At 44.8% G+C, this 72,089-nt stretch overlaps 1 protein-coding gene and 1 long non-coding RNA gene across 2 annotated transcripts in view; both read left to right on the forward strand.

The window, feature by feature from the left end:
• LOC146176673 (uncharacterized) overlaps positions 1 to 1,541 on the forward strand; it is a 7,156-nt gene extending 5,615 nt beyond the window's left edge. Inside the window, exon 3 of the long non-coding RNA XR_014701553.1 lies at positions 1,243 to 1,541. This is a non-coding gene — a long non-coding RNA (uncharacterized LOC146176673). The remainder of the gene's footprint in view (positions 1 to 1,242) is intronic.
• Positions 1,542 to 13,647: 12,106 nt separating this feature from the next.
• LOC146176674 (uncharacterized) lies at positions 13,648 to 51,312 on the forward strand. Its single transcript, XM_084581356.1, has 4 exons — positions 13,648 to 14,145; positions 32,168 to 32,650; positions 37,327 to 37,542; positions 48,816 to 51,312. Exons 1-4 carry the CDS (start codon positions 13,992 to 13,994, stop codon positions 49,208 to 49,210), a joined length of 1,248 nt encoding a protein of 415 aa, XP_084437482.1. The 5' UTR covers positions 13,648 to 13,991; the 3' UTR covers positions 49,211 to 51,312.
• The last annotated feature ends 20,777 nt before the right edge of the window (positions 51,313 to 72,089 follow it).

Genomic DNA, 72,089 nt, shown 5'->3' on the forward strand with positions numbered 1-72,089 from the left:
ATATATATATATCTATATATGCATGCTTCTATGTAACTTTTCCAGCAGTAAGTTCTCTGCTGTTTTGTTCTTTCATTTTTCGGACATTCTGCCTGTTTTTGTGGCTGGTAATACATTGGCACTACTGTAATTGGATGTGCTATAAGGGGAAATGCAGGATGCTTGAGATGCATTGATGGTCTGTCTTGCCTGTACCCACAACAAATGTAACTGGTCACTGCTCATGCAATTATGACTAATATATGTTAGTATTTCTTTTCTTAACAACTCCTATATTGCATTATAAGATTTAGAGATCAGCTGGCAGCGTTGATAGCTCTACTGACTAAATCAAGTTGATTGCAACAAATCTCTCTCTCTCTTTCTTTCTCTCTCTCTCTCTCTCTCTCTCTCTCTATATATATATATATATATATATATATATATATATATATAGTGGATATACCAAGTGCTTTTGTATTTAAAGGTGCTAACACAATTCTCACAGACTACTTTTCTGGGCAGTTCTCAGTTCGTTATATGTCTGCTCATGCTTGGTGTATTTTATGATACACACATGCAAAAATTAAGGAATTAGAAGCAAAGTATATATAACATTAGATCAGCATGCACTCTTAATGGCATCTGTAGCTCAATAGAGTTTTCTTTTTCATTGTTTTCACACCCTTCCTTCTTGGTGTACATGTGCACATTATTTGTTGCTTTGTTCTTTAGGTATGCTTACATTGATTGAAGAGTTAAAGCAAAAGTGAACTTAGTAATTTTGTTGTGAGCTATGTTGCTCTGCCTTTTTTAATATTGCTGCTGGTGTTGAGTGAAACTGCATTTACATATCCCGTCTTGCTTGCTGGGAATGTCATTCAGCTATCTTTGTCGAATCTAGATTGGTTCCTGGACTGCCATAGGGCCCTTTCACCTCTATATGTAATGTTCACTGATATCCATCATGGGTATTATACTTCTATGAGCTGAAGGTGCTAAAGACAGTGTGTAATTCACTGTTAGTGCTATTTTTTTTAAACTGCATTGGGGGTTAGTAGCATTTCTTAATACCTAGTCTTTTGTATCCATCGTGCATTTGAGATATGTTAGCAATAGGTCGGATCATCTTTTATCTCAAGGTACGTGCCAATAACATAAGGAACTGCCCTTGGAAAATTCTTATCATTCATTAGCCCTTCCTGCAAGGTGGACCCAGTGTAAATTATGTGATAGTCATCATTTTATGCTCTTATCATGCAGGCGCAGTGACAAATGACAGCCGGAGCAGCTCATTTCAAGAGAAACCACCTGGAGGAAAAAAGCGGTTCTTGTGCCCTGAGTGTGGGTACACCGCAGACGTCTACTCGAACTTCAAGCGCCACCAGGCGACACACTCTGGAGAGCGCCCATTTCAATGTAGCCAGTGCGCCAAGGCATTCATAACGAAAGCTCAGCTAGAACGTCACCTTCGCGTTCACACAGGCGAGAAGCCATACCAGTGCCCCCATTGCAGCAAGAGGTTTAACACAGGGGATTACTTGGCTGTGCACATTCGCTTCCACACTGGCGAGAAACCCCACAAATGCAACCTTTGTCCAATGACCTTTGTGACCAGTTCACACTTGAATAATCATGTACGAGGACACAAGGGAGAGAAACCATTTGCATGTCATTTTTGCTCTGCGACATTTGCACACAGGAAAAGTCTGAATTTTCATGAAAAAAAAAATCACCTGAACTAACCAACCGTCCTATGAAGTCGATGTAGGTTTGGTAGCATTTTTGGAAGTGAGTGGGTTGCCGGACAATTTTGGAGCAATATGGGACGTATCTTACCTGCCAAAGAAACTTCTTTAAACCTCTGTTCATATTTTGTGTATTTTAACTAATATTTTATTATCGCTAACTTGCTCCTAACAGCTTTCCTCCTGTCTACCGATGTGAAAATCAATATAATATTCAAAACTTATGGAGGTGACACGTCATAGCATACATAAATTTTGTGAGCTGTACAATAGCTTTTGTAAATCATAGTGCACAACCTTGACAAGTCCTTAACTTTACGGACATGAAAGGTTGCCCGAGTCGGTATTCATTATTAAAGAAAGGTATTTGTCATGCTGATGACAATAAAGGAAGAAGACTATAACACAGTGAATCATGATTGGTAGTTATGCTTGTTATCTTGTTTGGGATTTTTAAGGATGTGAACAAATGTCTTTTTGGACATGCTGGTTTCAATTCAACTGATTTCTCAATAAGAATCTCTTCCCATATATTTCTGCCATGCATCACTCCAGCAGCAAGTGTAGACTTTCCAAGTGACTGTCACAAAGCTTATATTGAATCTTGTCTTTGGTTTGCAGTTTCCAGGCACCTAATCTAGTTTTATGCCCCTTTAGACCTGTCCACTTAATTTGCAACAACTAGGGACACACTAAATGGAGAGCTGCCCTCCTTGGGCAGGGCAGCTTGTCAGGTGTATCAGAATCGGGCAGCCATTTTACATCCTATATTACCTCGTTTAGCTGCAGTTTTTTGCTCACTTTTGTTTCTTTCCATAGTTCCTGAAAGTTATTTTAAAAAGGACCATGTTTTTGTACCTTATGCTCGTGTCTCATTTGTAAAAAATATGTGCGATGTCTTTCTATGTTGTTTTTAAGAGCATTAGTTCTCTGCTCAAGAACAGTGGTGTAGATGAAGTGAATTGGCCACAGATGTGTATGCTTTTTCATGTCATGTTTTTTATTTTATTAACAAATTGCTTTTGTTCTACTGTTTTAGTCATTTTTTTTCTGATGTTCAAGAAGTGGTTATGACATCTAAGTTTTACATCTCGGGAGTTAATCCTTACAAAAAAAGTTTACTTTTCCTCAACTGAACTGCCATCAGTAGGTTATTTTTTCTATGACTATTGTGATGTGAATTTACAATTTTCTTTTTATGTTTGTGTTGGTAATCTCCAAATGGAAGTTGCTTATTTCCATCTAGTCGATATGATGCAGTAATTTAATTTTAAGAATTGTGATGCATATCTTTCGTTGTCCGGCTCACCTTCTAGCCGTGTTTCTGTATTCCCCTGTGTTCAGTTTCATTCGTTTTCTAAATGGAGCTATGTAAAACTCTTTAAATGCCTCTAATTGTGTCTGGCATATTTTTTCTCATCATTGTCCTGTAGGGTCCATTATCTGCCATTTCAACTGACGCGAGATGCTGAGTGGCATTGAATTTGTATATTTGTCTCCAAAATTATTGTGAGTGAGATATTTATGTGAAAATTTATGTTCTCTGTTTGTAATCATGGCTGTTTCTTTTGGTTCGTGGTTGGATTACTGAGCACATGGTTATTGAATTTTGAATTTTTTTGCAGATAGAGATGGTTGAGGTATTAGAGGTGTGCTGTGAGAATATTTTGGGTGTATTAGAGGATTGTCATGTGTACCTCCTTGTTGTGGAATTCACATCCTTGTGTACATCACGAGGTTAACAAGCTTCCATCTAGTATTTGTGCTGTCAACGCATATGCTCCTGGTTGATCTTGTTTTTGGCTTTATTCTCTTTATGGAAAATGTCATGTAGTGGAGGCGTGATTTCTCTAGAAGTTGGTCAATGTCAGATACTGCAGGGTAAAAAGCAACGTTTTTGTTTAATGGAGTGCTTACAAAGGTATGCTGTGCTATTTTATTTCGGTAACAAGGGACACATTTAGAATGTACACATTCATCTGAACGAATAGTCTAAAATTGATAAGCACAGCCCTTAGACACCTGTTTCAGGTATCATCACCATTTTTGTAGCTCACCAGCTTCCAACAGTGGTGGGTGTTAGCAAAGCACAATGTCACCTGCCTTGGCTAGCAGGTGGTTGAAGGAAGAAATGGAAATCTCTTCCCACATTTAGGGAGATTAGGGAGACTTTGCCTAATGCATTGGGCATTGTGAGGAGAGTGAAGTAATGTGCATTTGGTTCTGGGCTTCCATGGAAAGTACTCGCAGGGTGGCCATCATAAAGGAAGGGTAAGGTTACTGGGCATTTTGTGTTTGTGTTGCTTTTATTTATTTTTAGTACAGGGTGCTTGCATCTCTGTCTCGAGGGGTGACCACCTAGCGGTGCCGGAGCTTTTTGTTTGATGTCGTAGGTGTGCTGACAGGTTTATGGATTCGATCAGAATCGTTTACAGGGTGAATGGAAATGGAGGACTAATAGCATGTTCACTTCCAAACTCTGTCGTTCTGCATATCTAAGTTTAGCTAACCCCATGCAGGAGTCCAGTAATGCCATTTCACACATGGCATTGGCAGCAGCCCGTGAACGCAATCTCAGTAATTATTTTTTGAGTGACTCCTGAAATTTCTAAATCTGCATCCTATAATGTGATCGTCAAGACGCATTTGTTTATGTTAATGCTCAGACATCTGCATCCATAAAGGCATTAAAGGTATATTGAACAAATATCCAAGAATATTGAGAAAGTACCACAGTTGCATTCTTAAGACACGATTGCACTAGTACAGGCACATAATTCGGGTTAGTTTTGAGCGGATGGCTTGATGTTTGGCGTTTTCTGAACGGCCGCCGGGTCAGAGGGAGTGCGCTCCCAACTGTTAGCTGGCGGATATGATGTCACATTTACCCTCGGCAGCGTCATGGCACCACGGCCCCGCCAGCACCCTCGCACCTGAAGTTGGTTGAGAGGCTACGCACAGTGTCGGTTCCTCTGCATCGCTCCGTGCACAATGCTGCGGAGGGTGGAATACTGCAAGCGAGGGAGGTCGAAGGAGACGCTTACGGGGGAGGGGGCAGGGCTATTGTGGGCAATTGTTTGTCTGCTGGGAGGGAAGGATGAGTTGTGTGCAGCGTGGTTTAGAGCTATCCACTGAGTCCACTGTCCTGTAGGAATTACACGAGCAGCAGGTTTAGGGCGCATTGCATTTTACATAAAAAAAAGGGCGCTTCTAGATTTGTATGTTTCAGAGTGCCACGAAGAAAGGGAAAATTGAGCGGTTGCGACCGCTCGCGATGGGGGTGGCTAAGAGGCAGGTAAAAGTGACGTAATATCAAATTTTGTCGGAGCTTTCATAGGTGCGCCGATTTGAGAAATATTAATTAAAATAATTGCCGCTCATTTCTGTTGATAAAGTGTGCTGTTTTTGTCACAGTGCAGTAGCTGCCATCTGCACGAGAAATCTCAGCGGAATTTTATTTTTGTCAGTATCCTTTAAACTGTGACTTGGTGGCTCTACCAGCTGAGTATACCTTTGCCCTTTCGATGAGTTCCCCTGCTGTGCATGTATATTAAATCACTATGTACGTTCGACACGATCACGGTGTATGGCCGATGGTTCTTAAATTCTCTCTGCCTATATAGAACAGTGTGAGCACTACATGTATATATACTTACATACATAGTATATATTTATATGTGCATGCGTGCTACTGTTCAATTCATTTTCTTCCTCTCTGCCGTTGCCATTCCTCGTGGAGGGGATGGAGGTGGCAGTGGATTCAAGAGAGGATGTCCCGTTGGCAGAGGACTTCGATGCTCCCCAGGAAATAGAATTCTGGTATTTGTTTTAGAGCACGCATTGCTGGCTTGAGCAATGTTGCCGTCTGTGTAACTGCTGGGCAGCTATAAGCCCATGGTGCTTCGTCTAGGGGTGGCATTCAAAGCACACTAGCAGTTGTTCTTTAAGGTCCTTCTGGGATATGAGTTGCCATTGCAATAATTATGAACGCTGCAATTAACCATGTGACGCTTCCAGTCGATCACATGTTGATCATGTGACGCATGCGCATGTAAATGAAGAGAAGGTATAGACTGCGTTTAGGTTGTCTTTTTGTTCTTTGGCAGGAAATGTGTGCTAGAAGTTTTTTTCTACTGCACTTTGAGCCTCTGTAAAATTTCATTCTGGCTTATGAATGTATACATTTTATAACCAGAAATTGGCCGCGGTAAGCACAACTGCAATAGACGAGGAAGAAGCGGGCATCGGGAGCGCTCACGCTAGGCCAGCAATTCTTAAACATTATCTCACGGTCATCAGTCATCTTCTTTCTGTTCTCTGTCTTCATTGGTTTACTGTCCCATAACAGTATAAATAGCCTCCCCAGGCAGCTAAAGGGTTTTTGTCTTCATGTTCTCCATGTGTGTGTTGACAAGTCGTTGGCATTAAACCTGTTCCAACCTCTCTTCCCTTGTATCTAACGGAAGCCTATGCAGGAGATAACAGGAAAGAAGGGTCTTTGTTTTAATGTTTCTGGAATTAAATGTCATGTTTTAGTTTACTTACATACAGAATCATGTGCAAACAATTATTGCTGCTGCATTGTTAGATATACTATCATTGCTTATTATTGATCATTCCATTGTTACATGATCTACAGTCTGTGACCATATGGCCATGCTGGCCGCTAAGGGCGCACAGTTAACAATATTTCAATCCTTGAAATATAAGGAAAAACACCCTCGGTTGCCAGTAAGGCAGTCAATTATTTGGGTAGGATTTAAATATGGAATACACTTGTTGATTTGGAACTTGGTGCATTAATTATGTTTGAGTAGCTATTGGCGCTTTTCTAATTGGAACAAGGTTCTGCCTATCTTTATAGCTTTAGCCCTTCGGGTGCCTGAGTATAAATGCCTGGGAATAAATAGGTAGAATAGGAAAATAATGGACGATGGTCAGCTATTGGTCGTTCATTGATCATTTGAAAATGTCGAGTCGGCAAGGAAAGGCCGGAAGTGCTTGAGTCAATCTGCCTAAATGTGGCCGAAAAGTAGACAAGTAGCCTATTTCAAATTTATGTAGCCAGTATGATCTAGACGTAGTTAATTTAGTGCAAAGTAGCAAAACTTTGGCAACCCCAGCTATAGTTAAAGTCAGCTTTACTAATTAAGCAGTACATTTTTCATTAGATAATCTGACAGCATTCGTTTTGAAGGTTCGCTCTTTTCTGCTTGGAATTTTGGAGACAAATTAGGAACGCTTGCATCACCTGCAGCAGAGGGCGACATGCATACGTTTGATTATACGTTTGATTATGCTTCAGTTTGGCCGTGACAAATGCCGAAGTCAGTCACCAATGCGGCAGCCATTCGCTTGCATCGGCTCTCGGCTTCTCCCAGCTGTTTATCAGTGAGGCCTCTTGCAAATAGCTGCTCTGGTCTGATGGTTCTAAGAAAATCATTGCCATTGTTTTCCTTCTCCAGTATCTTTGGTATTTATTTTAGTCAACCCATAAGACGTATAAATAATATACGAGTATACTCCGAACACTGTGGCAGTATGGGGCAAAAGAACATCAAAATAAAAAAAAAAGAGAGCGTAAAGCATGGCCACATATGACAGTGCAGAATTATGCTCTCATTTGTGCAATAGACAAGCATAAGTCTCATAAATGCTTTCCGATGGCCGATCGAAGGTTCGAAGAGGTAAGTGCATAATTTAACTATAATTTTATTTGCAACTATTTGCAACAGGCAATGCCCGAACATGTTTCCTATTGCAACTGCAAAATGAAACATGTTCGGGCATTGCCGATTGCTACTCACCATTCTTAGGAAAAGTTACAGCTTCTCCGCGGAGCTTCCACGCACCATTAACAGCTCCTCCACCTTGTATTCATAAAGTACTAAGCATGTAGGACGTAGGTTTATTTTGTGCAGTTTGCTGACCCTGTAATAACAAATGCATTTCTGCTGATGAGCCTGATTAGGTCAAGCAAACCAGTTCGCCAGCTGAGTAAAACCCAGAGAACAGTCATGGAAAATATTGTGCTGTTCAGTGACGGGGGGCTCAATTCAGTATATGCTGGATAGGAGAGCAGCAATTTGACAGATGCTTATCCACTTTCTCAGCTAATAAAATTGTATTACAGGAACTATTAAAATTACTGCTTTTATTTTCGGGCGGATACATGGCAAAATCTAAGCTACCGTTTTTTTACAAATTCTTAAACTGCTCATTTGCAAATAATTTAATACCGAAAGTTGCTGCCTCATGAATTTTGTCACAGAAACAGCACAAATAAGCCGACAAAGTTTACCCAGTTTACCCTGAATAATATAGTTTCTGCTCTATTGGAATGCTCCACTTGCTGACCGATTATATTGGAGGGTAGCTGTAATAAATGACAAGTGGTCTGGCATTTGATTGTAGGGGTGGCCCCAGGCAGGATGCTTTGAGCGCAGACCCAGTAATATTGCACCGAAGCTGCTTTGTGTCATTAAATCGGACATCATCCCTCTATGAGGGCGCGGCTATGTTGAGCAAACGACGCGGCACAATCGCGCTAGCAGACGATTTCGCATGCCACGCCCTTTACGCTTACACATTCGCGTGCAACACTGCGTCATCTTAAAGCAGCGCGAAAACACAGGACTCCTGTTCCTTTTAGTCCTGTGTTTTCGCGCTGCTTTAAGATGAATCAAATCCAACTCGCCCAGTTTTCTATACTTGTGAACACTGCGACTCGGGAAACAAGACCGAGGATTTATGCCATTCCGACCTGTAGTCTGCCACCAGACGCGGGCTCCTTCGTCGAACAAGCCGATCAATTAAGCTAGCTAGCAGAGCTCAACAAGGCACGGACTCGAGACGTTACAACTTGCACCACAGGGAACCATCCATGGATGGTCACCTGCAGGTGACCGCGTATGTGATCTTTCGCTGCGTTGCACTTGATGTATGAAACGGAGTAGAGTTGCTGTTTGCTTGGTGAAGCCTCCCCACATGCAGCATTGCTGTTTGTGATAAGTGTGAGAAAAAGCTGTGGAGCTATTCTCACATTCATCAACAGTTTTTAAGGTAGATAAAATTTATCATATTAAATTGATCTTTTTTAATGTTTTTTTTTGACCGTTCAATTATTTGGCTATTTTCCCAGTGCCGCCGAATCCAAAATACCAGTCAGCAAAAAGTTTTCGTCAACATCACTTTCATACACACACAGTGATGGGTGCTTTTGGAGGAGCCTTATCAGAGTGAAAAGCAGCCCCACAACTACCGCACACTCTACGACTGTCCATGCAGTTGAATGCATTGGAGGCCGCTTAAATACTGTTGGAAACAAGCATGGTGATGCAATAAGTAGGTAGCTGTGCAGCTGAAGCAAACAATATGCCACTCCAGGCCTATGTCGTCAGATTACGTATTTCTGGTACGATGGGGAAAACATGCGGCATGCCGCAGCACTTCTCGCAAGCAAAAGTGGAACACCCCTCTGGTGTCGCCATGTTTAAACCAGGGAGGGGCCTATCACAACTTTTCCTCCCTTGAACGCATGAAAGGAAACGGAGCAATAGCTTCGAATTTCACACGATTTGCAAGCACAGAAAAGCATTTGTTCACACCACAGCTAGCATTCAATCTCAACTGTCGATTGAGAGAAAGTGACAGAACGACTTTTAACTCTCCGTGGAATGGCACTGATACCAATCATTCAACATGTTTCTACATCTGACCGAACAGACTTGGAACATAGTGCCAATGGCCTTGATCAAAGCAGGAATAAGAAATTGTGATGCAAGGCATCTGGCCAATGCTTTCATCTCTGCTATCCAGCGCATTCTTCAACTCCACCTCTCAAAAATGCAGTACGAAAAAGTCTATGAATGTTAGCTAACACGACTAAGGTCTTGATCATCTACAGGATGAAAGGCAGGGCTGTGGTGTGGCCATCTTAGACTGTCCTGCATTTGGAATCACCTTGGCGCACAAATCAAGCATGCTGCTGGTGGTATCCTTCCCAGAACCAATACAAGCCTGAAAAGAACAAGTGGCCTAAATGAGAGAACTTTTTCAATATGATACTGGCAAAACACCAACACATAATATACACCTGTGATCAGGATAATAGCAAAGCATGTTATGGCTCCTCTTCCCTCACGCGGCGCTCAAGGAAATGTCGCTTACTTGCAAAAAAGTTCAAACACCAGCAAATGTTTTCTAGCTACCACATGACAAGAGCTTTATCTTCATTGCAGAAGCATGCTCCATATAATTTGGATCACAACGTTTTTAATGCCTCATTTGCCTGCACTGGCACCAAAGGAAGCACGCCATTTTTCATCTGCTTCTCTCAATAAGTAGCAAGTAGGCTGCACTCACTGAGATTTTAGTCTTACCCTGCAAATAAAAGTTTCATAGTCATATTATTTTATGTGGTAAATTATCACTCATGGATACATCAGTCATGCCAAAAAAGGGCATGCTACACATGTAAGCCAAACAAACTGTCCTTCATTCTCCATAGCCTGTAAATTTTCCCATCTGGTCACTTAAACAGAGTCTAAAACCTAAACGTGCCATTACCATGCATTCACTCTACAAAGCTAATGAATGCCTGTCAATACCCTTCCAGCACCCAAAGTAATTTTTAAATATCGCTCCAAACTGCTCCCCTTCCATTTGATTGATCGCTATACTGCGTGCAACCTCATTTTAGGGCATTTCAAAAGCCTAGAAATAACCACAGGTACTGGTACGGTGCATTCGTTACAAAATTTCTACCCTAACAAGTGGGCTGGCTGCCAAATACATTCTCACCTATTTTTAAACTGCTACAAAATGGTCCTTCACAATCTAAATCTCCTGTAGCCATTATCAAAAGACAGACTACCTATCATGAACTGCCATTTACAAAAAAAGTATGAGAACCCAAGTATGTGGTCAAGAACACCTAGGTATTTGTTTAAAAGGACACCACTCCCTAGTTGGGGATAACGGCCACTGAGTAATTGCACTACTATGTAAAGTGAGGTAAAACACTGGTCCCTAAACTCCGTATCTTCCCCCCTATGGGAAATCCTTCAGTTTGTCCTTTTAACCTGAACAGCCTAGTATTTTGGAAGTGTGCCTATCACATTACCCTCAATACTAATAGGTCTAAAGCAAAGACTAGAAACACAAATGGAGCACATCTCTGTAGAGCAAGAAAATAGTGTTGCCTGCCACCAACATGGATGGATCAGCAGAGCTTCAACCACACGTGATCAGCAAAGCCAAGTCTCTATGATGTTTCCACAATGCGCTTTCAGTTTCGGTGACCTAAAGTCAAAAAGTAAAGCATGGATGACTTACAATCGTTTTGCCAACTGGCTACAAGATTCAAATGATGACCTGATAGGAAAAGATTGCAATGTCTGCCTCATCAGACAACTGCTCTGCCCACTGCTGCTTCAAACCTTGGAACAGGGGATATCACTGCGATGAAAGCCGGTTACAGTAAACGTCTAGCTGAGGGCTCCTTCAGAACCTGAGGACCGGAAGAGACCTAAAAATTGACCTTGTAGGCATGCAGCATTGAGTGGGTCGTGGAATATGATATCAAAAGTAAGACTATACAAAATTGCTTCCAATATTCTGGTCCCTGCTTTCCCGTAGAAGATCATGAAAATTCCCTATTGAGTAAACTTGACAAAATGTTCGCTACTCTTGAGATTTGTGGAACCAGTTGGGCAAATTTCCTGGAGATATTTGTGATGGGAGATCATCAGGTGACTGTGTGAATGGATGACACCGAGACCATGGAGCGCTTGCGGAGCAAGACATCATCGCTGGTGCAGCTAGCAGATAACTGACGAGCACAATTGGGAGAACCTGTGCCCCTATCTTTGATGTGCTACATGAGCTCAGTATGGTTGCTACTGCGCACCGACTGAATGCTGTAGTGTCAGTTGTTCAAGAGTTCCTAGGATGAATGGCTTCTAAAAACATAGCCTTGCAAGCTGCATCACAAACGTTAGGTACCAGGGCAACTTTGTGACAGCAAAGTGATTTGTATCTGCGGTTAGACAGTTGCAAAATTTTTCTCTGACTAGTAAAAGCGCAAGCGGAATTCTGACCTCGCCAAGCCGAGTGCCGAGAGTACAATCGGCAATTTTTTAAAGGCATCGTTCGAGTGTCGACTCTGATCGCGGTGTTGCTGCGCCGGAACACAGAGCAAAGCAGAACACATGCGGGTAAGGACGCGCCCAAAATTCCCAGTGCTCGAGTGTTGTTATCGAGTCTCAAGAAGCTGTGGCCACTTGGCCAACGTTTCCGATACACAATGCAGCGTGCCAAAGAAGCCAGCTGTGATCATTAGTTACGATCATAGCTAACTGTAAATGACCCTTGATATCGGTGTCTATTTGAGTTGACAATCTTGAGACTGCAAACGCTAACAAAACCGGAGCCTAGCTTCGCGTTTAGAGCGTAACGCGCTTGCCCCACCCAAATATGTATATTAAACATGATATAAAACAAACGCTCCCGGAACTATTTGTCGGGTTGCTTCGAACAGCCAGGCACACGAGGCAGGCTCGCCAACGGGCGCTCATCGGCCTATCTCAATTGAGGCTGCCTGATTCCAAGGAGTCTCGGCCGACCCCCTAGGCCCCTTGCCTGTTTTAATAAACATTTACCAACCAACCAACCAACCAGCCAAGTCAGCGCTGCGGCCGACTGTACGTTTTTTACAGAGCGCGTGCTGGAAATACAGAACGAGTGACATTGCGCGGCTTTACATGCACCGAACCTCCATGCATTGAATGCACGAAAACGTTATAATGTCGTGATTAATTGGCAAACGGCTGAGCTAACTTGGTATTAACTCACCCACTTGCAACTATAGATGTCGGCGTCCTTGGAGGAAGTAAAGTTCATTTTACACAAAGCCCACTTTCGAAGTAAGATTTTTGATTTCGATCTTGCCATCAGTGTTCTGCCATTGATATATGCTTACTGTAATTCAGCTTTCTGTTCTATGTCAAATGTTTGCCCGACTTACGAACTGATAAAGGCTGTTTGGTTTGGTTTGTGGGGTTTAACGTCCCAAAGCAACTCAGGCTATGAGAGACGCCGTAGTGGAGGACTCCGGAAATTTCGACCACCTGGGGTTCTTTAACGTGCACTGACATCGCACAGCACACGGGCGCCTTGCTTTCCGCCTCCATCGAAAAGCGGCCGCCGAGGCCGGGATTCGATCCCGCGTCATTGGGCACAGTAGTCGAGCGCCGTAACCACTGCGCCACCCAAAACTATGTATATTAAATTGCAACCTTGCCTCAATGAAATTGCCAGCCAGCATGTAATTTTTTATACAAAAACACGAAAAAAAAAATGCAAATTTAATTGATTCGAAGGTTGGTTTCGTTTTCCTTCAGAAGCCAACGGCGAACTGCATTTTTATGCGAAGAGCAAAAAATAAGCAAGTTACTGCTGCTGCCGACTACAGAGAAAGCTTGGCAGACAGACACATGTACACCGCATTCAACTGCGCACATGCAACACCTGCAATCAGAATATCGCATAGGAGCTGCTTTGTGTCACAAAATGAGACATTCTCGCGCTATGAAGGCGCGTCAGGTCACGGCCGGACTTAATGCAGCGGTGCACGCTCTTCTTACGGCCTTCGTGATCACGGCCGGTCTGAATGCAGGGGCGCGCGCTTGCAGACCGGCCGTGGTCAGGTGAAGCAGACGACGCGGCTTCAGCGCACTAGCAGACGACTCGTTGCAAACCACGCCCTTCGCGCTTAACGTTTCCGCGTAAGTTTTACCTGGCAGTCGTTAGTCGGCGCCAGCGGCAGCCTCACATCATCATCATCACCATTACCACCACCACCATCATCATCATCATTATCATCATCATCATTATCAGAGGCATGGAGAAATAAAAGAGGCATAGAAGAAGGAAAGATCAGAGGGGTTTTAGGTGTATCCTTGCAATGTACACGACAGACATACCTGCTCAGTTGTTAATTTGGGCGCGATTGTTTTTTAATAAAGCGCCGACGGGAGAGGCGTACAGCTCTGGTGCTATTACTTTAGCATAACATTCAGCCGCTTCAGCTCCAGCCAGCCAATGTAGCACCAGCGCAGTAGGCATCGACAAAGGCCGAAAAGCGACAATTTTTATTCAAGTACGGCAATTTATCGTTTGTGTATTACCTCTATGCGGCAATTCAAGCATGGGCATGGGTAAACTTTAGCATGGGGAAGTGCTCGTTTTGGTCAGTGCGTGTTTATGGCAAAGTGTCAGAGTCATGAGCGCACGAGGACTGCAGTGGACGACTCGGCGCAAGTCACTTTGAAGCGACGAAAGGAGCTCGCGCCCCTTTGTTGTGCACTCTTCGTGCCAAGCACCAATACCGAGGACAACGCCGAAGGCAGTAAAAACGGTCAGCTGTACCAGAGGTTATCTTTGTCGCGGTGTTTACAAAATGAGTAGACTTTCGAGTTCGATCCCCGAGGCAGAAGTGAACGGTTCGTTTTAAACATTTGCAATATAGGCGCCTTATGGAGATATCAGACTGTTTCTCGTGCACGGGCTCGTCGTGTCTGTGCACGAAGCGCGCGAACATGATTGTGTCACGAATAAATTAAGTGAAAACAGCGGATGGAGTTGTACTGACATCCGCTCGCAACAGCACGTGTCATCTGCTCGCGCCACCTATCCACCTATCTGATTGCAGGACTCATATCCGTATTATTTGGGGACACTTTATTAGGTACCGGTTCGCATGTCCTTTTTACTGTCTGATGGCTTGAGCCATCGGACGTAGTCATCAATATTTCGATGTCTTTATTTCCTATTTAACAGCCTGTACCTTCTCAGATGTAGCCATAACTGATATATTGTAGTGCCAAAATGAGGATGTATCGGTATGACGCGCTATTGTTTCAAGGGCTGAGGCCGTCAGTGCGTCTTGCTCCGTTCGGACGCCGCTAAGACAAAGGCGAGATAAAGGATGGCGGTAATGGTACATTGCACCCTGATCATGAGCTAGCTGTTTGCACAACAAAATGCGTTTTTACCAATGTTCTTTTTGGTTCATATTCCCACTTTTGATAGCTTGAGTGAAATTTAGCGCTAGGAAATCTTTCTATGTTTATGGGGTTGTAAAACAAAAATTCCGTCCTTGTCTAATTTCTTTTTTATTCAATTTCCAAGCACTTCAAAGGAAGAATGGCGAGAAAGATCTATTTTCAGGCCCAGCAATGGGATTTTTAGATTCCAGCATAAAAACGCCTTTGGTATTTGGTTTGGAGTATCATATTGCCGCATTCTACTGGGGCCTCTGTGGGTGCCTGGTTGAAAGCTAAGCTCATCACTGAGGTTTAATTCTTGCAGTTTCTTTACCAGTGGTCTAGGAGCCCTTTCATTCTATCTCACAAATCTGCCATTCAGAGGAACAACATGCACCCAGTGTGCATGCCAGTGCAGAGCTGCCTCTAGCTTTTGTTCATATCTACCACTGTGTCTAATTATTTTGTTTCCAATAGGGGGGGGGGGGGGGGGGGGGGTATTTGAGGTTTCGTTGAGAAGAGAGACACAACATTGCACAGAAATCAACGAGATTCACGCAGCATATACGCAAGAGCATTACTTTGTTAGAGCATACTACGTGATCATGCCATCATATATGTAAAGGAATGAGAGAGACATTAATGCTTGTTCTCAAATTATTTAATCTACATTGGCAATTTCCTTTCAGGTAACCTTTACCGCATAAGATGCCCTGTACGCCTTGGCATATTTTTCAGGGCCAAATGTCAAAGACACTGTGATCATCGCAGTCTTATGGCTGTAAAAGTGAGCACATCAGGCTGCATCCCATAGGCAAGCATGTTTTTTTCAGCAAGGCGTCAAATGGGGGTTCAAAGGTCCCACTCTGTCGCTTGCAAACTGCCCTATGCCTTACGCGTGTATGTAATTTTTGCGAGGCTATGAGGCCTTAAGACTGTCGACACTGATGCCCGCATCTACAGGAAATGTTTTTTTTTTTACGTGGGTGTACTAACACTGTTGTGGTACTATGTTTGCAGGAAAACACAGCTTTAAAAGAACTCGGCCTCATTAGATTGCTATCGCTTGCAAGTCACAGTCTGTGAAATTGCATATATGGTGATTGGAAACATATGCTGGCTAGGTGGCCACAATGGGATACATCTTCCCTTATTCCTTTGCCAGGGTCATTTGCACTGCACTCCTCTTGGAATTATGCTAAGAGCTTTCTACTTATTACTCAGCTCCTGCAAGGCCTTGTATAGAACAAAAATGACCACAGGAGTTTTAATTTTTTTGACCATGCCCAAGCTGTGTTGTGGGCTTCATTGTGTTATTCCTTCTTTCTTGGAAATACTTGGTTTACCTCTTCTTAATGGACACAAAACAATACTTGGATCAGTCTTTGTTCATACTAGATTTCATCCATAAGCTCTTGTAATGCAGGCATGCATTCTTGTGTTTTATATGAGAGACCTTTACCTGCTTTTATGCGTGCATTATACAGCTTTGGTAGTCTTTGTCCAAGCCTGTATGTAATGGAGCAAGAACCAGTCATGGTATCAGAGGCTTGTTCTATGCGTAAACCACTAATAGGGTGCACTGCATCCATGCCTAATCAGGTGTAAAAGGGATTACTAGGGTGAGCTTGATAGTTTAGTGCAGCTATTATTATACCGCTGTCACACGTGCATTTCGAAGGCCCTCGAACCGATTGTCTTTCGACTCGAAGGCCTTCAAATGCTGCCACATGTGCGTTTTCAATGGCCATTGAGTCTATAGACCTCCTCCATGTTTACAAACAAACAAGGCAATCCAGGTGGCGCTGCAGTCGTCTGCTATCCCACGGTAGGCAAAAAGCACGGGAGCGGCACTGTGGCCAAGCTTGTCAATAGCGTGTTTTGGGAGGTGCAGGCTCCCAAAATTTTGGCAGGAGAAATAAGATAATTTCTTGAGCCTCAGCGGTGCACACAAAAGCGATACAATATACATATATATCACGTACACGGCACGCGGCGCCCGGCCCCGTACGCCGTACAAGACGGAGCGTGGGTTCAAGACGCACAAGCGAAGCTTTGCTGCCCGCCAGGGAAAATGAGCAACGTTATTATATATTTGCGGTTTTCGCCCATGCAAAGAACGCGGAGCGCGTCGAGAATTTCAAAACCTTGTGTTCTTACAACTGCTTTCAGTCGAGTCAGTAGACTGATTTTTCTCGCTCGTAAACAGCGAGCGCAAACTACGTACGAAATATTCCGCTCGGAACATATTATTGCACTCTCGGATGAATCTTCCCATCGAGCGGCAAATGACGTTGTTGCTAAGCACGAAGACCCTTGCTAGCTTCGAGCAGCTTTTAGTTAAGCATGGCAACAGTAGCAAAGGTATTTCGCCTTGGCACCGCACGGATTTTCTTATCCGTGCGTTATTCTTTGAAATCGCCACGCCGCACGTCTGGTTGTATCTATTCTCTTCGTGGGTGACTGTCAGCGTTAACTTCATCCCGGGTATTCATGTTTTTAGCTTGAATTACAATTACCAGCTGCAGCGGTCGTGGTGGTTCCTTAGCTAGGGCGACTCAGTTCAGTCCCGGCTACCATGCATGATAAGCTCAGAATGCCACAACGTGCCCTGCACCACGATGCAGTACGTATAAAAATCCTCAGAGAGTTTGAATCACGAGCCCATATATCACTCGGCCATGCTGAACCCACCAACTCGCAATCACAATCAACCGCATTGAATACAACTAAAACTGCTGGGTACAAAAAAAAAATGCAGCTCCAATCGAGAAAATCAGCGGCTGTCAACGCGCGGTGGCGATCTTCATCACTGATGAGACTAAAATAATCTGTGGTGAACACGGCGAAGGCTAGCTGTGCAGCATAACCAAGAAGGAGTTCGACACTGATCACTCGTGCAGCAGCTCACTATCGCATACGTACAATTACCAAAGTGAAAAAAAAAAACGTAATTGAGGAATTGTTTACATATAGGTAAGCACAACTATGCATGCTCTAACAAAAAAACAGGCCTACGCATTACAATATACTGGCCTTTAAGCAGCTGTACAGCTCTGGCGTAAAAGTGAATAAGCTCTAGCTTAACCATGGCCAAGTGTTTGCCGCATATCCGATAAGCCGGCGTCGGTATCCAGCCTTGGCGCTTCACCGCGGCGACCCACTGTTTACGGCTACCTTCGTCGCCAAGAAATCTGTGCAAGCTCATTAAACTTCTCTTTCTGTGCCTTTCGGCACATGCCACGGTGACGCAACTAGTCGACATGGGGCTATTTTATTTCCGGCAGCAGCAACCCATTCCGCATTCACGGTAGGCGAAATCGACTGAAATGTTTTGCCTACCACGCGAAAGTCACTGACGACGACAGCGCCACCGCATCTTCGTGACGTAGTCGGAGTGAAGGAGGTCTATAGTCTATTAAGTCAACAGAACAGGTCAGAACTCTATCGAGACCTCGAAGGTTTTGAATGTTGCGCAAGGTTGCTAGCATTGACTTGAGGAGCGCCAAGCATACTCTCGTGCACAGCGCGTATACGATGCAAAAACATATAAGTGTTATTATCTTATATCTTTAATTTACGAGGTAAAATATTATGGTGCATAAAATTTAAAAGTAGCATCGCTCTTCTTTGAGGTGCATTATTTTTGTACTTTCTACCACTGTAGCCTACACCACCAAGAAAAGCAAACACAATGAAAACCACAGGCGTTTGAACGCCAATGTGTTTAAAAAAAAAAATAAAGAAAAACAAAGTTTTCCTTTGATAACGACTATACACCTGCAGTTAGTAAGAAAAGGTTACAGTTATATTTTATTTTGCATTTATAGAAAGATCTTAGTTCTTTAAGCAAAACCGAAAGCAACGACGTTGGCTGCACAGAAGTTTTTTGCCGTGTAGCAGTGCCACAACTCCTTCGAGTTCAATCGCAGTTGAAAATCTTGAAGGCTCTCGAGTCAATCGCCTTTGAAGATGACCGTGTGACAGGGGTATTAGGCAGCAGCAATGCCATGCTCGCTAGAGTGCAGGGAGTGATAGCTGCATCATATAAAAATCTATAAGCAGGGGAAAACTTCCAATTCTCATGTTCCTTGAATTTTGAAAATATAACAGTGAATAATGCCTTTTTGAAATAGTATGCAGCCTAATTTTGTTATAAAGGTTTACTTTTTGCCTTGAGTAAGTTTTTCTTCAAAGGATTTTAACGTTCATCGGAGTGGATGCACTAGTTCAGTGCATGCTGCCTTATGCAAACATAAACAAAATATGTTGAGGAATTGTGACAGCTGCCTAGAAAAAACCTAAACTGTTTCTCGTGCATAAGAAGGGTGACTTTTCAGCCCGCAAAAGCATTTGAGCAACTACACAAAACGGGTGGGCAGTGTGAAAAGCGGAGTTTATTTGTCACCCATTGCATACATCTCCTTGGTGGCATTCGTGTTGCACCCTAGCTGCTGGTTCAACTTCTACAAAATTAGTTAACTATTGATTCACCATCCTTCCTTTGAAGCTACTCTTTTAACGTAAAGAACGCAAAAAGAACTGGAGGTGAAAAGCAAGGCGCCCGTGTGCTGTGCGATGTCAATGCACGTTAAAGAACCCCAGGTGGTAGAAATTTCCGGAGTCCTCCACTACAGCGTCTCTCATAGCCTGAGTCGCTTTGCGACGTTAAACCCCACAAACCAACCAACCAACAAAAAGAACTATTCAATTAACTGTTGAAAATATTCGTCATAAGCAGAGATGGGCAAATGCCCTCATTTTGGCCTTTCCTCCCCCGCCCTCATTTTCCAATTGATGGTCCTCCCTCACCCTCATCCTCACTTTGAAAATTTTCCTGGCCCTCCCTCGCCCTACCCTCACCTAAAAAATATTGCTGGTCCTCACTCACCCTCAACCTCATTTCGTTTGCCCTCCCTCACCCTCAACCTCATGTTCAGCAGTTTTAATGTTCCAGCTCTTTCATTATTTTCGATCTATGTCAACGTTATACTGAGTTGAAGTAGGCACAAACTATTCTCTGCATCTGTTTTCGGCGGTGTCAAGCCAAATTGATCATGAGCTAATAATGGACTTAAATAAATTGCGTGGCTGCGTTCATCCTGTAGCGAATCAATGGCTAGAGCCATCTGGTACTTGTTTCGACAGCTGCTGAGAATGAGATATGCACTGCACGAGGAAGCCAGGGGGTGTGAAAAGTGCAAAGAGCAATTCGGACAGTGCCCTAGGCATGTCAATAAAAGGCGAAACTTCGAGGAGGAAGGAAAATAACAACTGGCATAGTGTACCGGGCAAACCTGTGCACCAGTTCACACTCAATATTTGAAGGAGATAGACGAAATACTCTACACTGCATGAGGCAGGACGAGATACGAACTTCTAGCCAGTCGCAAATGGGGAAAGCATATACGGCATATTGGCTGCAGAACAATGTAATTCAAGTAACAGGAAAACGCTATCACACTGAAGCATAAATTTTGAGGGGGTCAGTGGGTCCTGACTCTTATTCGCTTTGCCGAGGGGGGTGGGATGAGGGGACATATAACATGCAAGTCTGGGGCAGTGCGCGACAGGTGTCATTTGGGAGACGTCGCGTAAAAATGCTGTTGTTTGGACAAGGCACCGCAGGTGCCACCGATGATGTGCCCTGATCGCATCCCGACTTCCTCCAGGTACAAACAGAAAAATCAAAGTGAGGCACGTAACTTTGTTGCGCTTCTGATTTTCGCGAACGCCGCCTCAGTAGTGCCTAAACTTGTTTTTTATTTAATGTTTTAAAAGTTATACGAGAACAGAACGAGACAGCGCCTAACTAGAGCAGTACGACGTGAAAAGTGAACAGGCCAGCTTTTCGTGCGTAAGGTTTGATTATGCTTCCTGGATTGTGTGCTTAAATCTAGATTTGCTTATGAAAAAAGCAGCACTTAGAAAGGGGACAGAAAAGCAACACATATGCACCAACTTTCTGGAATCGGCCCTCTGTATCAGTTCGCCTAAGCCCACATCTCCTAGCTGATCTTCTTAATTCCGGACAATACATACCCGCATATGCAAAAGCTGAGAACCGGATTGCCCACACTGCTTTATTGAGTCAGTTTTAGAGTGAGTGTGAGGCTCTGAAGGGTAGTGTTCGAGAGCAGGTATCACACAAACCCTCGAAGCTTTCTTCCCCGAAGTCTTCCTTTTGTTCAGACCTGGCAGACGTTTTAACAGTATGGGAGACAGGTGCTCTCTGGTGAGACTCTAGCCTTGGCAACGTGCATACAGGTACTTCATCTCATCTTGCCATCTTGTTGGGATACTTATTAAAACGATCTCATAAAGTCGTAAGCTAAAATAACAGCCTGTGCTCAAGATCCAAGCGTCCTGGAGGGCTGGACTTCGATGTCACCCTCTCATCTCAATAGGGAGAAAACACTCCACGGCGGGTTGAGCCCAGCCCGTGCGGATCTCCATCACCAAGTGTGAAGAGGCGCTTTGTAGCTTTCCTCGATATAAACCCTACTATGGTGTCAGTTAAACATTTCATTTCAGCGGTTGCATTATTTCTGCAGCATTGAACCAGCATTGAACCAGCATCACTTTTTCGCTTTATATAGTGATGTACCAAGCACAGGAAACCATGCTTTGGATAATTAGCCGTTGAAAGCCGGCATAAACATGGTCCGCCCCTACAGTGAAGCTGATCTTGGCAAAGTAATGGCAAACTAAGAAGACTGGCACGCTGACATGTGTGGGATATTTAAACTCCCAAGTTATCGGATAAGGTGGCCGAGGCCTCAATTGCTTACACAAATTCCATCTTAATGCAGTATGCTTCGTATACTTTTCTGCTGAGTTTAGACGCGAACTTCTTTAAGATTGTCGTTTCACGGAATCGAGTTGCAGCGTCGATTCTGATGCAGTGGCGGCAACAGACGTTCAGTTGCCCCCCACTCTTTTTTTCCCACCCGCCAGTGCGCCTACTCGTGCGTGCAGCTCCTGAAGTGTGCTGTTGTTGCAGCATCCAATTTGTTCTATGTAGCTTGTGGCATATGGCAGCCGTGTACGGTAAACGAACGCACTCTTCCTCGGGACGAACCTGCCTAAGCGCTTGATTCTATATCCTTGCTTATGCTTTCCTTGCATCATATTGCTTTCACCAGCCAATATTTTTGGTGCAGTGATGACTACAATGCCTTTTGAGCCACGTTTTGAGCCTTTTGAGCCTTTTGAGCCACATTTTTAAGCAGTGGGAGATTTGATAGTAATATGGAATGGCAACGGGTCTTGTACTTTGCGCTTCTTCAGTTCAGCGGTGCTCCTCTACATCACTAGCATCATTAGCAAGGCCCTTTAAAACAAGCTAGGTAACCACCTCACAGGGAAATTCTGCACTGACCAGTGTTTGCAGCCAAACATCTATGCTATGTGTCATTTCATGTAAGCACGATTTGTTAAGAGCGGCATGCTGGTAGTTTTTTAGCAATACCCTTGGAAACCTAAAATGAGCTGACTGGTGGTTTAAAATACCTTCTTTTTTAACGAGGCTCATAACACCAGCACGCTTTGATTTTGCAAACAGCAATAAATGTATCTAAGAACTGCAAGCATCCTTGCACTGGCACCTCATAGCTGAAGCCAACCTGGAAGTGCATTCGGCAAAGATTCATAGAAGCCGGTTCGGCATTGTCATACCCCTGTAATGCGTGAGTCTGTCTTAACATAATGCCTTATTGTCGGGTATCCATCATCATCAGCCTGACTGTACCCACTGCAGGGCGAAGGCCTCTCCCATATTTCTCCAATTAACCCGGTTCTGTGCTAGCTGCATCCACTTGACCCCTGCGAACTTCTTAACCTCATCCGCCCACCTAACTTTCTGCCACCCCCTGCTACGCTTTCCTTCCCTTGTAAACCAGTTTGTTACCCTAAGCGACCATCGGTTATCCTCTCTTCGCTCTTCGGTTATCGTCGGGTATTACGATGCATTAAACTTATTCTGACTACAGAACGGATGTTAAAATCAAGTAAAGAATAGGAGAACCTTACTCCAGTACAGGACCTCAACAAGTTAACACAGAAATGAAACAACTCTTTCGTGAAATTGTGCTCAATGCTCACAGGCTATTACTTCACTAACAATATTAAAACCCATCTGAAGAAAGCTATCTTAAGAACATAGATAAATTAAAACCTAATGTTATAGAAAAAACAATGCATTGTAATTACGTGCCGCGCATATTAATGCACAATATGATGATTTTGCTAATTCACAACGACAAAGATTGCATCGGATATCGAACTGCGGTTTATTTTATTGGAGCTCTTATCAGCACAAATTCACAGTTTATTTTTCGTTGGTTTTGTTGCGAATTGTAATTTACACTTTTTATGAAAGTTCTATTTAAAATCTTGCTAACTAGACAGTCATGAAACACTGTCAAGAAATACTTCTCATACATCGACTGCTCATGCAAGGCACTCTGAAGGAGGAAAAAAAACAACAACAAAAAACGTATGGCAGGGTCGCAGCAGATAAGATCACTCCACCTCGGTCTTTTGTGTTCAAAGTTTCTACTGCGCGTCCCAGCTGTTTTGGACGCGCGTTTTTTTTTCTCTGGACCTGCTTTTGCTTGAATGGCAAAAAAACGTTAGCAGTTAGAAACGGCTGTCCTGTGCATTTCCTCGGTCCCGTCGTGTTCCGTGTGGCTGGAAACAGCGACATCGCTTTCGGTGACTCCGTTTTTAGACTTTTCTTCACCATGAGCACCGGGGCAACTTTGTGGCTTTCGTTCCTACTTCTTTTTGCTGCAGCGCCTGTGCTCCGTTCCATCTGTTCTCTATACAACACAACCCTAGTGGAGGAGAAAGTGTGTGGTCACTCGTGCCTTTCGTGTTGTCGCATGCTTTTTCTTACTATACAGAAACTACGCCTTTCGTGGAAGGTTTGCCCTCTCCCCTCAAACTCTGTATCTTTCCCTCCCTCACCTGCACCTCACCGCCTCTGCCCTCCCTCACCTTCGTCTTCACATCACTAAATCAAATCCTCACGAGGTGAGGGTGAGGATGCCCTCATGAGGGTTCACCCTCGTGAGGATGCCCATGTCTGATTATAAGTGAGGCCCTAGTTCTTTCTAACTGAATGGCTACACATTTACCAGCACTTGGCTGGCTCCCTTGTGTCTTTGCCGGGAGTAGACTGGGTATCAGGTGGGTGGACTGATTCTATACATGGTCTGGAGCAGGAAAACGAAACTGCAACTATATCTACATTTCAAATCTTTCAAAACTTAATTCTTACAAAAAGGGCATGCTGGTTTTCAATAGCGGTCAGGTGTTTTCCCTTGGCTCCCTCAACAGTCTCTGAATGATGTGAATTGATAGGTTTCTTTTTTGTTTTAATAGATTCCAAATGAGAGTTGCTTATTCCCATTAAGTCGATATGATGAAATGTTTTTATTTAGGCATTGTGACGTAAATGTGATGTTTTTCTTAGGCAAACTGTTCATCCTGTCTGCTTGACCTCTAGCAGTAAAAAACAGTGTGCTTCCTATTCATTGTAAAGTAAAACCACATTGATACGGTTTTAAAAATGCATGCAAAAACATATTATCCAGGAAAAAAATATCAAGCCAAATTGCCCAATTTTGAAAATTCTTTGTTCTATGAGGTACGAAGGAATTTAGTACTGACACTTTCACTGCATGAAAGTGTAAATTATCATTTCTTGACATAAGCTATGGACAGCTCTATCTTCAGTTCTCACAGAGTTCACTCAGCATTCATCATTTTTGCAAATCTCAGTATTCCCCAAGGTCGCTCTTGCTCACTTGGTCATCGAGCCAGAGCTGCCAGAGTTCTGAGGTGGTGCGGCAGATGGTGGCACACAATGTCGAAAACTGGGTGGAAGTGACCCCGATACCTCTATCAGCGCGTTGTTACATGGGGGCTGGTATCGGTGGTGCTTGGCAGGTTTTATGGGCATCGTGGGCGCGCATGCATTGCTTTTTTTTTTGTGTCAGTTGTTTGAGCCCCGTAACGAATTTCGGAACTTGTAGAGCGCTGCCTACAGCTTGAAGTTCAAGCAAACTATAATCGGGATTCAACAGACTGTAATCGGGATTGCCACTGATATTTGCCAAATAAATTGCAATTTCTTGTGCCTATCTCAAGATATCGCTGTGAGAAAAAGGAGGAGGGAGGATTCATTTTCGATCTTTCGAATCTAACCACTCTGCCTTACTTTTAACAGCACGATCATGAAAAAGCTTAGAATCGAGTAAATACGGTATATTTTCTTAAGCCCGGAGGAGAGTAAATAAATCCTGTCTTTTGATGGCACTCTCAAGTTGGGATTGCCTCTTTGGTTATTTTCGTGCACTTCGCCCCGAAAAGCAGTGCTTTGTGAAAAAGCCATCGTGATGACCGACAGTTGCCGCGTTTTTGTACTTGATGCTGCGTTCGCCAGACCCGGGTCGCTCATATGTAAGCACATAGCTGTAGTTGTCAAATTTCAAGGCACTGCAGAGAGCTGCTGCATTTCTCCCATGAATTTGTGTCTTCTTGGGAATGCGCTCCTCGTATGTTGGTTCGTTCGTTGTCTTTTGATGCTTTGCACGTAGGTGCTTCAAGATAGCAACTACGGTGGGTGAGTGCTGCTGTTCTTGCTTTTCATGGGATGCTTGATGCACCCCAAAGTTTGGCCCCTTTGTATGTTTTCACAAGGTCTGGGCAAATATTGAAATTTTTGAATATGAATCGAATATGAAAAAGGGAAAAATAATGCCTTCAAATATTGAATCTAATTTCTGATCAGAAAAAAAAAGGATGGAAAATTAAAAAATAGCAAACACCGTTCATCTTGTTTATTTCTGAATTGACGTTGTATTTGCAAACAGAATTAAACTACAAGCACAGAGAAGTGTATACCCTGCTGAGTAATCCAGTATACATTTTATGTACAATTCCATATACTAGCTTTTTGTACCCGAAGGACTAAACATGACTTAAATGGGCCAACGGCACACCAGTGGTGCCAATGAGGTTGTTTTTATTTTCCAGCAACATGCACTTTCTCGAAACCGTTAAGCGTCTTTGCACATGACTATAGCTCTGTTAATTGATGTGAAAAAGCTTTGTTAGGAATGATAGCACTGTGGTAGTGGCACGGGCAGAGGCACAATATTTTATGTTTTTTTGGGTAGCCTCACCATAATATATGTGTAGCAGGGCTGACACGTGCAGTTCGAGGAGCCGTCATGATCCCCTTTCCATCTCTCTGTTGAGGCATCTGTTTGCCTTACGCATCCTCGACGGTCATAAAGCACCTCCCCTCTCAGAACCCAAAGAGCTAGCGCAGCTGGCTAATAGTCGTCACCTAGATCTTGCACACCTCAGCGCACAGTGATGGCCGTTCTGGCACCGCAGGGAATCCCGCCAGACCTGCACGACATGGGGGGAGGGGGACCGATTTAGTGAGCTAAGTGAGGGAAAGGGATGGACCCAAGCGGCTGGCAAGCTGCTCCTAACCTAAGCCTCCTAGCCTCCTCCTAAGCCTCCTAACCTAACTGTGTGGCACTTTTGAATAAATCTCTAAATTGTCACAGCATGCACCATCTACTTCTGCATATTGATTTCTGTTGTTCAAGAGATTGCCCAAATGGTGAAATATTACCCAGTTACATATGACTCTCAGATGCTTTACTTCAGCATATCGCAGGACTAAAATAACCAGAGAGCTGTTCTCATATTTCGAACTGCAAAGTATCGTAACCCTATGGAAGTCTTATAAAAGTGTTTTATTGTTCTATTTTGCTGGTTGAAATATTGGTAAACAGCATTTACTGTGGCACACGTGATTGCCTAGAGTGTGCATGCGGAGGGCACAAAGATTATTTTACACTCAGTTGCTTGTAAAATTTGGTCATTGGTAAAGGCATGCTGCATTGTTGTTCTGTACTCACAGTTATTAGCACTCATGTCGAGAAAATATGTATTTTTTTTTTAGGACAACATGGTTTTTTGAGACCCCGCTCTCTGTGGCTGGTCATGGCACGAAAGTCATAATGTGTAAAAAAGTGTGCCTGGTGACAGGAACATGTGGTGTGCGTGGCCACAGTGGGTACTTCTGCCCTCATGGGACATAGCACAACCATGCTTGTGGAATTCTGGTAACAATTTTCAACTCATCGCACACCTCGTGTAAAACACGAATAGAATGTCAGCGAGTAGAATGAGTGTAAGAGCTTTATCTTCGTGACCGTGCCCTAAACTTTGTTCTGCCTTTTTTTTTGTGTTTTTTTTTTCACGAAGGATGGTACTTCTTGCTTTGTGGGTTATAAAATAATATATGGGTTAGCCTGTGTTGTTACTGCATTCCATGCATCAGCTCTTTTAATGCAGACATACATTCTTGCATTCACACAGTAGACTTTCACCTGCTTTTATGTGTTCATTGTGCAGTTTGTCTGGGTGATCTCTTTGTCGAAGCTCATTCTTAAAGGGCCAGCAACCACCCTTGTTAGAAGCTTATCCTGTACACAGTATGAGATGCAAGCAAATGGAACCAACAGCCATGATGCCAAGGAAAGTAGTATGATTTCTTGGTGTTGACAAAAGGCAAGTAAAACAATTGGGACTCAAATCGATTAGAAATTAGAAAGAAAAGCATGCAGCTGGTATGATCTGATCCCACGACCTTCGAATTTTGCCTCCGTTGCTCATCTGATGAATCCTTATATGTCGACAGCTGCCAAGTATCCTTTTTTCTTAGGGATTTACTTTGTGTGTAACCTATCGTTCAGAGAGTGTGTGCCAGACTCATCCATAGCACGATATGTGGATTGTCTTGTGTTACCGCGGGTGTCACGTGGAATGTAAAGATATAACAGAGAGGGTGGGAACTGTGTGGAAATTTTCTTGATCTACCTGTAACATCACTTTTACTAGTTTCAAGACCCTCATTTGTGTAATTTGCTAACAAATGTTGGGAACATGAGGGGCTCGTTATTAAATAGATACACAGGAAGCCAGCAGCCGCTGATGTCAAACAAACCATCAGTTCTTTCTTTTTCCTTGCCGCTTATGAATGTGACTTCGCAAATGTGAAAATAACAAACTAGATTGTGCAGAACACTTGCTGCTGGTGGCAGATCTGGATTCCAATATTTTTACTGTCTCACCATACCCGACTGCTTGCATTGTTGCCATTTTCATTAGATGCCTTGCCAGTTGTGCGTGATTATCTGATTATCCGATCCTGTAACTGCAAAGTATTCTCACAGTTCTTGCTAATGCCACCAGGTTTCCAGTGGGCTTAGGCTTTCTTCCCTGAGAATAGCTTGGAGAAATTGGTTATTACACCTTATCATATTCTGGCCAAAATCTCATTAGCCACAGTAGGGTCCTTGATCAGGCTGTTTTCATTCCCCTGTAATCAGGTCTCCATCATTATTTCTTCACTTCACTTTGAGATGCGTTCGTCTGTGCACTAGTTTTCAGTCATCGCATTTGAACTCTGTGCTTTGGCATAAAGGAATATGTTAATACCTGGAGTGTGATAAATGCTGTGACCTTGCCTTCTGCACTACTTTCTCATAATGCAAAAACAGCATTTTCCACATGACATAAATATCGGCATTACGAACTGTGCACCATAGGGGAGCCACTTGATTTTCTGTGTGGGGGGCATCTCTCAGTGCCAGGCAGTTGTGATGACCTTGTTTTTGTTCTCTGCATGCTTATCTGGTGTCATGTTTGTGTTTCATTCCTCTGCTTCATAGCCAAAACACCTTTCCTCAATTACAAGCATAAGTTTCCCCAAAGAAAAGTAGTGCTTTCGTAGCAGTGCTTGTTCTGCTCTTGGATAAGGCGAAAATCTTGATCACCTTCTGTTTTTTGTTTAGCTGCAGTCTGTTATGTGCATGCCTAGTGGTATGCAAATGTTTAAATGTTCTAATACGAATGTATAAGAAAAAATGCCTTTAAATATGAAATCCAATGTCGAATATCTGATGAGAGGGAAAAAAATGAAGTAAAAAACAGCAAATACTGGTCGACTCTTTTATTTCAGAATTTCTCTTGGTATGTTAAATGAAATTATGCTATAAATGCACAAAGGTGTATAACCTACAGGAAAATGCAGTACCATATTTTCCGGTGTATAAAGTGTGCTTTTTTTTTATCACAATTTTGGTGGTGCGTCCTATACAATGGTGCGTCTTATGTGCATTTTATTTTTCTTTCGCACAATGCTCATAGGTGAACTTTACCGTGAAACGATCCCTGTAGCGGCTTCAGGAATTACAATAGCTACGTTCGCATCACGAGCACATAGAGCGTAAGTAATACTAAATGTCAAAAGATGGCGACATCTTTGCTCGTTCCCCTTTCTACACTGCCAAGACAAACCGGGGAAAGACGACCGACTTTTTCAGTTACGATTTGCAACCTTATTTGGCGGCTACTGCTTATATGTTCCCCACTTCATGGGTGTCAGAGCGCTTCAACACCGCAATGATCAGCACAGTGAATGAGTGCGAAGAAGATGCCTATATTCTGACGCGAAAAATTGGCATGCTTTTCTTGATAGCGCATCTGAAAATGTAGCCTTTCAATGATTTGGGTAATAATAATGTGTTGCTGCTCTCACTATGTGACAGTGCTTTCAGGTATGAGTGTTGCTTTATTTTAAGGCGATAGCGTTTAATTGCTCATGCTCGCTGATTGTGTCCATTCGTTTGTAATGCTTCCGTTACGTGGGAGCTGGCAGCTGACATGGCCGAGCACTAACTGGACGTTGGGCTTCCTGACATTACGTTTGGCAGGAGCTGCCAACTGGGGCCCCTCCTTTCACATAGGAGGCCAGTGTGGGAGGGTGATATCAGAATCAGCCTGACAAGACCTTTGCATTCACATTATACCTAGGCCACGCAGGCACATTCATACGGCTCAGTTAAAGCGGGGCTTTATATGCTGGTTGGTAGCTTGTTCTATTGCGTCATCGTGAAGGTGGGAGTGAAAATAGAGAAAAAAAGGGGCCGTAGTAGAGGAATTTAGACCACCGTGTGATAGAAGCTTTCGCCTCATCACAGTTTAGTGATCCAAAGTGCCCCCTATAATTTTTTTTTTTCTCATTAGCACATAACGAGATTTCGTTTTGGCACAGTGCGTTTTGCGGTGGCCGTGCAAGCATGTATACTCAAGTCCTATTGTCCTAACCTGGATAAATTGATATGCATCTGATATACCAAATTTTTCTTGAAAGCCTCTAAATATTATGGGTGCTTCTTATGCACCGAGAATTATGGCATAAGATTAATGCTGAATGTTGTAACTTCTCATTATTTTGTCATTCAAGGGAGGAGCAAAATGTCTGAATTACCAATTCCTTGAATTATCGAATGGACCTGAAAAATAACTGAAACAGGGCCAAAAACTATTTGCATCACAGTAATTTTGTCATGAACACCTGCTTGATGGATGTCCGCATATCAGGTGAAAGCAAAGAAGAAGTGCTTTTTTCCCAGTTTGTTCAAGTGCTTTTGCTTTGTGCGCAGTTTAAAGGAAAGCCCCTCTTTAAAAACGACCTTGTCACGTTTTTGAGGATGTTTCACAGCATAGTTCATGCGCTCAAGCACTGTGGTGAAGCGTGCAGTGTTGGAAAACTTTGAATTCGAAAATTTTTGGTGTATTCGGTAATTTTCTAATAGAAACATTCGTTTTGAATATTCTCCCAACACTAATACTGTTATAAGAAAAATGTTTTCAATCCAAAAGAGGCCCGTTTCAAGTAATCACAAGTAATTACGTCTGTATATATGCTTCTGCAGTAATACGAGTTGTCCAATTTGATTCCCAGTATAGGCTCCTGAGCAACCATTGGAGTTGCCCTTAGTTAAGTATTATACCTATTATAACTTTTTTTTGCAGGTTCACCACTACTCAAAGAGCCATTGCTGCTCACCTTCCCTCACAATTGAAGGGCAGCTGGTTGAAGAGATTCTCCGCATCACCTGTTATGCCCATTGCATATTCACACACTGTGTCAACATTTGCTCTCCCTTTATTCTTTTTCAGTTTACAATATGTGTCGACAGTCTTTTGCACATATCAATATCTTGCATGCTTCTATGTAACTTTTGCAGCTTTAGATAGTTCTCTGCCATTTTATTCTCTCATTCTTCAGACATTCTGACCTAGTTTTTGTGTTTTGTGGCTGTAATCTCTATACATTGCCACTAGGCAGTTGGATGTGCTATAGAAGGGAAAGGCAAGATGCTTGAGTGTTCTGTGATGTAATGATGTCTGTCTTGCTTGTGCCCACTTCTAATGTAACTGTTCACTGCTCATGCAGTTGTGGCTAATATATTTTATTTCTTTTCTTAACAACTCCTTTATTGCATTATAAAATTTGAGATCAGCTGGCTGTGTAGTGCAGTCATCCACACACATCCCAAGTGCAGCATAATGTGGACTTGAAAAGCACTACATTGATTGCTCTACTTACTAAATCAGGCTGGTTGCAACAAATCTCTATGTATAATATATACATATTTAAAGTTGCTAACACAATTCTCATAGACTACTCCTGCGGGCGTGCTTTGAAACCAGTGTGCTCTTTTCCTTATTCTGGGTAGTTCTTAGTTCATTAGGTGTCTGCTCATGCTTGGTGTATTTTGCAATTACTCACACATGCAGAAATTAAGGACTTACAGGCAAGGTATATATAACATGAGATCAGCATGCACTCTTAATGGCATCTGTAGCTCAATAGAGTTTTCTTTTTCATTCTTTTCACACCCTTCCTTCTTGGTGTACATGTGCACATTATTTGTTGCTGTGTTTTTTAATTACCTTCGTTGAAATTTTAAAGCCAAAGAGAGTAAATTTAGTAATTTCGTTGTGAGCTATGTTGCTGTGCTTTTTTTAACATTGCAGCTGGTGTTGAGTGAAACTGCATTTACATATCCCGTCTTGCTATCCTGAAATTGTCAATCAGATATCTTTGTAGAATGTAGATTGGTTCCTGGAGTGCAATGAGGCCCTTTCACGTCTAAAAGTAATGCTCACTGATATTTTTCATGGGTTATACTTCTATCTGTAGAAGGTGCGTAACACACTGTAGAGGACAGTGTGTAATTCATTGTTAGTGCTATTTTCTTAAACTGCATCGGGGTTTGTAGCATTCCTTAATAGTACCTAGTCTTTTGCATCTATCATGCATTTGAGACACGTTAGCAATAAGTCGGATCATCTTTTACCTCAAGACCCATGTCACGAATTTTGTTTTTGTGAATTTTCCACCACATGTGCCAATAACATAAGGAACTGCCCTTGGAGTATCCTTATCATTCATTAGTCTGTGGGCCAGCTGTAAATTATGTGATAGTCATGCTTTCTCGTATTGTGCAGGCTCACTGAAAAATGTCGGCCAGAGGAGCTCACTTCTTCAAGAGAAGCCACCTGGAGGAAAAAAGCGGTTCTTGTGCCCTGAGTGTGGGTATGCCACAGACAATCATGGCCACTTCAAGAACCACCTGGCTACACACTCTGGAGAGCGCCCCTTTCAGTGCAGCCTTTGCACGAAGGCGTTCTTAAGGAAAGACCGCCTAGAACGTCACCTTTGCATTCACACAGGCGAGAGGCCATACCAGTGCCCTCATTGCACTAAGAAGTTTGCCGCAGCATATTACTTGGCTTTGCACATTCGCTACCACACTGGTGAGAAGCCCTACAAATGCAACCTTTGTCCGATGGCCTTTGTGACCAGTTCACACTTGAATGATCATGTACGAATCCACAAGCGACAGAAACCATTTGCATGTCGTTTTTGCTTTGTGACATTTGCATACAGAAAAAACCGGAATTTGCATGAAAAGAAAAATCACCTGAATTAACCAACTGTCCTATGAAGTTGCGACAGTTTTGGTAGCATTTGGCGAGTGTGCAAGTTGCTGGACAATTTTGGAGCAATGTGAGATGTACCTTATCTGCCAAAGAGACAGCTTGTTGTCCATATCTTGGGCATTTTAACTAATATCATATTATCACTAACTTCCTCCTAACTGCTTTCCTTTTGTCTATTGATATTAAAATGGGTATAGTATTCAAAGCTTATTAAGGTGACGTCATTAAAAGAGATCAGTTTGTGAACTGTGCAGCAGCTTTTTTAAATCAAAGTGCATAATCTTTTGAAAACCCTAATTATACTGATTTGAAAGGTTGACTAAGCTGGTGTTTATCGTTACAGAAAGGTATTTATCATGCTGATAACAATGAATGAAGAAGATAAGAACACACTGAATTTAGATTAGTTCTCATGCTTGTTGTTGTTGTCCAATTTGAGCTTTTTAAGGATGTGAACAAATCTCTCTTGAGCATGCTGGTTTCATGTCAGCTGAGGTCTCATTGAAAATCTCCCCCTAAGTTTCACTTCGGTAGTAAGGCTTTGCTCGTGACCGCCACAAAGGTCATGTTTAATATTGTTTTCAGTTTGCAGTTTCCAGGCACCTAACATGGTCTTGTGCCCCTTTAGACCTGTCCACTTTATTCGCAGCAACTGAGGGCACTCTTTAAATGGAGAGCTGCCCTCCTGTGCATCTTGGGCAGGGCAGCTGTCAGCTACACCAGAATCGGGCAGCCATTTTACATTCTATTTTACCTGGTTTAGCTGCTCCTTTTGTCAAAGTTTTGTTCCTTTCCGTAGTTCCTGAAAGTTACTTTAAAAAGGGCTGTGTTTTTGTACCCTATGCTTGTGTATAATTTGTAAAAGATATGTGAGATGTCTCTCCGTGTTGATTTTAAAAGCATTAGTTTTCTGCTCAAGAACACTGGTGCTGATGAAGTGAATTGGCCACAAACATGTGCTTTCTTACTTCATGTTTTTATTTTATTAACAAATTGATTTTGCTCTACTGTCCTAGCCTTTTTTTTTCTTAATTGCAAATATTGGTTATGACATCTACATTATGAATCTCGAAAGTTAATCCTTACAAAAAAGGCTTACCGTATTTACTCGAATGTAATGCGACCGCGAATGTAACGCGAGGGGTGACTTTACATGCTGCTCAGTGGGAAAAAAATAAAACCACGAATATAACGCGAGGCTTACAGATGCAAAACAAAGTACCTTTAATGAACATCGTGGCCAACATGTTTATTCACCTTCCTCGCTTTCGGACTCAGAGTTCTCGGAAACAGAGTCCTCCTTTTCGCTGTCGACCTCCCAGACGATGTAATCCTCTGTGCCATCGAGGTCATTAGATATGCAGCACTTCTTGAACGAACGAACGACCATGTCGTGAGGCAGGCTGTACCACGCGGCAGACACCCACTCAGCTATCTGAGAAGCGCACGGTCGCTTGATTTTGCCGGAGGGCGTCAGAGCCTGATCTTCCCGGATCCAGTCGTTGTACAGTTTCCGTACCCTGTCCTTGAACGGTTTATTCAGACAGACGTCCAGTAGCTGCAGCACAAAGGTCATGCCTCCGGGAATAACTACAAGGTGAGTTTTTGTATTCTCCAGCCTCTTGTTCACATCAGGAGTCAGGTGTGCGCGAAATGAATCCAACACCAGGATTGATGCTGGGTGAAGAAGTGCGCCTGGTCGACGGCACCACACGGTTTTAATCCAGTCGAGCACCAGCGATGCCTCCATCCACCCCTTCTCCTGGCAGCGGACGATAACATTCCTCGGGAACACCTCCTTCGGCATAGTCTTGCGCCGAAAAATTATGTATGGCGGCAGCTTGTGGCCATCTGCTAGGCACGCCAGCGTCACAGTCAACCTCATTCTTTCGTTCCCAGTGGTCCTAATACAGACTTCTGGGGCACCTACACTGTGAACAGTTGTGGCCATCGGCATGTCCAGATACACCGCAGTCTGGTCGGCGTTAGCAATATGCCCCAATGGCATATTCGACGAACGGCGCAAGTTGATCACATAGCGCTGAAATTCCTGCAGCTTTTCTTCAGTCTCCCGGTAACTTCTGCTGTATCGATGTTGTTCGCCGCAGAGAAAATCCATTCCTTCTCATGAACCATTGGGCCCACCCACTAGATGCCCTGAACTTCTCCGAGGGTATACCCATCTCCCGAGCAACGTCTCTAGCCTTCCAACAGATCAGCTCGACACTAACTCCCATGAGACGGTTGCGCTGCTCGATAACAAAGTCCGCCACTTTTTTTTCCAGCTCGACGTGATGGCCGTGGCGAGGCCTACGAAATCCTTTGCGGTCGGGCTCACATTTAAAAAGCCCCTCCCGTTGCAGCCGCCACCCGCGGATGGTTGACTTGTTGAGATCAAGTCTTCGAGCTGCAGCAGAATTCCCGAGCTCTTCAGCTAACAAGATCGTGTTTCTCTTAAAACGAGCGTCGTACTGAGCACGACGCGTTGCCATCGTGTGCACTGAATCAACACTGCGAAAGACGCCACGAGAACACCACGCGTTGAGCGCAAGATTGCAACGAACACAAAGAACGGTTTGGCTTTGGATGGATGGGGATTTGGCCTAATTTGGCTTCCGTGATACCCATGTTGCCAACATAACATAGCAAACTGCGGAAACCGAAACCGAGCTGATAGCTTCCAAATGGCTGCACCGCGGCACTGCTTTAGGCCATTCGAAGAGCAGTATTCGATTATAACGCGAGGGTAGACTTTAAGCGGAATAAATCTTGGAAAAAACTCGCATTACATTCGAGTAAATACGGTACTTTTCCTCAGCTGCCACCAGTAGGTTCTTTTTTTCTATGGCTGTGAGAGATGTGAGTTTACAATTTTCTTTTTCTGTTTGTGTTGGTACTCTCCAAATGGGAGGTGCTTATTTTCATTTAGTTGATATAATGCAGTATTTTAATTTTAAGAGTTGTGATGTATATCTTACTTGTCCGGCTGACCTTCTTGCCATGCAAAAGTATGTGCTTCATTGTTTCTGTATTCCCCTGTGTTCAGTTTCATTCTTTTTGCAAAGGGAGCTATGTAGAACTCTTTAAATGCCTCTAATGTTTAAATATTCAACTAATGTGTCTTGCATCTTTTCTCATCATTGTCCTGTAGGGTCCATTCTCTGCCATTTAAACTGACACGAGATTCTGAGTGGCATTGAATTTGTATTTTTGTCTCCAGAATTATTGTGAGTGAAATATTTAAGTGAAAATTTATATTCTTTGTTTTTACTCATGGCCACTTTTTTTGGTTCGTGGCTGGATTACTGAGCACATGGTTATTGGGTTGTAAGTTTTTCTTGCAGATAGAGATGTTTGAGGTATTAGAGGTGTACTCTGGGAATATATTGGGTGTATAAAGGATTGTCATGTGTACCTCCTTGTTGTGGAATTCACATCCTTGTGTACATCACAAGATTGGCAAGCTTTTTTCTAGTATTTGTGTTGTCAACGCATGTTCCTGATTGATCTTGTTTATAAATAACTGGCTTTATGCAATGCAGTTTTGTGTAACCTTGGCTTCAGTCGGTTGTTCTTTTATGGAAAATGTCTTGGTGCGGAGGCGTGATTTCTCTAGAAGAACACATTTCGGATGTACACATTTACATGAAGTCATAATTCTTTTAAATTGCTAAGCACAGCTTTTTGACACCCATTTCAGAATTGCGTATCGTTGCTATTTTCGGTGTAGCTCACCACTTCCAACCGTGGCAGTTGTTAGCAAAGCACAATACCACCTGCCATGGCTAGCAGCTGGTTGAGGGAAGAAATGGAAATCTCCTCCCAGGAAGAGGAGGGAGACACGCACTTTGCCTAATGAATTGGGCATTGTGATGAGAGTGAAGGAATGTGCAGTTGGTTCTGGACTGCCATGGGAAGCACCCGCAGGGTGGCCATCGTAAAAGGAGGTAAAGGCCACTGGGCATTTTGTGCTTCTGTTTTATTTATTTATTTTTAAGTTCAGGGTGCTTGCTACTTTGTCCCGAGGAGTGACCATCTAGCAGTGTCGGAGCTTTTTGTTTGATGTCTTAGGTGTGCTGACGTGCTCTAGGTGAGTTTATGGATTCACTCAAAATGGTTCACAGTGTGATTGGAAATTGAGCACCAGCAGGAGCTTGTTCACTTCCAAACACTGTCTCTCTGCATATCTATGCTTAGCTAACCCCATGCAGGAGTGCAGTAATGCCATCTCACACATGGCATTGGCAGCAGCTCGTGAAAGCAACCCTCGTAATTATTAAGGCGAAAGCCTTTAATGGGTAATGCTGTCGTGGACAAAATATATCCTGCTTTTACGGTGTCCTGATTGGCCGAGGCGGGATGACGACGTAGAGGTCTTGACCAATCACAGAGCACCTCCACAGTATGTGTGAATGCGTGCCTTATATGGCCATATGGCAATAAATGATCAATTGCTAATTAAATAATTACCAATTATTGATTGATTGAGTCATTTACAACTAATTAATGAATAGTTTGCTGAAGCAACAAATTATTACACAATTAATTAATTACTAATTAGTGCCAGTTGCAGAGCAGAATGCGGCACTCAGGATTTCGCCTTTCATTACTTTAGTTGCTAAAGTCCCTCATAATTTTTTTTGAGTGTCTCCTGAAATTTCCAGATTTGCAGTCTAATGCGATCCTCAAGAAGGATCTCTCTATGCCAGTGCTCAGACATCTTGCGTCCATGAAGGCATTAACTGTGACTCTACAAGTTGAGTATATCTTTGCCCTTCCAAGCAGTTCCTTTGCCGCTGTTTGCAGAGTTACTGCTCAATTCATCCTCTTCCTCTGTGCCTTTGCCATTCCTCATAGAGGGGATGGAGGTGGCAGTGGAGGCAAGAGATTGTCTGGTTGGTAGAGGATTTCGATGCTGTCCATGGAAGGGAATTTTAATATTTGTTTCAGAGCACACACACCTGGGTTGAGCAGTGTCGTCATCCATGTAACTGCTGGACAGTTGTAGGCCCAGTGCTCTGTCTAGAGGCAGTATTGAAAGCACGCTAGCAGTTCTTGAAAGTCTTTCTGGGATATGAGCTGCTACTTCAATAGTTGTGGATGCTGCAATTAACCATGTGACACTACCAGTGGATTGTATGTTGATCATGTGATGCTGCATGTAAATGAAGGGAAGGCAGACTGCGTGTAGCTTTAGTCTTTTTGTTCTTTGGTTTGTGCAGGACTAATATGTTACTGTATAGAAGTTTTTATCTACTGCAGTTTGAGCTTCTTGTAACATTTCATTCTGGCTTAGTGATGTATACATATAACCAGAAATAAAGTGCTGTGAGCTTTACTTCAGCAACTCCACAATGGTATTGTTATTTCTGCGGACGAGAGAGGCGCAGTGGGCCGTGCTCGGGGCTGATATAAAGAAGGATAGATGAAAAAAATAAGAGAGGAGGAAAGAAGGACGGTGTCTGGCTGCACTGATCAGCAGCAGACTGTACTGTGCCTGGTCTGGCAACATGTGCTGTTTAGTCTGGCAACACTGGCACTAGGAGCGTGGGTATACCAGACGAAATTGTGCCCTGAAGGCTGTAAAAATGGTCAGCTGTAATAGAAGTCATCTTTGTTGCGGTGTTTACAAAATGAGTAGACTCTTGAGCTCAATTTGAAGCATTATTCCCGAGGCAGAAGTGATCAGATCATCGTGAACAGTTGCAACATAGGCACTTCCAGACTGTTTCTCCTGCATAAACTGTTTTGTCCTGCACCGTAGCGTGGGACCGTGCACCGTAGACCTGGTGTGGCGTAGTATTGCTTTCGCAATAAAACTAAACTGTTTCTCGTGCTTAGGAAGGGTCACTTTTGAGTTTGAGCCCACAAATACAGTTGAGCATTGATTGTGTATCGACAAGTCCTCTGCACAAAACGAGTCTGGAGCGTGAAGAGTGCAGTTTATTTGGCACCCATTGCCGACATCTTCGTGGCGCTCTTTGCACTCTAGTTACTGGCTCGACTACTATAAAATTAGTTAGCTACCAATTCACCATCCTTCCTTTGAAGCTACTCTTTTAATGCAAAGAACAGAAAAAGAACTATTCAATTAACTGTTGAAAATATTCATAAGTCAGGCGCTACCGAGATCAAACAGTTCCTGTTCCTCCTGGGTACACATTCACTAGCACTTGGCTGTTTCCGTTATGTTGTCGCTGGAAGATTAGGTATCAGGTGGGGTGGACTGATGCTGTACAGTGTCTGGAACTTTGGCCTCGGCCATAGGTACTGCTTCAGATGCATCCAGGTCAGCCTCCTTGGGGTCTTATCTCTCCACAAAAATACCTCTCATAGGGAGGAGGTGCATCATGTTGTGTCATAACTCATACCCTTCTTCGGTTATCACCAGCGATGATCATGGAGCCACTTCTTCCTTTCCCATTGCCCTTGTCTCTCAGCTGTACCATATCAGCAGTTTGCAGTGGTCGCAGATGCCTTCCTCTGCAGCAGTCCTGCTTGTGTTTGACTGGTTGAGCAGAGATATACAATGCGAAGTCTGGACCTCAGCCACTGGCCCATGAGCAGCTTGCTTTGACACCGGCAGTCTTCCAAGGGTGCAGACCTGTAACTTGGTACGATAATTTACTGATGTCTTATTGAGAATGCGTTTTACAAGTTTCACCCCTTTCTCTTCTGGGCTATTCAGTTCAGTCGTTCAGTCGTGTCCGACTCCTTGTGACCCTATGGACCATGTCACACCACGCTTTCCGGTCTCTCACTATCTTCCTAACATCGCATAACTTCATCTGCAGTGCCTCGAGGATGCCATCTAACCATCGCGTTTGCTGCCTACCCTTTCTCCGGCGACCCTCAACCTTTCCCAACATCAAATCTTTCTCCAGCGACTCCTCTCTTCTCATCAGATGACCAAAGTAGCTGAGCTTTAACTTTAGAATTTGACCCTCCAATGAGCAGTCAGGGTTTATGGTCGACAATATCGACTGATTTGATCTTCTGGCAGTCCAAGGAACTCTCAATAGTCTTCGCCAGCACCACAATTCAAACGCATCAATTCTTCGGCGGTCAGTCTTTTTCAGAGTCCAACTCTCGCATCCATGCATCACAACTGGAAAGACCATAGCACGAGTTATACGGATCTTGGTTGGCAGACTAATGTCTCTGCTCTTTACTAGGCAGTCAAGGCTAACCATTGCTCTCTTTCCCAGAAGCAAGCGTCTCCTAATTTCATGGCTGCAGTCTCCTTCCGAGGTAATCTTGGAGCCCAAGAAGAGAAAATCTGTCACCGCTTCCACTTCTTGTCCCTTGATGCTCCAGGACCTGATAGGGCAAGACGCCATGATCTTTGTCTTTTTAATGTTCAGTTTAAGCTCGAACTTCTCGCTTTTTTCTTGTACGCACATCAGAAGTCTCTTGAGTTCCACTTCACTTTCTGCCATTAAAGTGGTATCATCCGCATATCTCAGGTTGTTGATACGTTTTTCAGCAATCTTCACTCCAGCTGAAGACTCGTCCAGACCAGCCTTCCTCATGATGCACTCTGCATATAGGTTAAATAGGCAGGGCGACAGTATGCAGCCTTGCCTCACTCGTTTCTCAATCGGAAACCAATCAGTAAGACCATGCCCAGTTCTGACTGTGGCCTCTTGCCCTTCATACAGGTTCCTGAGGAGACAGAGGTGAATTGGAACTCCCATCTCTTGGAGAGCTTGCCACAATCTGCTGTGATCTACGCAGTCAAACGCTTTCGCATAATCAACAAAGCAGATGTAGATGGGTTTCTGGAACTCTCTTGCTTTTTCCATGATCCAGCGAAGGTTGGCAATTTGGTCTCTAGTTCCTCTGCCCTTGCGAAACCCAGCTTGCACGTCCGGAAGCTCCCGATCCACATACTGCTGCAGCCTACCTTGCAGGATTTTTAACATCACCTTGCTAGCATGCGAAATAAGCGCGATCGTGCGGTAGTTGGAACAATCTTTGGCACTGCCTTTCTTTGGAATGGGGATGTAAACTGACCTCCTCCAATCCTGTGGCCACTGCAGGGTTGTCCAAATCTTTTGACATAATGTATGCAGTGTGTTAACAGCGTCGTGGTTGAGGTTTTGAAGCAACTCAGCTGGAATGCCATCAATTCCGCTAGCTTTATTCTTAGCAAGGCTGGCTAAGGCCATCAATTCCGCTAGCTTTGTTCTTAGCAAGGCTGGCTAAGGCCCATTCAACTTCACTCTTCAGGATGCCCGGCTCGAGATCAGTAATCACAACCGTCTTATGTTGGGTTTGCACATTCGGGTCCTTCTTGTACAGTTTGTGTATTCCTGCCACCTCTTCTTTATCTCTGAGGCTTCAGTGAGGTCATTGCCTTGTTTGTGACAGAAGCTTCCTTTGATATCTTTGATTGTCTTATACAGAGCTCTTGTGTTCCTTAATTGGCTGTTGTCCTCAACTGCTTGGCACTGTATGTTCAAGAAGGCATTCTTATTCTGGGCTATTAGAGCAGGGAAAATAGAGAATGAATGTTAAATACTGAAAGTAATATTTCCCAGCAAATTGTCAGAATTCCCTTGATGTGAATTGTGGGCTGTTGTCAATGCTCACTTCCAGGGGTATGTCATGCCTAGCAACCATCCTACCCAACGCTGCTGTGACAGTTCGTGCTGTGGTATTTCGAAGTAGCTCTACTTCACGAAAATTAAAGAATGCTTAGTATGGCATAACATAGGAATTGCCACTGTACTCGAACAGATTGACTCCTATCTTTGCCCAGGGCAGTCATGGAACTTGACCGGTCCTCTAGCCCAGGCCTTGCTTTTGTTAATGCTAAGGTGGCCATTGTGGATCCTTTCTAGCATTTTTTTTCTCGTGGTTTACTGGGAATGACTACTTTTGTTCCTTTAAACAGTACTCCGGCAACCTTCATCAGCTCACCAGCAAAGTGGCTGTAAGGTCCAGGCAATGGGAAACCTTGGAAGCAACGCACCACTTCTGCCGTTTCAGGAAGCAGTTGTAATCTGGGGGTGTCGTTGACAAGGTGAACCTTGACTGCATGCGCTTTCACGTCCACCAGCTCGATACTGCCGGCCTTGCTCATAGAGAGCGCTCTATTCTGTAAGGCTGGCACCACCAACTTCTTTGCAAGGGCATACTGTAGATAAAAGTCATACCTCATTGGCATCATAGAAAAAATATCGCTGCAAATGGGGTGGCATATCCCCAACACTTTTCTGCGCAGTTAGTATTGAGAGGCTTATGGTGAGTTTGTGCTTGAACTGTCAACTGTAAACAAAATTTTTCCAAACTAAGTAGGACCACCAAAACCTCTGGTTTACTTTGCAGTTGTCACGTCTTAGCTCATGAAAGAACCATGAAGGGCATAGGTAATTGACCGGCACCTTTCAGGGTGCTTTTCTAAACTTGCTGCCCTAAACTCATACTCGGAGGCATCGCTTGATAGCTTCACAGGTTTTGTCGGGTCAAACAGTGCATGCACAGGACTTGAGCACACGCAAGCTTTTAGCACCTCCCACTCAGCCTGATGCGCAGTCCACTCGAAGATTCCATCATCTTGCACCAGGGTAATACCAGTAGCAGGCAGGCTGGGCAATTATTTTTTGAAAATAGTTTATCAACCGTAATCTCTGCACATCAGTCTTAGTAGCCGGTAGTGGGAAGTCATCAATGCTCTGAACCAGTGATGGACTGGGAGAAATGTCTTCGCTGTTGATCACATCACTAAGAAACTGTGTTTGCTTTTGGCCCAGATCACATTTGCTCAGGTTGAAAGTGAGCCCCTGCTTCTTGGCCCTCGCTAGCATTGTCTGCAACCTTTTGATATGCTTTTCTCTTGTTCTGTCTCTCTAGGATCTGACACATGGTCCTCTGAAATAGTACGTCTGCTGCTGAGGCAATGCCGATTGGCAGCTGAAGCTATACTGGCACCTTCCGAAGAGAGTTGCAAACATACATATCCTTGTGGCTTCCGAGCCTAATGACATTTCATTGAAACTTTAATTGGCATCCAGAGTTGAGGACCATTTAGTACTAACCAACTCACTGTAAGTATCCTCGCGTTTAGACAGCTGCTAACGTTCTCGTTTCACTCGCCTGTTTATGGCCCTAGGGTATAGGCAAATCCTAAGTTGACCACCTTTCTTCAAAGCGGTGACCAAAGGACTTGCCCAGTCTTTTTTTTCTTGTATCTTGATTATGTTGCCTCAGACAAGTGGTTCGGCTCCTGCTTTAGCGGTCATAGCAGTGTCTGTGGGACCAACAAGTTGCTTTACTGCAGGGGTGGCTCCATCCCTGAGGACCTCACGGTACGTCACTTTGACGCACCGCATATCGCTGAATACCTCTGGATACTCTGACACTGCATCGTCACGTGCGACTGCAGAAACGTGGTTCACAAATCCGAAGTGCTCACAGACGTGAAGATCCAGGATGAGAGTGCAGAATTTCTTGATGATGGGAGAATTTGGCAACCTACTCCATTCTGTTGTAGGCCACTAACAACTGCATTTTGCAAACATGTGCAATTGCCCCTCCATTGTAGCTGTGCAAAATTGTCAGGCTCTTCGGATGTGGCACTTTTTGCACCATTTATTTCCAGCATGACAATGGCATTATCGCAAGAACTGTGCCTTGTAGTTTTTGCAACTGACAGCTGCATACTTTGCCACGAAAGTGGCCACACATGCTAAAACAAAAATGACAGCTATTTCAGAGGTCACCGCTTTTGTTTGGGCATGAGATTGTGGAACACACATCGTTTGTCTAAATTTTATTCATGAAGGGTCTGTTGAACGATTGCCCCAATATTAAAGCAATGCTTTTTAGAATCTGTGCTGTTATTAATGGATGAAACTCATGGTAGCAGTGTGTTCTAAATATATTGGAAACTGCACTCCCTCTCAGAGTTGGTTTCAGGGTGTACTTCGCGATCAAATTGAGTGAAAAAAATGGTGGTGCACAAAACCAAAATCACTATTTTTGTGCATCCAGTATAGCTTTGCAAAAAGGCCCTGTTCTATGTTTCCTCACCGCCCACTTACTGTCAGTGCGGCTTGTGAGTTTTACCAACTGGCTTGTAGTGTTACTTGTGAGTCTGATTTGCTACAATGCGTTTTTGCACAATGTACCAATCAGAATTGCACAGCCTAGTTCAGTAACCTGAAGGAAGGAAAAACATTGTTCCCCACAATGTGGGTAGGCTCTTTTAAATGATGAGTTGCAGTTACTCTTCCTTGGAAACCATCGTGTACATATTTGTCTCATCTATCAGTATTGCAATGATTGGCTTCAGAGATTACAGGGTTGATTTTGCAGTTGGCACTTCCATCTGTCAAGTAATGTTTTCGAATATTGTTATGGTTTTTAAGGTGATGAGATGGTAAGGCACTTTATTTTGACTAATTAGAGAGATAGGCAGGCACACAGTTCCGCAAGGTTTAAGCTGAAATGTCAGCTGGTTTTTTCTTTTTTTTTTCTTTCATGTAATCTTTTTTCAATAGCCATGCTGATAATAGTTGGACTAAACTTTGAATTATAATAGTTTATTTCAGGGCTCATCTGTCAAGCTCTTAAAATTTAACCCCACATGTATTATTAGGTAACGAACATAGGGAAAGTGAGGGGCTCGTTACGTTTTACGTACAAAGGGAGCCAACAGCCACTGACAGAACAACAGCTCTAGTATTTTTTTTTTAAGTTGTTGCTTAGACAACTGATTAGACCGTATAGGAAAAAACCACACACTGCTGCTGGTGGTGGCTTCGGGTCGCACAATTATTTCACTGTTTGCAATGTGGCCATTTTTACTAGACAGATGCCCAGCTGGTCGCTTGTGATTATCTGATCCTGTAACTGTAACACAACACACATGTAAGGTATTTGTGTTATGTGTAAACTACCTGTGAGTTTGTCTGTGTCACCTTCATCCGTAGCACAAAATGTGGACCGTCCTGTGTTACCGCGAGTGTCACGTGGAATGTAAAGATCTAATAGAGAGGGTGGGAGCGGTGTGTAAGTCCTCTTAATCTGCCTATGACATCACTTTTGTTTTTGTTTTGTTTGATGTTTTGACATCATCAGGACATCACTTGATGACCTTCTGTTTTCTCTTTAGCTGCAGTCTGTGGTGTGCATTTTGCATATTGTCTAGAGATGTGTGAATGTTGAAATGTTCTATTACGAATATTAGAAACATTCCCTTTAAATAATAAATCCAATGTCGAGTATCTGATGAGAAAATTTTTTTTGAGAACTCGTATGGTATTTGTAAATGAAATAAACTATAATTGCACAAAAGGGTATAGCCTACAGGCAAATGCAGTACCGTATTTTCCGGTATATAAGACCTGTTTTTAATTCCAAAATTTTAGTTGTGGATCCTATACAACGGTGCGCCTTGTGTGCATTTCTTGTGTGCATTTTTTTTCTATTTCTCACAATGTTCATAGGTGAACCTTATTGTGAAACAATGGCGGTAGAGATTTTTGGAAATAAATTATCTACGGTCGCCTCATGAGTACATAGAGCTTTAGTAATATAAAATGCCAAAAGGTGGCGAAATTCATGCTCCTCACCATTTCCACACTGCCAAGACAAGCTGGGGAAAGACGACTCATTTTTCCAGTTGTGATTTACAACATCGTTTTGTGGATACTGCTTATCTGTTTCCCACTTCCTGGGTGAGCTTTGCCGCATGTGTCAGAGCGCCCGAGCGCAACAACGATCGGCACAAGAATTATGAGCACAGTAAAGATGCTTCAGCGCTGTTGCTAGAAATTTTCATTCATTTGAGTAATAATGAAGTGTCGCTGCTCTCACTATCTGACAGTACTTTCAGGTATGAGGGTTGCTGCTTTTTTTCCTGTCATTAGCAAAATTTTTCTTTCTGGCACAGAGTGCTTTACGATGGTCGCGCAAGCATCTATAGTCAAGTCTTATTGCCCTAACCTGTATAAATTGAGATGAGTCTGATATACCAAATTATTTTGTAGAAAGCTTTTTAATATGAGGGTTGCACCTTATACATAAGAAAATATGGCATAAATTTACTGCTGAATGTGATAAACTCATTAACTCAGCATTCAAGGGACTAGCAAAGATGTCTGAATTAACTAATTCGTCACATTATTGAATAGGCCTGAAAACACTGCCAAAAACCATTTACATCACAATTTTATCTGATGAGCACCTGCACGATGGATGTCTGCATATGTGATGAAAGCAAAGTAGAAATGCCTTTTTTTCCTAGTTTGGTCAGGTGCTCTGCTTTGAACGCATTGTAAGGAAGGCCCCTCTTTAAAATTGACCACATGTTTCGAAGATGTTTTACTGCACAGCCCAAGTGATAAAACATTGCAGTGAAGTGTGGAGTGTAGGGAAACTGCTGTGAATTTGAAAATTTCCAGTCTATTTGGTAATTTTTTAAATACAAATTGAATAACTAATTCTTCTTTGAATATCTCCACAACCATAATATTGTCATAAGAAAACCATTTGCAATGCAAACAAAGCCCCTTTCAAGTAATTACAGATAATTACGTCTGTATATATGCTTCTGCAGTCATAGAAGTTGTTCAGGTTGATTCCCAGTATAGACTCTTGAGCAAGCATTGGAGTTGCCCTTAGTTACGTATTATACTTTTTTTTTTTGCAGGTTAGCCACTACTCACATATTCCTGTTTTAGAGCCATTGCTGCTCACCTTCCCTCACAACTGAAGGGCAGCTTGCATATTCACACACTGTGTCAGCATTTGCTCTCCCTTTATTCCTTTTCAGTTTACAATATGTGTCCACAGCCTTTTGCACATATCTATATATTGCAGGCTTCTATGTAACTTTTCTAGCTGTAAATACTAGTTCTTTGCCATTGCACTCTGCCATTCTTAAAACATTCCATCCCAAAGTTTTTGTGGTTGGCATTTGAATATGGTGCCACTAAGAGAGGAGTCGCTGGAGAAAGATTTGATGTTGGGAAAGGTTGAGGGTCGCCGGAGAAGGGGTAGGCAGCGAACGCGATGGTTAGATGGCATCCTCGAGGCACTGCAGATGAAGTTATGTGATGTTAGGAAGATAGTGAGAGACCGGAAAGCGTGGCGTGACATGGTCAATAGGGTCACGAAGAGTCGGACACGACTGAACGACTGAACTGAACTGAAGGTGGTTGGATGTGTATAAAAGGAAAGGCTGGATGCTCGACTGTTTTGTGATGAGGCTTATGTATGACATATTTGTCTGCCCTGTGCCCACAACTAATTTCACTGTTCACCGTTTGTGCTGTTATGACTGACTAATATATCTATTTTTCTTTAACTGCTGTATTGCATTATAATATTTGTTGGTTTGTTGGCTTTGTTGGGTAGTCGTCCACACACGTCCCAAGTGCAGCATTGTGTGGACTTGAAAAGCACTACATTGATAGCACTACTAACTAGATCAAGCTAGCTGCAGCGAATCTCTCTGTATATGTATAATATATATATACTGGGTGTCCCAGCTAACTTGAACCAATTGGGGTGTGCAAATGCGTTTGTCACGTGATTTTATTTGTATTTCGCGGGCTTTATTTGGAGCCTGGAAAAAGGGATAAACGTGGTGCTTTCTTTACCGCAGTTAATGGAATGGGTGTTTCTGAACGTGCTCTTCAATTTTCCAATTCACATCTATGGTCTAAAGTCATTATCTAGTAAATTAGGAAACATTAATATAATTAGCTAATTAAGTAATTCCAAAACAAAAAATTGACTGTGGTGCACAAGGTGGCTGGCAGTTGTATGCAACTGGTTTCTGTGGCCTACCTCTAATATATTATTTTTTAACCCTTGGTTGAAGTTAGCTGGACACCCAGTGTATATATCTATAGCGGTATCAAGTGTTGTTATTTAATGTTGCTAAGACAATTCTCACTACAGGACAGTACTTCTACTGGCCTCTTTTGAAATCAGTGTTTTTTCCTTAGTCTGAGTAGCTCTCAGTTCATTACGTGCCTGCCCATGGTTGGTGCATTCTACAGTTGCACACATGCAGAAATTAAGGAGTTACAAACAAGATAGATTTAACATGAGATCAGCATGCACTCCTCACAGTATCTGTAGCTTTGATTATGGAGTTTTATTTCTCATTCTTCTTCCTTCCTTGGTGTACCTGTTCATATTTTCTGTTATGCTGTGTTTTTGGTGCGTGCTTACCTTGGTTGAAGAGGCAAAGGCATAGTGAATTTAGTAATGACATTTTGCGATTTTGCTGCGCTTCTTTAGAAGTTGCAGCTAGTGTTGATTGAGTGAAACTGTACTTGCTTATCCATCTTGCAATGCTGAGATTGTCAATCAGGTGTCTAGAATGCAGGGGGTCATAATTCTTGGAGTTCTCCAGTACAGCATGTCTCGTAGCTTGATTTGCTTTGGAACATTAAGCCTCATAAGGCAAACCAGTATAAGTAATGCTTACTGATATGCTTCGTGGATAATATACTTTCATGAATTGAAGATGCTAAATGCAATGAATTTACTCTTAGTGCAATTTTTTAAACTGCATTGCTTTTGTTTTTGCTTATGGGTTTAACGTCCCAAAGCAACTCAGGCTATGAGAGATACTGTAGTGGAAGGCACTGGATTTTGACCACGTGGGATTTTTTAACATGCTCTGACAGGGCACCGCACACAAGTGTCTTGATTTTTGCCTCCATCAAAAAGTGGCTGCTGCGGCCGGGATTCGATCCCGCATGTCGGGTACAGCAGTTGAGGGCCCTATAACCACCGTACCACCACGGCGGGGCTTAACCGCATTGGAATTTGTATCATTTTTTAATACTTAGCCCTTTGCAACTACTGTGCATTTTAGACAAGTTTGTTAATAATACGTTTATTTATTTTAAATAAATAAATAAGCTTGTTTCTAACAAACATGTCTCAAATGCATGATGGTTGCAAAAGACTAGGTATTAAGAAATGCTACAAACCCCAATGCAGTTATTAGGTGATAAGTCATATCGTGCTTTTTGTTTTTTGTTTTTGTTTTTTGCACTTCATGTCCCATAACATAAGGAACTGCCCTTGAGAATATCCTCATCATTTATTAGTCCTTCCTGTGAGGTGGGTCAGTGGTAAATTATGTTATAGTCATGCTTTCATGCTTTCTCCTTTTGTGCAGGCTCACTGACAAATGTCAGCCAGAGCAGCTCACTTCTTGAAGAGAAGCCACCTGGAGGAAAAAAGCGGTTCTTGTGCCTTGAGTGTGGGTATGCCACAGACATCCACAGCCACTTCAAGCGCCACCAGGCAACACACTCTGGAGAGCGCCTCTTTCGGTGCAGCCAGTGCATCAAGGATTTTGTAACGAAAGCTCAGCTAGAACGTCACCTTCGCATTCACACAGGGGAGAGGCCATACCAGTGCCCCCACTGCAACAAGAAGTTTACCTCATCAGATTACTTGGCTGTGCACATTCGCTACCACACTGGTGAGAAGCGCCATAAATGCAACCTTTGTCCAATGGCCTTTGTGACCAGTACGAACTTGAATAAACATGTACGAAGACACAAGTGAGAAAAACCATTTGCATGCCGTTTTTGCTCTGTGACATTTGCATACAGAAAAACCCGGAATTTGCATGAAAAGAAAAATCATCTGAACTAACCAACTGTCCTATGAAGTCGCGGCAGTTTGATAACATTTTGCCGGGTGCAGAGGTTGTTGATTGTTGGAAATTTTGGACGATGTGTATTTTAACTACCATCTTAATAACCACAACTTCCTCCTAACTGCTTTCCTTGTGTATATTGATATGAAAATCAGTATAGTATTCAGAGCATACACAGGTGACACATGTCATAGCATACATCAGTATTATGAATTGTGCGGTAGCTGTTTTAAATCAAAGTGCATAACCTTGACAAAACCCTAAATATACTGACATGAGAGGTTGGCTGAGTAGTATTCATTCTTAAAGATATTCACCATGCTGATGACAACAAAGGAACAAGACTGGAACACAGTGAATCATGATTGGTTTTCGTGCTTTTTGTTCTCTTGTTTGAGCTTTTTAAGGATGTGGACAAATTTTTCTTGGGCATGCCGGCTTCATGTCAGCTGAGGTCTCATATATAATCTTTCCTTAAATTTCTGCCAGGCATCACTTCGGCAATAAGTCCACGTAACTGTCACAAAGCTTATCCATTTTGCAGCCAGGATAATGTGCTGGTACCTAAACTAGTCTCATGCCTCTGTCCACTTTATTCACAGCAACTAGGAATGCTCTATAAATGGAAGGCTTTTCCCCTGGACATCTTTAAGAGGGCAGTGCAGCTTGTCAGCTAAATCAGAATTAGGCAGCCATTTTACATTGTGTTTCTGAGTTTTCTGCTATTTTTGTTCAAAGGTTGGTTCATTTAAATAGTTCCTGAAAGTTACTTTGGAAAGGACTGTGTTTTTGTAATACTTTGTGCTCGTGTCTCATTTGTAAAATGTATGAGATGTCCCTTCATGTTATTTTTAAGAGCATTAGTTTTCAGCTGAAGAACAGTGGTGCAAACAAAGCAAGTCAGCCACAAATGTGTGGTTTTTTTATGTTATGTTTTTATTTTATTAACAAATTGCTTTTGCTCTACTGTCTCAAGTGCAAGAAGTAGTTACGACATCTACATTTTGAATCTCGGAAATTAATATACTTACAAAAAAGGTTGATTTGTATTTAGTTACCATCAGTAGGTTTTTTTTTCTGTAGTTCTGGGTGGATGCAAATTTATAGTTTTCGTTTTCTGTTTTGTGTTAATACTCAGCAAATGGGAGTTGCTTATCCCTGTCTAGTTGATATATGCAATGTTCTTAATTTTATTAATTGCGATGCATATCTTACCTTGCCTGGCTTACGTTTAGCTGTACGAAAGTATATGCTTCATTGTGTTTTGTATTCCCCTGTGTGTGTGTGTGTGGGGGGGGGGCTTTCATTTTTTTTTGCAAAGGCAGCTTTTTAAAACTCCTTAAGTGACAGTCTCTAAAAGGGCCTTTTCTCTGCCATTTTAACCGATGCAAGATGGTCACTAATTTGTATATCCATCGTAAAAGTGTAAGTTTTCAAGTGAAAATCTATGTCCTCTGTTTTTAGTCATAGCCACTTCCTTTGGTTAGTGGCTGGATTACTGAGCACTTGGCATTTGGGTTATCAGTTTTTTCTAGAGGTATTTCAGATTTTGAGAGTGGACTCTGATAATATGTTGGGTGTATTAAAGATTGTCTTGTGTAGCCCATTGTAGTAGAATTTGCATGTTTGAGCAAATCATGAGGTTTGACAACCTTTCATCTATTTGTGCTGCCAATGCATGTTCCTGATAGATCTTGCTTATAAATGACCAGCTTCATGCAAAGCAGCTTGTGTAATCTTGTGGGCTTCATTTGGTTCTTTTATGGGAAATGTCATGGTGTGGAGAATGGGATTTCCTTAGGAGTTGGTCAACATCAGATAGGGCTGGGTAAGAAGCAGGTTTTTTTTAATGTAGTGCTTACAAAGGCATGGTATGTTATTTTATTTCTGTAATAAGAACACAATTGGGGTGTAGACAACTATTTGAACTCATAAGTTACAGACACCTAAACAGATCATGTTACTAATTTACGTGATTGTCGAATTAAAAATAAAAAAAAAGTGCAATCCCCAATTCTTTCTTTGGCCTCGCCAACTGTTGGCTTCTTTCCTTCATGTATTATAACGAGCACTCTCATTTCCCCTTCATTTATCTTCTTGTAGTTTACGGGTGTCTCGGTTCTGGCAGTATTGAAGCCATAGGTAGCGTGAGAGGGTTCTAGCACAGTGCCCTCGCTCTTGATCACGTTCTATGTGACGCTGGTGGTAACACAGGACGTTCCACGTCCACCGCTATGGTAGAGGGTGGCGCTGGTGAACACTCTGAAGGTTCCTATACAGACAACAATAATACCCAAAAAAGTAGCAGGGGGGACAGCGGCCGATGTAGCTCAGTTAAGCACTGGATGCGATATTAGGAGGTCATGGGTTCGGTTCCCGCCATCGGCACATTTTTTTTCTTCTACTTTGTGTTTATCTTTCTCCTAAACAGATTACGTTACTAATTTACGTGATTATCGAATTAAAAATTAAAGAAAAGTGCAATGTCCAATGCTTTCCTTGGCCTCGCCGACTGTTGGCTTCTTTCCTTAATGTATTATAACGAGCACTCTCATTTCCTCTTCATTTATCTTCTTGTAGCTTACAGGAGTCTCAGTTCTGGCAGTCTTGAAGCCATAGGTAGCGTAAGAGGGTTCTAGCACAGCTTTTGCCCTCGCTCTTGATCATGTTCTACGTGACGCTGGCTGTAACACAGGACGTTCCACGTCCACCGCTATGGTAGAGGGTGGCGCTGGTGAACACTCTGAAGGTTCCTATACAGACAACAATAATACCCAAGAAAGTAGCAGGAGGTACAGCGGCGTTGTGTATTCAGAGTGTATGCTGTGTGCTTAAAAGAAAAATGGTAATAAAGAAAAAAAAAAGCCGATGTAGCTCAGTTGGAAGAGCACCGGACGCGATATACGGAGGTCGTGGGTTCGGTTCCCACCATCGGCGCGTTGTTTTTTCTTCTACTTTGTGTTTATCTTTCCCCTAAACAGCTTACGTTACTAATTTACGTGATTATTGAATTAAAATAAAAAAAAAAGTGCAATTCCCAATGCTTTCCTTGGCCTCGCCGACTGTTGGCTTCTTTCCTTCAGACATTGCTGAACGTCGCTCTTACACACCTGTTTTGGGATTGCGCATTATCACTGTTTTCGATGTAGCACACCACCTTTTAGCTGTGGCAGGTATCAGCAAAGTGCAGTGCCATCTGCCATGGCTAGCAGGGAGTTTCAGGAAGAGCTGGAATTCTCCCATATTCTGGATGAGGGAGGAGGGAGAGGGGCGCTGGGTGTGCCCTAAGTACTTGTGTATTGTGTTGACAGTGAAGAAATGTGCAGCTGGTTCTGGGCTGCCTTGGGAAGCAACCGGAGGGTGGCCACCTTAAAAGGATGGTAAGGTCACTGGGCATTTCATGGCTCTGTTGCTTTTCTTCATTTTTAAGTACAGGGTGCTTGCAACCCTGTGCCGAGGAGTGACTGCTGAGCACTGCTGGAGCTTTTTGTTAGATATCGTAGGTGTGCTGATGTGTTCTGTGCCAATTTATAGATTCGCTCAGAACGGTTCACAGGGTGATTGCAAATTGAGGACCAAGAGGAGCATGTTCACTTCCAACACTGTTGCTCTGCATATCTAACAATGTAACCCTGTGCAGGAGCGCAGTGATGCTGTTTCACACATGGTGTCGGCAGCTGTTCGTCAAAGTGATCTTGGTAAGTATTTTTCAGCGGCTCCTGAAATTTCCAGATCTACAATCCTCAAGAAGCATGTCTTTATGTCAATGCTTGCATAATTTGTGTCCATAAAGGCATTAACTGTGTCTCTTTGAGTCTAGTATACTTTTGCTCTTTCGATAAGTTCTGCTGCTCTTCACGTAGCTGCTGCACAACTCATCCTCTTCCGTCTGCCTTAGGGATTTTTTTGCAGAGAAAATGGAGGTGGCAGTGGAGGCTAGAGGGAACAGCCCATTGGCAGAGGACTCTAGTGCTCTCCAGGAAAGAGAATTCTAGCATTTGTTTCAGAGCACACATTCCTGACTTGAGCGATGCCGCCGTCAGCGTAACTGCAGGGCAGCTATAGGGCCAGGCATCTCCTATATGGGCGCCAGTGCAAGCCCACTAGCAGTTGTTTTTTAAAGTCCTTGTGGTATATGAGTTGCCATTGCAAGAATTGTTGACGCTGCAGTAAACCATGTGACACTCCTAGTCGCTTATATGTTGATCATGTGACGCTAAACATGTAAAGGGAGGGGAGGCAGACTGCGTATAGCTTTAACCTATGTTCTTTAGTTAGTGCAGGACTTAGGTGTTACTGACTGGTAGTTTTTTCGACTGTAGCGTTTGAGTCTGTTAAATTTCATTTGGCTTGGAGATCTACATATAACCAGCATTGGGCCATTGTCGGTTGTACTTCAGTGCCGTCACAATAGTATAGATCAGGGAAATAATGGAAGACGGTCAGTGGCTACTGGGCGTTCATCATTTGAAGAAGTTTGAGGTGGCGATGGAAGGCGGGAAGGGTTGAGGCTAACCTGCCTAAAAGATATCCAAAAAGTAGATAAGTAGCCTATCTCAAATTTATGTACGCAATCTAGTACAGAAGTAGCCAATTTGGTGCAAAGTAGACAAATGTGCCCCAACTATAGTTAAAGTGAGCTTTACTTTTCTAATTAAGTAGCACATTTTGTGTGAGGAATTATGACAGCATTTCTTTTTGTAAGATTGCTTTTTTTCCCCTTGGAATTCAGAGATAATTCCCCTCTATGTATGATGTTGCTTCACTTTACTGGCCATGAGTGCCAAGTCAGTCACCAATGCGGCATCCATCCGCTTCTGGCGCGGGCTGTCAGCTTCTTCCAGCATAGTCAATGAGGCCAAGCCTCCAGTCCTCATGGGAATAGGTGCTGTGGTCTGATGGTGCTATAAAAACACTGGCATCATGTTTTTCTTGGGTACCGTTTGATATTTATTTCAGTCATCCTATAAGCCATTAAAATAATAACCGAGTATTGCAGGAACTCTCTGTAGAAACAGTATGCGGCGAAAGAATGTCAGTATGCAAAATAAAAAAGGGAGCCTGCTGGTATCACCACGTGGCGGTGCAGAATTATAATGCACTAATTTGTGAAATAAACAAGCACAAATCTTCTTAAATACTGATTGTTGGTCACATGTTCAAAGAGCTAAGTACATGCTTTGCTTAGAATACAACTGCAAAAAGAAAAATGCTTGAGCGTTGCTTATTGCGACCCACCTTTCACGGGAACCATTCTAGCTTCGTCATTCACAGCTCTTTCACCTTGCTTTCATAAAGGAAGGACTAAGCATGTGTAGGACCTAAGCCATTTTGGAGAAGCTTATTTGCGCTGTTATAACAAACTCATTCTGCAGGTTAGCATGACTGTATGGTCAGACAAGCCAGTTAGCCAGCTGAGTGAAATCCAACAGAGAACAGACTTCATGGACGATTTTTTGCAATTCAGTGGCGACACAATTCATTATTGATGCTGGATAGGAGAGCGGCACTATGACATGCTGGCCCGCTTTCTCAGCTAAGGAAAAATTAATTACAAGAGCTACTAAAATTGTTTTTTTTTGGGTGGATACACTGACGTAATCTATACTACTGTTTTTTTTTTTTTTTACAAATTGTTCATTAATTTTCAGAGCATCTATTATTGAAAATTGCTGCCTCATGAACTTTGTCACAGAAGCAGCACAATTCGAGCCGACAACGTTTACTCAAACATATTTAAGCAAAACTTGATGTTGGGCTAGTTGGTTCAAATCCATAATTGGGAACACAGCGCAGAACGGGACGCAACACAAGAGAACGAAGGTAGACAGGACGGAGCGCTAAATTGACAACTTTTATTTTCAAAAGAAGGTGACCCGTATTTAAGTGGTGCCTATCAGAACACGTGACCAAGGCAAGGAGCAAGAAACACTGCTGAAAAACCTTTCTTGAAGAAAAAAATGACCAAAGACAACAAGAATATTAAGAGGGATAAGCTTTGGTAAATAATTTTTGCTGCATGAAAGTTATATCCAGTGCCACTATACCAAACAGCCAAAGCGAAGAAACGGAAAATAAACATGATGTATATATATATATATATATATATATATATATATATATATATATATATATATATATATATATATATATATATAAGCAGATAAAATAAGGGGAAATGAGGGTGCTCGTTATAATATAAAAAAAAAAGACATAAAGTACCATCCCCAACGCTTTCCTTGGCCTCGCCGACTGTTGGCTTCTTTCCTTCATATATATATATCATGCACGCCAAGCATTTTGGACGGGGTGCATCTGAGTAAGCGCAGGATGGGCACCAATTTAACTTTTCCAAAAGCTGTACGTATAAAATGATGTGACCTTGTCTTTTTCCGAGCCTTGAAGTGAGTCCCTAACGATGTGCTTTGCTTTCCGGGGGCGTCGTGGTTACTCTGGTAATTACTTTTTTTTCTTGTACACATGCTGAAAATCTATGCTTGCGCCAGGGCGATAGTGCAAGGTCGCCACCTAGCTCGGCAACCTCCGTTTAACTCAATCGCATCACTGTAGGTGCACTATGTTTACAGATGCCATTATGAAAGACACGTGACAGGGATGAAGCATGGACTAGCGAGTATCGGCTACACACTCACGTATCCACTTTTCTCAACACGCACAGCGCAGTGCAAAAAATGAACCACCATCGTGCACTTGCCCAGTTTTGTGCCTTAAAGGCCCACTGTCCATCCTCCGGTTGAAAATATTTTCTTCCCCGGTGTCTGTGAGACTTCGCCCCTGGAACGCAAGGCCGCAAAATGTTTTTGAAAAGAGTAACTGATAACGCAGTTGCAGCCACCGCAATCACCCGATTCTATCCTGCCTCTCTCCTTCCGTTCCCTCGCAAAGGTTTTTCACTCTCCTGCCCGAGGTCGTCTAGCCTCCGCAATACAAATTCCCCTTCCTCCTCCGCGTTTGGCGGGAGGTGGGGCGTGGCTCTCCGCGAGCGCGAAAAAAAAAAAAAACGGTCGAGGGAGCGCGCGCCGCTGGATTCAGTCTGGCGTGGCGAGGGAAAAGCGCGCTGCGAGCGGTAGACACCCATCCTTCTCCCGTCAGTCAGCGAGACGGACCAATGGACGTCGTTCCCGGTACGTACGTCATTATCGGGGCCCGTCGGGCCAGCGCAGGGAGCGGTGAAGCTGGCTTCTCAAAGGAGAGCATGAGGGAGCTTTGAATTGTATTTTCGATGCTTTGCGGCGCGCGCGTCGCTGTAGAATTTTGCACAGACTATCTCCGGTACCTGATCGAAACACTGGGCTCCTTTTCTTAAAAGGGCCTTCCCTGGACAGTGGCCCTTTAATGAGCTGCCATTCATTGCAACAGTGGACGGCAACCTTAAAAAAGGCATTTCTTCAGTGGTAACACTGAGGTAACCGACTCCAGTTTATCTAAAGCGCCGCTGCCACTGATCATTACTTGCGCTTGGAGTCAGCCCATGGCTTCTGACCTGTTTATTGACCTCGGCTCAAGCAGCGCTAAGCAACGCAGCTGCCGATCCGAAGTGGCGTTTATTTGCAATGTATTCTTATTGCTGTCGCGTGCAGCAATGACCAGCTGAATCTCCCGTGCTTGCGAATTCCAAGCGACAATCTTGCACTGCACGAGGATTGAATGCTCTAGCGGAGGCATTCGTCGGCTACGTGCACCGCAAGCATGGCGGCCGCCGGCTTAGTTGGGAGCCATGTGGGCATCAGTGCACGCCACCTATACATACAACCACACATTGCGTGCACTGCAAACATACTCAGGTGCGGGAGGGGTAAGTCGAATGTGCTTGCTGGTTTAGCGCAGTCGTCGTCTTTTTTTTTTTTTTCTGAGGCAGCAGTGCCATGCTCATCAGACTGCAGGAAGTGATAGCGGTTTCGTATAAAAATCCATAAGCAGTGGAAAACTTCCAATCTTTATAATCCTTCACTCCTGAAATTATTTCAATAAAATATGCCTTTCTGAAATGGTACGCAGTCTAGTTTTGCTGTAAGGGTTTATTTTTTTTTTTTTGGCTCGAGTAAATATTCCTCTTCCAAGGACTTCAACTTTCACAGGACGGGAAGCACTTGTGCATTGCGTGCTGCCTTAGGCAAACGTAAATACTTTGAGGAGTTGTGATTACTGCTTAGAAGAAACAACTGCTTCTTGAGCATGGAAATTCACTTTGAGCTCGAAAAAGCAGTTTAGGACTACTTGCGTATCAAGAAGTCTACTGCACACAACGAGCGTGCAGTGTGAAAAACGCGGTTTATTTGGCACCTGCTGCATGCATCTCTTTAAAGGTCAACTCCGGTGGTTTTTTTCATCGCTTTGTGTTTTTGGTTGAATTACATTCCTCGGCACGTCCTGACTACACCACACACACAAAAAAAAACGTTTTTCGAAATTCCAATTAGAAGTATTTTTAAAACGGAAAAACAGCAAATCGAAACCGAAACTGCTTTCACGGCCAAAAACGACGTCCCACTTGACGAAATGGTGACGTCACACTCAGTATTAGAAAAACACACGTACGCGCGTTGGATGGTGAAAATAACGTATGGAAATCATGAAGCATTGCATAAAATGTCTGAGGTAGTTCAATATAAGAATCACAATTTCATAATCATGCGGGAAGTGGACAGTAACGCCGGTATACTGTTTGTGACGTCAGAAACTCAGTGTTGCCGGCAGAAATAGTCTCAAATTAAGCCATGAAAACAGCATATTTTAAAGTCGTGTTGCGCGTGAACGGATTATTGTACGGCGCCCAAATTTTGTAGAATGCGTCAGGACGGAGAGGAGAATCTACAGTAAAATTTTTATTTGAATATTCGAATGTCAAAAAACCTCCGGAGTTGCCCTTTAAGGACACCCGTGTCCTGCTCTGGTTACCGGCACAACTACCACAAAGTAAGTCGACTACCAATTAGCTATTCCTTGAACGCAAAGAACACAAAAGAGCTACTCAGCTCAACTGTTGAAAATGTTTATCCGCTCCCAAGGTCGAACAGTTCTTGTTAAGCCGCCACGAAGAGAGTTACCGAAGTTACCCCTCTTGTTCTTAATCTATATAAACGACTCACCATCGACACTGGCTTGTAGTAATCGACTGTTTGCCGACGACTGTGTCATTTATCGCACAATCACACGTCTGATCAAGCGCTGCTCCAGTCATCACACCGCATGCATGCTGGTGTGATGACTGGCTAATGCCCCTTTTCCCCTGTAAATGCCTTTTCATCGCTGACGTAATCCGTACCACTTCACATGCTCAGCTGCTAACATTTCCTTAGAATCTGTACACTCATACAAGTACTTGGGCGCCACCTTGTGCCACACACATTGCAAACATCGTCACATATATCCAAGGTGAAAATTTGTTAGTGGGAATCTACTGGTTTCTAATGGTTTGTACTGGAACCATGAATAAACCTAATGGTTTCTAGTGGTTTCTACTGGAACCATTAGGAACCCTTCTGGTTTTCTTTTGAAACCATTAAGAAACCCGCTGGTTTTCTAATGGCCTTACTGGTTCCAGCAGGGCGTGCTCATTGGTTTTCTTCTGGGCCGCCAACCGATCATTGGGATTTTTGAAGTGTCATCTGTGACATGCACCTCATAAAGTTTAGCTTCTCGCGTATAAATCCCTTATCAGACCAAAACTAGAATATGCATCTGCTATCTGGAGTCTGCATCAAGCATATCTCATCACCACAATTGAATCAGTTCAAAATCGCGCCATGAAGTTCATTCCGCTTATTCATACATCACAAACGCACAATCGGGTCTAAAGACTTGCTCATCGTCGTCGCGTTGCCTCTGTTTCACAAGTTTTTTTTTACAGTTCACTGTGCCAACCGTCCTACATCACCCCCACAACCCGCATATCTCACCGCACTGGCCATTCGCTCCAAGTATTTTGTCAACGGGCCCGCGCCGTCACCTTTTCCGCATCATTTTTTTTCTTCGCACTGCCACGGACTGGAACGGCCTTTCCCACAACGTAGCTGCCATCACCTGCCCATCAAGTTTTCTAAGCAATTGATGTAACCACTTCAATGATGCCACGTGATCACTAAAACCAATAGTTTTTGTTTCCGCCCCCCCCCCCCCCCCCCTTATATAATACCCCCACAAGTCGGGGGAGCTTTTTCTTTTAGCGTTGTCGGTTAGCCAGTTTCTGGCAGAAAATGATTTGCATGACTTTCTGTAGTATGCCTTATGGCAAGTTAGCGAAAAAAAGTCGGGGGAACTATGGCGCCTGGCAGGGATGCAAGCCATGGAAGTGCACCATGGGGAGGCCACACCTGCCCGAGCACATAGGTTGGGCTCACACACGACCAACGCGGTAGCAGTAGTAGACTAGTCCGCCATGCGCACTGGGAGAGCTACCAGGATTGATTGATGGCTCCAGGAGGACCCACGTAAATAGGTGCAGGAGCAGTCCCCGGCCTTGGTGTTCACCATTTGTGGGACTTAGCTCCTGGGAACGGGCTCGGCATGGGCGATTCCATGCAAGCCTCGCGGATACATTTTGTGAGCTGTAACTCTTATTTCATCGGTGTAAGCAAAAAAAAAAAAAAAAAAACGAACTGTAATAACATGCGCCTCCAAAGCTCCCTGCGCCTCACGGACCGCGTGTGTCGTAGGGACAGCACGGGCTGATCATCACCATGATCGTCATAATCCGAACTATTCCTACTGCAGGGCGAAGGCCTTTCCCACATTCCTCCAATTAACAGGCGCCTCTACAGACGTCGCAAAACTCCTCATTACGCACGTGGTCTCGAATTCCTGGTCCCATCAATCAGTTTGTTTTCGCCTTATCGTAGTGACGTTTCCGGTCAGCCGGTGTAACCAGCGACGTTCAGCCTCCGTGAACTATTATCCACACAGAACATTCCACATTGCATGTTCTTGCATGTTGCAGTTGCATGTTGCGTTTCCCGATTGGTTTGATTGATTTATAGGAAGGGAAAGGCGCGATAACTGTCTCACTTGTTTTCTGTGGACACCTCAACCGCATCGTAAGGGAAGGGAGGAAGGTGCACGGGAGTGAAAGTGGAAAGAGAGAAAGAGGCGCCGTAGTGGAGGGCTGCGGAGTAATTTCGACCACCCGGGGATCTTTAACGTGCGCTGACATCGCACAGCACACGGTCGCCTCTTCGTTTCGCCTGCATCGAAACGCAGCCGCCGAGGTCGGGTTCGAACCCAGGTACTCCGGCACAGTAGTCGGGCGTCTTACCACTGCACCACCCCGACTTTTAGAGCGCAGCTCTTTGGCGGCCGTTCCTGGGTTTCGCGGCGGCGTCGGCGTCGGCCTCGTAACCAGTTCCGCCCTCCTTTCAGCCCCCCCGTTCGAGCCGGCGCTTTGGCCACCGGAGCCTCGCAGGAGGAGGGGGGGGGGTACACTCAGCGGCGAATGATGGGGGCAGGAGCGCGCGCAGCTACCGGAGCACACGAGGAAAAGAAAAGGGGGTCGCCGGAGGCAGCGTTAGCAGCGACTGACTGACGTCGCTAGCTAGTCAACACAACGTGCTGCGTAGAACACTGTCGCCGCCATGCAGAAAGAGGAGACCCCCCCCCCCCCCCCTCTTCCTGAGTGGAGGCGGAGGGTGCTCTCCGGTTGCGGAAACGAGTTCCCGCTCCGCAAGTATGCGGGCGCACCGAGACGACCGGTCCGGAGGGGGATACAATCGCGCTCGCATCCTTCATCCGCAGAAAGCAACCGTACAGCGGCGGATCACGGTGCGTGCATCTCGTTCTCACTCGCTGCCAGGCTCGCTTCACTCGCTAGCGGCGTCAGCGAGTCGCTGCTATCTGTTCGTTGCGCAACGTTCCTATGGACCCACGCGCTGCCTCCCGCAACCTCCCGATAACTCAATTGCTCTCTTCATTTCTCGGACCACAAAGCTTCTTTCATGACAGCCAAGAACTGTTAGTGGAGTGTTTCTTGAAGGAATACGTGGTAAAAATTAAAAAAAGAAGTATGTAGTTGTGCTTATGTGCCTTGCTCGAAATCCTTGCCTCTTTTTTTTTTCTATTGGTTCACGGGAAAGGAAAGGCGCAGTATTTGTCACATTTGCTCTTTGGACATCTGAACCGCGCCGTAAGGGAAGGGAGGAAGGTGGGAGTGAAAGTGGAAAGACAGAAAGGGGAGCCGTAGTGGAGGGCTACGGAGTAATTTCGACCCCCTGGGGATCTTTAACGTGCCCTGACATCGCACAACACACGGACGCCTCTTCGTTTTGCCTCAATTTATCGAAAAGATGAAACAGCTGATGAGCTGCGCTCAAATTTCGCATTAGGAAGTAACATAATCGTGGGCATTTTTTTTCTTTATTGCATGAATTGGTACAAATACATCAGTAAAAGACCGTGGTTGCCATACCCCTTGGCTGACAACCGTGTCTAATGGACTTTCATTACCACTGCACCACCTCGACGGGGCTGTTGCTTTTCCTGCGTACCTGGAGTACCCATCCCCAAAGTGGACAAGATTAGGATCCTAGGAATGTGGCTACAGGAAAATGGTCATCACGGAGAAGCTATAAGGAAACTCGAAGGCTGTGCTCAATAAACGACGCGTCTAATTAGACGCATCGTAAATCGCAAGTCGCGCATGAAAGAAGCCAGTCTCCTAAGACTTGTACATGCTTCTGTCATCAACAGGATTGCCTACGCTGTCCCGTGCTTACTCCTGGCCAACCTCGAGAAGTCTAAGGTAGAAGCAATCACCAGGAAGAGCATAATAAAATCCCTTTGTCTCCCCATCAGTACGTCTACGAGCCGGCTGATGAAGCTGGGGGTGCACAATACGTCGTCAGAAGTGAAGAGACCGACCAAGGCCCGGATGGGAAGAAGCATACTGCTATATGACTAGGCATTCGATATGAAAGCCAAGAGGACCAGAAGACAGATGTCCCGATGGAAGTCAGGAAGCATAGTCGGGCGTCTTACCACTGCACCACCCCGGCGGGGCCTAAAAAGACACTGATTGATATATAGGAAGGGAAAGGCACGGTAACTGTCTCACTTGTTCTCTGTGGTCACCTCAACCGCGCCATGAGGGAAGGGAGGAAGGTGGGAGTGAAAGTGGAAAGAGGAGCCGTAGTGGAGGGCTACGGAGTAATTTCGACCACCTGGGGATCTTTAACGTGCGCTGACGTCGTACAGCACACGGACGCTTCTTCGTTCCGCCTCCATCGGAACGCAGCCGCCGAGGTCGGGTTCGAACCCGAGTATTCTGGCACAGTAGTCGGGCGTCTTACCACTGCACCACCCCGGCGGGGCCAACAGCCCCAACAACACCTCTTGAGCTCGCGTGACGAGAGGGTGGGGGGGAGGTGGTGAAGGGTGGCTGTTCCTGGCCCTACGGGGCTGGGACGGTAGGCCAACCCCGCTTGCGGCGGCAGCAGGCCAGCCACTGAATGTTTATTTGTTGTTGTTGTTGTGGCTGTAGCAAGAAAAGAAAATGCGCGGGCCTGGTACTGGCTCTGTAGCTGAGCCACCTCCGTTGCCTTGTGCGGACAGAAGAGAAAATAGACAAGAAAGAAAAGAAGAGGGAGAGAGAGACGCGCGCCGCAACAACAGCTGTCGTCCACCACCACCGAATCGGTGGCGGGTGCAATGATGGCCTACAACAGATAAAATCAGTGGCTGGCTAGCCCCAGCCGCAAGCCGCGTTGACCTACCGTCCCAGCCGCGTAGGGCCAGGAACTGCCACCCTTCACTACCTCCCTTCTATCTGTTGTAGGCCGTCATGGCACCCGCCAGCTCTTAGGTGGTGGAGGAGGGCTGTTGCGGCGCGCGTTTTATGCGAAGCATATTGCTAGAGGTAAACCACAGCCCTTCGTCACGGTTACACGCCGTGCAAAGAATGTGGTATGCTACGTCACACCACCTGATATGCTGACGTCACGACAGAGGAGAGACGGGGGTCCAGCTCGCGCCGTCGGCTGCGGTTGCACGCCGTGCGGACCACGTGGTATGGTGACGTCACACCACGTGATACGCTGACGTCACGACAGAGGAGAGACGGGGGTCGAGTAACGACCGTTGGTGCACGTCAAGCCGGCTGGACACGGGTAGTTTACGGGCTTTCCCATACGACCGTGTTGTTGTTGTTGTAGTGGTTATTTATTGTATGTACAAAAGGAAGGAAAAGATATTTGCCAGCCCCGGTATCTGCTCTCTTATATCTGAAGCACCTGAACTGGGGCGGCGGAAATAAAGGGATAGCGAGAAGGTAGAGGAAATCAAAGAGGTGAGTGATAGGGAGAAAGAAAAGGGTAGGTAAAAATAAAAGAAATATATACACTATGGTACAGTATACAGTAGTTTGCTTGAGGCCCACCCGCAAATGTCTTAAGTCACTGAGCACTCGGCCCACCGGGCGGGCCTCCGCAATAGCTCTGCGTCCAGGCAACTGTTCACAGCGCACGCACTGGCCAACTGTACAAAGCACTGACGGCTGTAGTGGGCGATCGGCCGTTATTGTAGGAAATAGCACACTTGGAGCGTTCAGTCCCAGCGCGCACTATCTGGCGAGGTGAAATAGGCGGGTCATCAAGCCCGCCTGTTCGATGTACTCACACAAGCTCACGTGAGCTCGATCGCGGACGCGCGCACAGCCCGGCAGCCACAGGAGCACAGCTACGCTGCCCGGGATTACCCCCTGCGCTCTGTAAGCCGCCAGCAACTCACGTCGTGGTTCGGCTAGCGCGGTGCAGCGCAGTAGAAGATGTTCGAGAGTTTCTACCTCGCCACAGCCGTCACACACGTCACTAGTGGCAAGTCTGTGGCGCATCCGTCGTTCCCCAGGCCACACACATCCAATGCGTGCACGGAGGATCATTGCGCGTTGCAGCTGAGTCAGCGAGCGGCCGCTGACACTGTGAATGCGCTCACCTCTTGCGATGCGTGGGTCGGGGTGCTGCGTCCGGAGGTGATCGTCGATTACCGCACGCACATCCTCCAAAGCGAGTTGCTCGTCGCTAGGAGGGAGTTCATGTGCTGCGGTCGCGAGCTCGTCGGCACGTTCGTTGCCCTCTATGCCGCAATGCCCGGGGATCTATGCGCCCGTATAGCGCAGCCACGCTCCGCCAAGCGCTTGAGACTCGCGCGAATCTGACACAGCAGCGGAGTTCCCCGGCCGGTGGTTCGAAGGCGGCTGAGGGCAGCGCGGGAGTCACATAGCACGGCACACCTGGGTGGCGGCGGAGTCAGTTCAAGCAGTAGATCCAGGCCTAGGCGTAGGCCCAGCAGCTCCGCCGTGGTGGAAGAACCCAGGTATGACAGGTGCAGCTGTCTGTGCAGTTGCAGGCCGGGGATGGTAGCCGCCGCTGCTAGCGAGCAACTGTCTCTGGCCACGGAGCCGTCGGTGTAAACGAGGAGGTGGTGTTGGAGTTCCTCGTAGATGACGGCTCTGGTCAGCTGCTGCACTGCACAGGGCGGTGTGGTGCGTTTCCCCGCGATTCCGACAATCTCTCGCTGAACCTCCGTAGCAGCGGGCCAGGGCGAGAAGAGGTCGCAGGGGGGCGTTGCATTGGTGAGCTGCTCGTACTCGAGCAGCGCCGCTCCCATGCGCGAGTGGCGATGATGTCGCAACCGATATAATAGCGGATCACCGTCCTTTGCGCGCTGTAGGCGATCGATGTGTCGGAGCGCCCGCCGCGTGGCTTGAAGTTGTAAAGGCCACGCACCTGCCTCGGCCAAAGTAGCTGTGCATTGAGAGTTCTGAGGAAGGCCGAGGCAAATGCGGAGCGCCTTGCGATGCTCGACCTCTAGCTTCTTCCAGCATGGTTTGCGCAGTGTGACGAGCGGTAGCGCGTAGAGTATTGCCCCCAGAGCCGCGGAGTTGTACAGCCGTAACGCTGCTTGCTGGGAGATGCCCTGGCCTCGAGCAGTGAGCCTGTGTACGGCGGCGGTGGTTCTCTTCATCTGCAGGCAGGCCTTGATCGCCGCGGGTCGGAAGGAAAGGCGCTGGTCTATGTCCAACCCCAGGTACCGCACCGAACGTCGCCACGGCAAGAGGGTCCCGTCCAGTGTGAGCGGCGGTGGTCGTTTGCGCGAGCTCGGAACACAGGCCATTGCGACGGATTTGTTCGCGCTGAGCGAGAGACCTAGGCCGCGCAAACAGTCGCTCACCGCCGTCAGAGCTGCCTGCAGGCACGCGCGCACCCGTGCTGTGTCGCCCGGCGGTCCCAGGCACCACAGAGCAATGTCATCTGCGTATATGGAGATGTACACATGATGCCGGCAGCCTGCAGGCAGGCAGCCCGGCACCACCGACATCGCCACATTGAACAGAAAAGGTGACAGGACAGAGCCCTGCGGCACGCCTAGCCCGACCGGGCGAGGCGCCGAGTGTGTTGTTGCCGAAGAAATCAAAATCGTTGATTCCTTTAGCACGTCGGTGTTCTAACAGCTTTTGCTTTGCGTACATATTCGCGTAGGGGCAATCGAGTATCGTTGGCCTGGACGACATGTTCGTTGTGCGTGTCGGTAACACAGTTAGATTAGAGATGAACGAGTCATGCTATTACCTAGTTTTATGCGATGGGAAAGCATTGTGCATTCCAAGTTTTAACCGTGTAAAAGCACGTGTAACCAAGGAAAGAAAAGTTTAGCCAAGTGTAACCATGGAAAGCCGAGTTTAGCAATCAATATGCTTCGCATCTGACCAGGCTTAACCAAGCTAAGCCTTAGCCATTTTTTTTTCTCTCCCTCTTTTTCTTTCTTCTCTACTTTCTCCTGTCCGCACGAGGCAGCGGAATTTCGCCCCGCCGGGGTGGTGCAGTGGTAAGACGCCCGACTACTGTGCCGGAGTACCCGGGTTCGAACCCGACCTCGGCGGCTGCGTTTCGATGGAGGCGAAACGAAGAGGCGTCGTGTGCTGTGCGATGTCAGCGCACGTTAAAGATCCTCAGGTGGTCGAAATTACTGCGTAGCCCTCCACTACGGCTCCTCTTTCTCTCTATCCACTTTCACTCCCATCTTCCTCCCTTCCCTTACGGCGCGGTTGCGGTGTCCACAGAAATCAAGTGAGACAGTTACCGCGCCTTTCTCTTCCTATAAATAAATCAATCAGGCAGCGGAAACGAAGAGGCGTCCGTGTGCTGTGTGATGTCAGCGCACGTTAGATCCCCAGATGGTCGAAATTACTTCGTAGTCCTCCACTACGGCTCCTCTCTCTCTCTCTCTCTCTTTCCACTTTCACTCCCACCTTTCTCCCTTCCCTTACGGCGCAGTTGAGGCGTCCACAGAAAACAAGTGAGACAGTTACCGCGCCTTTCCCTTCCTATAAATCAATCAATCAATCAATCAATCAATCAATCAATCAATCAATCAATCAATCAATCAATCAATTAGGCAGCGGAGGTGGCTCAGCTGCAGAGCCAGGAGCAGGCCAGTGCGTTTTCTTTTCCTTCTTCCTACAGCCACAACAACGAGGGCCAGTTGTGTAGCTTTTTTTTTTTTGGGGGGGGGGGGGGGGGGGGGTCTGATCAACAGCTTGTCCGCAGCGAGCTTGCAAGAGTGTCTTTGGAGGGGGATTGCTGCAGCATTACCATGGTATATGGCCTTGAGTGGCCTGCGTCCCGTCGAAACCTGGTATTTATTACGTGGACGCCTCCGGCCCCCCCCATAAGGGATGTTACACGGCCGCAGTGGTCCACCAGTCCAAAACTGTTATCGGGCTTACATTTCGCGCCCGTGACATAACCCATGTGGAGGAGGTCGCCATTGCGCTTTCAGCTACCTACACTGATTCCAAAACAATTATCTCCGACTCGCGAGGGGCCTGTCGGAACGTCGAGCAAGGCTGGGCGCCATACGCAACCTACCGACTACTTCAAAATTGCACCTATACCGGGAACCCCGCCTACCGGAAAATAGTATGGGCCCATATGGGTCTCGAGTGGAATGAGGCAGCCGAGGCCGCCGCCCGCGCGCTCTCTTTCCGGGCTTCCCTTCCCATCTCGGCCCCCTAGATCAAGATCTCGAATTCGAACCCGCGTATTCTTTTATAGACATTGTTATTTATTATCAATTTTGCCATAGCCTTTACCCTCGCCCGAGTAAAGGTCTACCTAAGACGGAGGAGCGGCTTCTACTGCGTATGTATACCAACATTCTGCTGTGCCCGGCAGCACTAAAACATTTTAATCCCTCCTTCACGGGCAGTTGTCCGCACTGTGAGGAGACGTCTTCGGACATCTACCACATGGTGTGGGCTTGTCCATCCAATCCAACTATTTCTACTCACCAGAACCCCAATCGGGAGGACTGGGAGGCGACCCTGCTCGGCTGCTATGACCTGCAGGCCGAAAAGGCCTTGGTCGAGCGCGCCCGGGCAGCTGCCGACACCACTGGGGTCCCGTACTAGGGACCCCACCTAGTATTTGTAAGGGCTGGATATTCAAAGGTCCCGCCCATGCGTGCCTCCACCCCTTTTGGATCAATAAACGTTTGTCACCACCACCACCACCGTCACCGCAGTGCCGGCACGCAGGGTTGTATTCTCCGTTCGTAATTAAAGACAATCGGTAGAGGCTAAGAATAGCCTTTGTTTGTAGGCGTCTGAGTGTCGTAGTTCGCGCCCGGTCCAGATTGAGGTGAGGGGCGGGTTACGTGCATCTTAGCACGCGATAAAAGTTTCTTATCTCCGCGTATGTGTGCTGCGCCTCGACGGGCGCGCCCCTCACGACAGATCTCCCATCTTCCGGTTTTTTAGGCCTCGGGCTAGACGGTCGACCCCTTCGTTTCCGGAGTTACCCGCGAGAGTCGGAACCCATACGAAATTGATGTTGTGATTGAAAGGTCGGCTGCGCAGAATTCGCGTCGCGAGAGCGCCTACAGAATGTTTGGCGAAATTTTGAACGGCGCTCTTTAAGTAGCTTAGAATAGTTTTGGTGCGGGGATCCGTGATGTCCAGTGCGATAGATACTTCCTCTGGCTTGCATATGGAGCTAGCATGAAATGTGATGGCGTTAATGAAGGCTGACTTGGCCATACAGGCTGAGTGGCCATACATGCCGCGTATGCTCCGTTTTTGATGTGTTGAGCTGCATCCACGTACACTGCTTGTGGATCGTTCTCGTGCTGTTTCTCAAGGATCTGTACCCTTGTATTCCTGCGGGTATCATATGTCTGCCTGGTAGCATGTTTTTGGCTATTGGTTTAACAACTAGTTTACTAGTAATGTCAGCAGATAAATGGGATGTTGCGCACACCTCCTCAGTGGGGTTGACACCAGAGCTGCGTCCTAAGGGAAGGGAGGAAGACGGGAGTGAAAGTGGAAAGCGGGAAAGATGCTCCTTGGTGGAGGCGTGTGGAGTAATTTCAATCACTTGGAGTTTTTAACGTGCACTGACATTGCACAGCACACGGACGCCTCTTCGTTTTGCCTCTGTCAAAATAACAAAGAAACAGTTTTGCAGAGCGCATTCTATACCATAGGACGCATGCGCTTGCCGCTAGCGCCCTGATTGGACAGCATCGAACTGTCTCCGCCAATGAGAGCCTGCGCGTGACTGCGTGCGGTCACGAGTGGCAAAAGACAATGAGAACAGTAGTCGCAGTCTACGCAAAGCAGTATTTGTCGAGGACACCGTCCATGTCTGTATGCGTACCAAGAAATTCTGCGTTCAGTGGCTGCCCGTGGTGAGTGTTCCTTGGTCGCTTGTTGATTGTAGGGTTAGCAACCAGGACCCAAAGTCATGGGAACAAACCCATGCTGGCATCTTAAAAGCTGGGGTGCTGTACATATGAGCATAGGGGGTTCTTTTCGGAAGCCGTCGATTCTGTGCGGTGGACCCAGTAACCTACATGCTGCTTTGGAAGAGGTTTAAAAATTTGATAATGAACCACGCTTGAAACGCGGGCGAACTTTTACGCTAATACTACTCTACCTTGAGACATGCAACACTTGGAGGGCGACAGAGCTATATTAGTTTTAAACAGGCTTTAAAATGCAGGCTTATGTCTGCGTTTTAAACCTGCCGGAAGGGATTCATTTCAATTTGTGAGGCAACGTGAAGTGCACCCCATGGGTTGTAAGACGATGTCATTTATGTGGACATTGCGTTGCTTCCTCGTTATGTACCAAGCTCATTTTTTTTAGAATTTTTTAAAATTTACGAATCGATTGCTCTTGATAACTACTGAAACTTTTCTAGAAATATGCGCCGTGTTGAACTTTTTGTAATGTGCGTTGTGCATATAGGTCTTTGAGTTGCGTTCTTTGCTGCGTTCTTGTACGATTTGGTAGCCTCTATCGCACGCGCTTTTAAAGCGAAAGCCTTTCTTTGTTCATGGAACGAAATCTCGTGCTGGAGAGTTGCGCTCGCGGCATGAGTGAGATTCTGAGAGATGTATTTTCCTTGTCTAGCGTGCCTGCCCCTTCAATACCTCACTTGAACGCGTGCCAAGGAACGCCACACGACAAAAGCGATGGTGTATCGTCAAACTCGCATCTGCTGGACAAAGTGTGACACATAATACGCTTTCACGTTCCTGTAAATCAATTATAATTATATGTAAGAGTGCATCAAACGGCGTTAAGAGGCATACGATGAGAGGCTAATGATAAGGTAGGAAGCGGAGGCTTTCGCCATTTTCTTAAGAATCGTGTGAGAGACCCTCTAATTTTTGTCCTGCGCTCTGTGACCGCGTTTGTCCTCTTGGAGTGTGATTTCTCATTGTTGGTTGGCTCATGTGATGCACAATGCTTTTAAATAGGCTTGTCCCAATTTTTGTGTTCTCGTTTCTTGCGTCCGACGGATTTCATCAGGAACGCCTGACGCCATTGAAACGGGATGCGTTTTTTTTTTAATGACGCACCTACGCGATGGATGTCCGCTGTAAACAGTGCCTTTCGGGTAACCAGTACTGATTCTGGTTCAAAAGTATCCGAGCCAAAGTAAGGAAACCTTGCCGCGTATTCACGTAAAACTATGTCACCGATACTATCCTCTTGACGGTCTCGTGCATACAACGCGTTGTACTATTTGTACACCCGTAACTTTTAGTGAAACTAAGCCCCGTTTCATTTTTTTTTGAGGACGAGTAAATAAAATTCGTCATTTGAGTTGCTATGAAGATGTGAGAGAGAAGTGCAAGCATGGGCGCGTTCCCGAGAGCGTGTGCAAGCTTATCCTGCGCTGCGCACCAGAAGGCCTCATCTGCCCTAGTGCCTCAGTATTTGTGGTATGTAATGGTTAACGGATCAGACACCAAGGATTAGGCGGCGTGTTAACAATTAATTGCGGCGGCAGCGTGTCGGTGTAGGTGAAACGCAAAATGCACCCGGGTGCTGTGCGATGGTACAGCGTGAAGAGGTCTAAATTCAGCTGGAGTTTTCCATTTTGGCGTCCCTTTTATGTGAGGTATCAATTGAGGACCTGAAACGTTTAATTTTCAACCTATTATATTGACGGCGCTCCCGAAGTCGCGTGTCTTGCTGTGGAGGTTGCGTTCGTGCACGATCCGTGCTTTCGGAAGTATCAATTCACCTTATCGGGTAAGTCCCTGTCTTTCACATCGCGCTCTCAAACACCTTTACACACTCTTGAGGTTTCGAGCATGAATGGAGTGTGCAAGCATGATTTTGACATAACAGCATGATATTTTGGCCCGGCCGCCTATTCTTTGCATAGTGTTTTATGCTTTCGTGAGTGCGGTCGTGGCTTTGCTACGTACTGCGTGTATATGTTTGCGTTACACGTAGGGAGCTCCTGAATAGGCGCGTTTGTTGCAGTGTAGTGGACGTCTAACGGCTGCTTTCCAGCGTCCGTTATAGGTGCAGTCAATAACGCTCTTTATGCAGTTCTGCAGGTCTTCAGCGATTGGTTCTCTTCAGAGCACTCGGAGTGTGCAGTTTTCTTTGGCTTGTTCGTCGACTACTTCGCGATATTGGAAGAAGTGCGTTGGATCTGGAATTTGAATTTTGAATAACACTGGTGCTTCGGAACAATTGGAAATAGTTTTCTTTCAGAGGTGTAATACTTCGTTTCGTAAGCGGGATAGAATAGTGTGAAAGGGCAACGAGCCAGTCTTGAGGGGGAGCCTCATTGCGCAAACCGAGCCAAAGTTTCGACAAGTGGACTTGTCTTCCTCCAAAATGGGAACTGTGGACAATTCCGTTGCTTTGCAGATTTTACTCACGCAGATAACATGATCGGTTTTGTTAGGTGTAGCGTCCTAGAGCAATACAGACTAATACCATTCTTACACGGACAGAGTTAACCGCGGTTACGCTAACCGCGGTTACCGAACTGAACTGTGGTTATCTCAAATCGCCGTTCGTCGTTGTTACACAGCACTGCAGAGTCCTCGGTTATAGGGAGCCTTACTCGGTTATGGCAGCTAACGCCGCCTTGGGTGGAAAAGACGAACTGACTCAACAATTCGGCGGAACGAAATTCCATACGCAAATGTGTGCTTTATTTAGAAGATATTTGTTACGAAACATGATATCGATGAAAAGTATGTTTTGTGTCGCAAAATTATTGTTTGGTAAAGTTTGTAACACAGGCGCGGACCTGCCGACGCGCTGCCTCCCTCCGTGGACGCCGCCATCTTCTCTGTTAATGACGCAAACCGAGGTCGCCAAGCTCGGTTCGCGATAACAGCAGTTAGTGGCATAACCACGGTTTGGGCCGCCTTGTAACATGGACCAACCACGGTTTCGCGCAACTGCAGTTAGCATAACCGCGGTTAACTCTGCCCGTGTTAACAAGGGTATATGAGGGACGC

Source organism: Amblyomma maculatum, chromosome 10 (genome assembly GCF_055883805.1).
Source record: "Amblyomma maculatum isolate TAMU_Amacu chromosome 10, ASM5588380v1, whole genome shotgun sequence".
In the NCBI taxonomy this organism is placed as follows: Eukaryota; Metazoa; Arthropoda; class Arachnida; order Ixodida; family Ixodidae; genus Amblyomma; species Amblyomma maculatum.

Bases quoted from the DNA above. Each gene is read 5' to 3' on its own strand.
- LOC146176674 (XM_084581356.1), top strand. From the start codon at position 13,992: ATGGCAAAGTGTCAGAGTCATGAGCGCACGAGGACTGCAGTGGACGAC. The intron at 14,146-32,167 runs GTCAGCTGTACC...CGTATTGTGCAG, and splicing joins CGCCGAAGGCAGTAAAAACG to GCTCACTGAAAAATGTCGGC. The intron at 37,543-48,815 runs GCAAGAGATTGT...CCTTTTGTGCAG, and splicing joins GGATGGAGGTGGCAGTGGAG to GCTCACTGACAAATGTCAGC.